The sequence below is a fragment of the Benincasa hispida genome, chromosome 6, assembly GCF_009727055.1.
Source record: "Benincasa hispida cultivar B227 chromosome 6, ASM972705v1, whole genome shotgun sequence".
Classification (NCBI taxonomy): Eukaryota; Viridiplantae; Streptophyta; class Magnoliopsida; order Cucurbitales; family Cucurbitaceae; genus Benincasa; species Benincasa hispida.
Window position 1 is genome coordinate 25,135,609 of NC_052354.1, and position 72,089 is coordinate 25,207,697.

The following is a 72,089-nucleotide window of genomic DNA, read 5'->3' on the forward strand; positions in this document are numbered from 1 at the left end:
CTTTTCTTGCTAAAGTTCCTTCTACAAACTTACTTGAAATGGTGTTCACGATAATACTTTAAACTTTTGGCTTGAAAATCCAAGTGGTTCGGTCTATATCAACGTTTCTTCGTCGAGTTCCTGGAAATGCTCAAAAATGAGCATTCGACTAATTGATAAAGAAGAATACCATAGAGACTAATTGATACATAGAGGAATTTTCAAAGTAAAAAAGCGGTAACGTGTAATGGAGTAATTAGTGGAGGTGCTGATTTTGGTACGGGAAGGAAAGTGGTAGCGTGTTGGAGATTGAGCATTTTTCTGCGGAGTTTATCAGTCTTGGCATCAATGAGGACGAGTTTGTCGCCCAGATCTTGAGTAAGGATGGTTTGAGTGACGGCCATGCCGACATTTCCAGCGTCGATGACGGAGATTTTGGTGTTGCGCTTAGAAGTCGATGGGGGAGAGATGTCACAGATTGGCTTGAAGAAGACTTGAGAAAGGTCGAGGCTGCCTGGACCTAAGGAAGATGTTGAAGAACTCTTCTACGTTGTGAAAAAAGGTTTGGAGATATTGATTGGTGGTGGAGTTGTTGCAGAGAACTTGGCAGATTTTAAGAAGAAGAAAGTTGGGAAAGTTGAAGAGAGAGAAGAGGAAAGTGTAAGAACAGTTTTTCAGAGATCTTTCAATGGGGTTGACGGTTCAGCTTTGATTCATTTCATTGGTTATTGTGGGTCCCACTCTGCTAATGATAAAGAAAAGTAGAAAACTCAAAAGAATTTGCAAGAACTCTTGAAATAGAAACAAGATTCAATTACTTCATAAATCCATAGACAAATTCATGAAGAATTACAAGTTATTGATTACAAATAAAAAAGAAATCAAAATCTAACCTAGGTAGGAAAAAAAATTACCATAGAGACTAATTGATATAGAGAGAAATTCTAGCCTCCATCGTAATCGTGCTTCCTCTCTTCAGCAAAAATGAAAGAAAACTATTTATACTTGTAGGCATAGCGTCGCGACACCAAGGATAGCGTTGTAATGCTAAATCGTAGAAAAGCCAAGAAGCACTAGGCTAACATTGCAACGCTACGCTGACCCTTGGTTGTGCAAGGCTGGGATGAATCGCGTAAAAATCCAAAGCGTTGCAACACTGTGGGAAGCGTTGCAACGCATCGAGTTTTGCAGCAAAAGCGAGCATTCTGTCTTCAAGCATTGCTCGACGCTTGTTCTAAGGTCATGACGCTGAAACTTGATGGTGAAACTCAATATTGATGCAGATGGCCTTTACTCGATGCTCGATGCTCGGTTACTTGATAGCATTTACTCAATTGAAAAAGAATAAGAAGAAACTCAATAGTACTTGATGGTACTCGATTACTCGATGCTTGATTATATTCGATTACTCGATGCTTGATTATACTCAATGGCATTTTGGTAATTTTCTGATTTTCTTCAATTTTGTTTATTTTCTTGGTCATTTTTTATCCTTTTGGAATAATTTTCTCTTAATGACTCCTAAACGCCTCAGGGACCATTTTACCTACAAAATTAGCATTAAAAGTAAATAATCAACACAATTTTGGAGAAATTAACATAGAAAATATACATCATTTAAAAACCTAGCACCATAATAACTCTTATTTCTATAACAATTAGTCACCATTGGTACCCTTCATTTTAGATTCTAGAATTATGCCGCAATGAGCCAACTGTAGGAAAAAACCGATTGGGATAAAAACTAAAGCAATTCCATCCATTTTTGAAGTTTGTGTAAAATTTCATGCAAATGCCTTCTGTAGGGGGGACACAAGCAAAGGTGTCTTAAGTCCAAGCATGAAACATTACAAAAAACCAATGAAGGAGACCGCGGGATGTGTTGACACATGTCCCTCTCCCACTTACTATAAACACTCTCTCCATTCACCTTGGTATTGACCTATGCAAACACCATTCGTAGGGGGCTACAAGCAAAGGTGTCTCAAGGTCGAGTATAGATCTCACGGTGTGAGCTATTTAGGGAGAAACATGAAAGGAAATTAACATATCATATACATCATTTTCCTCCCACTTAGTGTTTTAAATCTAGGGTTTATTAACTTAGGTAAATCCGGCTAACGATTTAACGATTTAACATATCATATACATCATTTTTCTCCCACGATTTAACAACAAACCAATGAAGAAGACCGCGGGATGTGTTGACACATGTCCCACTCCCACTTACTATAAACACTCTTTCCATTCACCTTGGTATTGACCTATGCAAACACCATCCGTAGGGGGATACAAGCAAAGATGTCTCGAGGCCGATTATAGATCCCACGGTGTGAGCTATTTAGGGAGAAACATGAAAGGAAATTAATATATCGTATACATCATTTCCCTCCCACTTAGTGTTTTAAACCTAGAGTTTATTAACTTAGGTAAATCCGGCTAACGATTTAACTAAGTGGTTGTTAAATTTTCCTAATATAACTCTTATGTCAGATAGTTTAACAATAATCATTCTTGTTTGTTAAACACTTTAATAACCTAATAATTTATTTCATACTTATAAAATAATTGTCTAATTCGCCTTCCAGGTCGATTCCCAGGTAGGGGTATTATGTTTCCGTTAGCTTAAATACCCTAGCCTAGACAGAACATTCCTTAGACAAATGTTCCTTATAGACAATTATGTTATAAATTTAATCTTTTATTAATCTAATTAATCCTATTAAAGAGAAAATTGAATATTAACTTATTTCTAATCTCATTAAACATAAGTTAATATTCAATTTTCTCTTTAATAGAATTAGATTAGATTAATAAAAGATTAAATAGAAATATTTTAACATAGGTCTATGTGAAGTCAATTTTAAACCATTTAAAATTAAATTTAACCTATGTTAGCATGCAACTCTTGATTATAGATTTTAATTCTTATAACACTTATAAACAATAATGAAACAATTAAAACCTATAAACATGCATCTAATGATATACATGAAATATAACAATTATAATTTCTATGTAGTGTCATGTTTCATGCATTCCCAGGTTCATTACATAACATAACTCTTATATCATAAAGTAATAAGAATAAACACACATCCATCATTCAAACTATATAATATAACAATTATAATATAGTATGATGCAGGGATATGTTATTCATGCATGCAATCATATAATATAACATTTATATTAAATATGCATGAGCATACTTAATTTATTATGCAACCACACTTATATTAAAAAAATGATGCATGAATTTATGTTTATCCTATGGTGGGATTTTAATCTATATGGCATACAATATGTAATAAAATTTAATCATACATCACATGTATAAATTAATAAATAGAAACATTGGACCAAAATTGGCATCCTAAACAATTAATTAAATTAATATAACTCTTATATTAATTTAATTAACGAAAAAACAATTAAATTACAAACTAATTCAGAGAAAGCCTAAAAAACAAATGCTCCATGGAATCGCTACCACACTCGAACACACGATATAGAGGTCGCCTGGTGTGCACGAGTCACACTCGAAGTATAACGACGCTCCATGACATTGTCGTTATGCTAGCTTTTACCTTGCCACAACGTAACGTTATGTTGTTGGAAGTGTAGTTACATTAGTCTAGAGCTTGCCATAGCATAATGCTACGCTCCACGCACCGTTGCTACTCTGCCTCAAACGCTGCTGTCGAGCGTAGCTACACTGGGCATTCTGCCTTACAGAGTAATGTGCAGTGTAATTACATTGTGCCTTACACTCCAAGGTAGAATGTAACCTCTACTTCAATCCTTTGTCCATTTTGCTCTTTTCTTGCTCCAAATTTCTCCAAATTGAAGCCTAATTCTTGGTATACAATTCACCATGAGCGACACAGACTTATAGACTCGATTGCAAGAAAATAAATGCCCAAAAAAACATCGAGCCCTTACAAATCGAATTGAATTAAAGCAATAAACTAATGAAAATTTTTTAAACATCCAAGCGTAAACCTAAGCATACATTAACAATATTGTGCTAATAACCCACCAAAACTCTGAAATTAAGTTACAAAAAAAAAAATTCAAAGACACAATTTGGCTCTAATACCAGTTGAAGGGATTGGAATTCTCACCACAAAAGTGTACGAACGCTTTGTTCTCGAATTTTGTCTTTAAAACTCAATAAGACAGAGAGATAGAAACACAAGATAAACAATAAGTCCTAAACATTCTTTTTTTTTTTTTTTTTTTACTGAATTTATAGAGAAGAATAGAGAAATCGAATACTAATCCTTAAAGAACCTTTCTTCGTTAATTCCTCTTCGGTGAATGATCACGATCCGTGAAAACCTTCTCTGCATCTCATGAACTCTGCAACATAGTAGAACACCAAAGCTTCCAAAACCAAACACCACCCCAAGACTATCTTGTTATTCTCTAGTTGAGAATCACAAAGAGATGTGAGCTTCTGTTTAATTTTAGTGAAGGGAGATAAAGTGTGTTCTAGAGTGAATTTTGGTAGAGGGATGAAGATCTTGGAAGAAGTTTTATGTGAAAATTGAAAACACGTAATGAAGCTACTGAACAAATCTTCTGCCTTATTTGCACATTATAAGAGATGGGAGGGAGTTGTGGAATAACTCCATGGGAGTTATAATTTGAAATTCAAAATCAAATTTAATAATATTAAAATTGTTAATATAATTTAATTTAAAATATATTTTATATTTTATATTATATAATCTATAGTTTAGCATATTCTCATATAATAAACCCTATAGTTTATAATCTCTCATATAACCTATAGTTTTAATTAATATGAATCATATTCATATTAGTTTTCACCTATGATTTTTATATGAATCTTATTTATATAATTAATATTTGAATCATATTTGAATATTTATTTCTCTTATTTAAACTTTAAATTATAATGTATCATATACATTATATTAATTGTATGCATTTAATTAATTTAAATAATTCAAATTAATCCAAAATTAATTTGATTCTCATTAATCCTTATTAAGCTAACAAGGGACCTTATGGACCTAAAAATTAAAGTTGCAATGATATGAGATTAATTAATTAAAATCTTTAATTAAATTAATCCACATTCATTAACTGTCGGTCACTTTACTAAAGACCGATAGCTACACTCTTCGTATTGTAGATATATTTCTGTCCATTGGATATAACCAATCAACAGTGCATTGACCATTCACAAATTACTCATAAGTATAGCTAGGTCAAAATTATTGTTTTATTCCTATAGTTACTTCTAACTCTTTAAGTACCACCAATCCCTCTAATGATTAATTAGTCATAATCTAACTATAACCGAACTCCTCTCAAGCTAGGAAAGGGTATGGTGCCACATTATTCAATACCCGAAATCAGCTCTTAAGGGAGCAATTTATCTACTTACCTTAACAACGAGAAAGAGTGAATTTCTTCTTGTGTAGTTGTGTTCCCAGCTCCCCAATCAGATGAATCCACAAAATGGTAGGAAAATTGAGTCGGCGAATCTGACCACTTTTACCCATGCAGATCAAAGGACCGTCCTCATAGACAAGAGTTCACAACTCACTCAGGATTAGGGTCAAGTCACCTATGGTCATCTCGGTGAAATGTAAAGCTCTTATAGTAATAATGTTATAAAGAAAGATTGAACATTCCACGGTTCGGTCTTATACGAACTCTTTGTATGGATACCCCCGCTTACATGTCTCCACATGAATTATCAGGATCAGATCATTTGTAACACTTTACAACGATTGTAACAATTACAAAGCGGGTCATATTCGTAGTGTCATCAGGATAAGGTACCCAACCTTATCCATCGATTACAGACCGTTTAGGTTATTACTTAAATATGATCCACTTGTATACCACTACATACATGTATAAGCTACATCGAATAACCTTGGATGTTTATTGGTTTTGAGTTAATGCAACTAATTTGAGTTAATGCAACTAATGTCAAATAAAGTGACACTTATTTTATTAAATAAATAATTTGTTTATACAAATAAAATTTACAATTTTAAGGAATCAACCCTAACACATAAGAGGATTCAGTACTAGTAGCTAGCAAGTGGAAGACAAAGAAAGAGTTCATGCAAAAAAAAAGGGGGTTGCTAGGAACGTGGGTAGTCTAGTGATAACACCTGAAATGTGCTATCTTAGTGCCTCTAATCTCACTCAATTATGATAATTAATGTGATTATATTTTCATATTTGTAACAATTCGAGGAAATCATGCATTCCAAAGTATAAGGGGTTGTTCGGGGGTAATTTGGAGCAATTAGAAGCTAATTAGAGCAACCGAGCTTTAAAGAAAAGAGAAAAGAATAAATTAGAGCAACTGAGCTTTAAAGAAGAGAGAAAAGACCAAAATACCCCTAGGAGGCCTGGCCTCACAGCGTTCGTCTATTGAGATTATTGCCCTAAATCTCGTGGATCTTATGGTTTGTAAATTGTATAAACAAAATTTTAAATTAATAAAATAAAGAGTTATTTTATTTGTGCGCAATTCAATTCAATAAACTAAGATCCAAGGTTATTGTATGTAACTTGAACAGCATGCGATAAACATATACAAGTGGATCATGTTCAAGTAATAACCTAAAAGATCTATAGTATATGGATACGGTTGAGTGTCTTATTCTAGTGATCCTATGGATACTGCCCACTTTGTAAATATTACAAGAGTTATAAGTGTTATAAACGATGTGATCCAAATGGTTTATATGGAGACATGCGAGTTGAGGTATCTTATATAAAGAGTTTGTATAAGACAGGATCGTGAAATGTTGATTTCTCTTTATAACACCGTTGGTAACTCGTTCATAATCCTGAGTGAGTTATGAACTTCCTGTCTTTAAGGGCATTCCTTTGATTTGTATGGGTGAGAGTGGTCAATATAGTCGACTCAATAAACCTACCATATTGGAGATTTATCCAAGTTGGAAGCTGGGGACATTGCTACACATGATGAAATTCGCTCTTTCCTATCTTTAGGGTAAGTAGATGAATTGCTCCTTTAAAGGTTGGTTCCGAGTCTTGAACAATGAGGCCTCACCCTCTCATTGGCTGAAAGGGGTTTAGTTTACAGTTGTACTATAAACCGATTGTTCGTTAGAGGGATCATGATACTTAAAGAGTAAGAGATAATTACAGGAATAAAGCGATAATTTGATCCAACTGTAATTACAGGTAATTCGTGAATGGTCGACTTACAATAATTGGTTCTATACATGGACACATAAATATATCTATAGTGCAAAGAATGCAATTGTGGGTCTTTAGTAGATTGATTCACAGTTCATAAATGTTGATTAATTTAACTAAAGAATTTAATTAATTAATCTCGTATCATTGGAGCTTCTAATCTATAGGTCCGTTAGGTCCCCTTACTAGCCCACTAAGGATAAAACAAGAATCATTTAATTTTGTTTTAATTTGAATTGTTTAAATTAAATAAGGGAATGGAAATTAATTGTATGAGATACAATTAATATAATGTATATGGATACATCATAATATAATGTTAATTTTGAATGAGATTAAAAAATTGAACTTTATAATATATATACACACACATATATATTCAAATATTAATTATATTAATGATATTCATATAAAATTATAGGTTAAATTTAAACGTGAATGGGATTCATATTAAAACTATAGGTTATGAGAGAGGATTATATTTGAATATGATTTAAATATATTTTTAATTAAATATGTGATATTTATTTATTTAATTAATTGTTAGTTAATTAGCTATTTTTAATTATTTATTAGATTAGATTTAATAAAATTAAATAAATAAAAAAGATAACTCCCGAGGGAGTTATCTATTGCGTGAATGGAGGGAAATTATAGCTCCTCCTTTAGTTAATCTCTCTCTCTATTATTATTTTGTGAGAATTGCAAAGGAATTAAAAACACAATGTAATTTTGGAGAACTCTCAAAATAATTTTCTCTCACTCTCACAAATTTTACAGAATAATTTGTCTGTAGAATTGATTCCCAATATCGATAACATCGAGGATCCCACAATCTGATTCTTGTTTGAGAATAGAAAAGAAGACATTAGTGGTAGTATTCCTTTGGTACTTTTCGTGGAAAAAGTTTGTGTTCGTGGGAGATTCGTTACTGTTTGTGGGAGTTTGTACTATAGAAAGGAAATTCATTGAAGACAGTCTTCAAAGATAAGGTTTCTTTTCCCCTGTAAAAGCATGCTTAAATGTTTATCCTGTGTTTATGTTTTCTCAGTTTTTCATGTTTTCCAAAATTGAATTCAATGGCACTCGAATTCACGTGCTTTCGCATAGGAATTTGATTCCTTCATGGTCGGCACCACGTGCGGCGCAAAAACCAGTAGGCAACAATAGGAAAGAGCATCGCGGTGCTTCAGACTTTGACGAAAGTTCAACGCGTTTGCGCTCACACACACTTAAGGTGAAGGGCATCGCAACGCTTGCCCGGTACTGTGGCACAACGCTGTAAAAAATGAGCTAGAGTGCTACGATGTTATAAATATATTCTTTTGTTTTTAGGGTTGGGGAAGTGACTTAAAAAGCGATTTCAAAGCTTTTAGCTTGGCTTTGGCCATCCTTAGCCAAAACCCATGAAATTTCTTTTGTTCTTGCTTTGCAGTCAACATTATAGTATCAGAATTCAAGATTTGATGACTGACTAAAGGCCCCAAATGTCGATTTTGAAGTTTGTGGGCACTTTTCTATGGTTTAATGAGATTTTGTTCGATATTCTTGGAATTTTCTATTTGTTTTTGTTTTCCTCTCCTTGTAATGAATTCATATACAATTTGCGTTTGATTAATGTGACAGATTAGTCATTTTAAGTATAGGTTGTGTATGTATGCTATGCATGCTAGAGGTTTTTAACGAAAGCATGCTTAATTGGTGTAACAAATAGGTTTTAGTTATAGTTATGGTTTGACTTCTAGCATTTTTAGGGTCCCGAGACGAAAGGTAATAAAATCTAAGGAGTGAAAAATGCGTTAGGTTATATTTGACCAATTTAATCTAATGTTCTAATATATCTATGAGCTTAATGCGATTAACTAAGTAAATAGGCTTGTGTGACAAAAGGATCGACATCCACGTTGGTTTTCTAAAAGGAGTCTATCTAGCTTTTTTAAATAGTGAATTAGGCTTGATAATCAGTTAACCCATGAAATCGATTCACATGGTAATTCAATGAGTTAATCCATAGATAGTCCAATGATCTCTTAACTGAAAAAGGTAATCTCATGTATCGGTTTCTGTCTCCTTCAATCTATCCTGCTTTCTTGCACTTTAAATTCCTGCATTTAATTTTCCTGTCAATCAAAACCAAAACCCCCTGTTTTTTACTGCTTTCCAAAGGCAAATTTAGCTCAGAGAGATTTTATCTTAGGCTCCATCATGTGGTTCGACCCTTTCTTACCACTAAGACTACAAGTTAGTTGAAGTTCTTGATTGGAGATTATAAATATTATTTAAGTTTCGGAAAGAGGTCTACGACACTCTTTCTTCGATCTTTCATCTAGAGACATAAAAAAGGATTGTACTAATAAAGCAGATTCGTCAAAAGACTCTGAGTCGAATGCTAACTCATCTTCATTTCCATGGAAGATGACAACCCGTTCTTCTGAAGAAAGACAAAATGCATCCTCGTGGTACATCCGCTTTACCGTGATAGAGGATGTGATGTCAGTTTCACAAGTTTGCACACGAGGCATTTATGTCGATGACTGAAGAACTTCCGAGTGAGCCAAGTAGGTAGAAGTTGCACCATAAATTCCAACAAGGTTTATCAGCTTGTGACGAAAAAGGAAAATCTTGGAAGGTGAAATGGTCTACCCTTTATGGTGAAGTAAGTTATAATTCTCTGAATTGAGAATTATGATTGTCGGTGAAGACAATGAATGTACTAGAAGTTGTGGGTTCTTCAAATATCTTGCCAAGATAGAATTTGTTCGATTTAAGCAAAATACTAGAAGTGCAGTTGTCCCACATTTTGTTCAAGAAAGTCATGGGTTTCAAGCTCAATAAAAAGAGTATATGCCTTTGGTTTCGTATTTTTCCAATTAGAAACATTTTAAGCTTAGGTGTGTTAACTCTAGTTAAATTTCCTTTTGGATTCTCTAGTTTGAGAGTGGGAAAAATGGTGTGCGTAGTCAAAAACTTTGAGAGAGGGATTTTGTAGTTGGGTTGGGGAAAGATTTATGTGTGATCATAATAATTTCACATAGTGGATTTTTTGGTCTGGGTTTTTTGTCTACTTTGAAAATTTTCCACGTTAATTCTTATGCTTCTAGTATTATTGCTTTCTTTTAATTTATATGTTATTTTTTTGCTTATTAATGTCGTAGTAGAGGGAGGTTTTTTCCAACAATTTCTCACACCATTTTGTTGGGGATGATGAAGAAAATTTTAGTGTTATATTATATAGTTTGAGGAATTGGAACTGTGTTTATTGATGAAGGAATAATTGTCCTAAAGCTCTAGTGTATACTGATGCTAGTCGTTTTGTACTTACTCTCACTTTCTGTGTTCTTCCTTAGAAATGTTTGTTTCCTGGTTGGAGTCATTGACCCTTTTCTTACTTTTTACTAAGTTTTGTTTCATGATATTTGGTGGCTAATGTATTTAGCATCAAATTTTAAAATGTCGATTTCAATGGAAATACGAGGTTTTAATTTTATGAAATTATTAATGGAAATATCGATTTCGATGGATATTTCTGAAAAAAAAATTAAAAAATAGAAAATTAAAAAAAAAATTAAGTTAGTAAGTAAATATTTTATGATTTTTAAACAAGTTAACATATTTATTATTTATATTATATTTATATTAGTGACATTTCGTTTTTTTTTTTTTTTTATGTTTCATGGATTTTTCTAAGATGTAATAGAGATATCATTCACTCCTCATATCAATGTTGAAACTATGGAAACGTAGAAATATCAATAAAAATATTAACATGTCGATGGAAATTTAATGCTATATTTAGCACTAAGATTTTTGAAGTGGAAATATTACCTTATGCATTATTTTTTCTTCTGTTCGTCTATTTAATTTCAAGATCAAGGGAAATTATATTATATGACAAAAAAATTTAAGGATGATTTTCAAAAATAGAAAAATAGGAAAAATTATTTACACAAAATAATAAAATTTTATTCTTCTTTAATAGAAGCTGATAGATGCTGATAGAAGTCTATCAGTAATAGAAACTAATAGAAGTCTATCACTGATAGACGCTGATAGAAGTCTGTCAGTGTCTATCATTGTTTTTTTTTTTTTACTATTTCTGTAAATAGTTTGACATTATTTCTATATGTGAATTATTTCCGAAAATCAACTTATTTACAATGCAAAAATAGCAAGCTGGCTTTCAGTATCAATGAATTCCAATATTACCCTATTAAGAGTTATTCCTTTCTTCTTCTTCTTTACTATTTCTAAATTTTGCATATGCATTTTTCCTTAATATCATATGAGAATTTCCATACCCAAATTTTTCGAGTCGTACCTCTCGAACGAGTTTTTTTTTTTTTTTTTTTGTCGTTGCAGCCAATGTGATCTCTCAATTTTTATTTTTTTGTTTAATTTTCATATACTATGGTTGAATCTTCCTATTGATGAGAACAAAAGTAAGACCAATATATATCTGTTAGAAAGCTGAGCTACCGCTGAAGAAATACAAGGTGTGTTTAGAATACATTTTCAAGTGTTTAATTTAAAAAATAAGTCATTTTGGAAGAAATTTGAATATTTAGTAACCATTCAAAGTAGCTTTTTCAAATGTATTTTAATCGATTTTTATAAAAGTGTTTAAATAAAAATGAATTTTTTGAAAAAGACGAGCACAACAAACCCACGTAACAATAAGCAAAATTCACAATAAACTTATCAAACCTCAATGGTCAAAATTAACCCCATTGATAAACTAACATACCCAAATTTTTCGAGTCGTAACTCTCGAACGAGTTTTCTTTTTTATCGTTGCAGTCAATGTGATCTCTCGATTTTTTATTTTTTGTTTAATTTTCATGTACTATGGTTGAATCTTCCTATTGAAGAGAACAAAAGTAAGACCAATATATCTCTGCTAGAAAGCTGAGCCATCGCTGAAGAAACACAAGGTGTGTTTAGAATATATTTTCAAGTGTTTAATTTAAAAAATAAGTCATTTTGGAAGAAATTTGAGTATTTAGTAACCATTCAAAGTAGCTTTTTCAAATGTATTTTAATCGGTTTTTATAAAAGTGTTTAAATAAAAATGATTTTTTTGAAAAAGACGAGCAGAACAAACCCACGTAATAATAAGCAAAATTCACAATAAACCTGTCAAACCTCAATGGTCAAAATCAACCCCATTGATAAACTAACACCGATGTTAATATCACTCAGTGATATTTCTATTTTATACTCATAAAATCAACTTCTTGTAGTTCTAAATTTCGAATCGACTCTTGAATTGTATTCAACGGATGTCATGATATGTCTAATTCAATTCGATTAATCGATGAATCCTTGAGATCCACCAATACATTTTTGAGCTCTTCGTTCTTACTAGAACTCCAAATAGCAAAAAAATTGAAGTCCCTAAGCATTTTGGGAAGGAAAAACAACAATAAATCAATAAAAATTTAACAAAGAAACTAAAAAATAGTGAATGAGACCAAGAATTTACAAGAAGGAAGAAATGAAGAAAGCATAAGGGACTATTCGAACTCTTGAAGTTGTTTGATTGATAGACATTGTTAGACTTTGACAGACATTGATAGATCGATATTATTTGATTATCAAATTGCACAAATAATTTTGGTTGTCTCCTTGGTCGAACTATCATTGTATATAAGACAATTTAGATTATATAATTGTCCAAATAATTCTTTAAATCAGTGATAGTCTGATAGAATATGTTTGAAAATTGTATTTCTTGTCAAATTTTTTAAATCAGTTTACTTCTTTGAATAGTCTACAACTGATAGTCAATGATAGAAAATGTTGGAAAATTGTAGTTTTTTTAATAGACTTTTTAAAATTAGTTTACTTCTTTAGATAAGTCTATCACTGTAGTTAGTGATAGTTTTCTATTATTGTCTATCGGTGATAGAATATACCTACAAATTATATTTTTTGTAAACTTTTTAAAATCAATTTACTTCTCTTGTTTTATTCTCTTCATCATCGATTACTTTCTAAAAGACTTCACTACAAGAAACAGACGATCTCTCGACATTAAAAACACCATCGAGAGTCCAAGTCAGGAGATATGCTATCTCGAGACGCTATAAAATCACCGTCGGGAGTTATAAGTAACTCTCGACGAAGTGTAACCACTATTGAAGGTTATAAGTAACTCCTGACGGGTTAATTAGCACGTTGGGAGTTATATGTAACTCCTGACACTGATCTACCATGTCGGGAGGTAGGCTGTGAACTCTCGATGAATGAAGTTATTCGTCTAGAGTTATCTCGACACTTACATTTTAAGCGTCGGAAGAAAGCCTTTAAATCTTCCAAACTAGATCTGAAAATCAATTTTGCAAAGCAGCTAGGGTTTGTGCATCGATTTCTCTCCTTCGGATTTTGTTGCCTCTCGTCGTTCTTATGTTTTTTTGCCTCTCGTAGGTGTCCGTCAGTTGATCGTCACCATCATCCGTCGATCTTGAAGGTGGGGATCATTAGTGCCTTTCACCATCACCCGTCAATCTTGAAAGTAGGGATCACCGCCATTACTTGTCGCCCATCACCATTGCCGGTGCCTATTGAGCTTCAGTCGAGCGCCACCGTTGAATGTAGGGTTGTTGTGGTTTATATATCGTGTTGTATGTTGAATTATGTTATCGGTATCTCATTGTAGTTGTTTTTGTGATTTAACTCAGAATTAGCTTTGTTCCTTTTTCCTGTTTTTGTAGATTTGTAGGGGTGGAAAGATTTGTTGGAGAAGATTAAAGGGTGCATTGTTGATTCTAGAGGAGTTGATCTATTGAATCCTTAGGTTTGTGAGTTGATAGCTATAGAATCTTAGAACAATGTTTCACCAATGATCTGAGGATCAATTCTAGATTATTTACTGCTTTCTTTCAACTATTGGAAAAATATCTGGCATGTCAAATTGTAAATGAAACTTCATTCATCGTTGAAGTTTGCATCACAATGTAGGATTTAAAGGTGAAAATTTAGTAGGAACTGATTATTGCTTTTCGTATATCATATGATCTCAACTTCAATATCTATCTATCCTTTTGATCCCTCTCTCTTTTTTATCTTTCATGTTTTAATTCCAAATTGTTTAGATTAGATTAAAATGATTGTGTTTGGAAGTTTTCTTCTTGATTATGATACTCAAGATCACATTGAAAAATTTCAATGTGATCTTGGCCGCTATCACTGTTTGCATGTTTGTTATAGATTTTGGATTATTCATGTGGATTTTTGAAGAGATTAATGGACTTTTTATTCATAATTTTTTTAATATATTTTTCTCTTTAATTTCTTATTCTTGGTGTTTTGTTTTCTATAATTTGTAGTTGAGAAACGCACCCATAAGTATATAATAATTTCATTCTTATTTCTATGAGCCTCTAAAAGTTAACCACCATTCATTACGTACACAACATAGGTTATAATTTGTTTTGGATTACAAGTTGGGTCAGAAAATGTTTATTTTTAAGGATAAATAAAGAATGGATCAAACTTAGAAATAAGTTGTCAGTCGAGTATAGAGAAGAAGTATCCCAATTTTTAGATATGGCAAAGTTTCATGTTAATAATACTAGATGAATAAGATGCCCATGCAAGAATTGTATGAATTCAATGTGGGAGTCATTAGAAGGTGTAGAACGACATCTATTAACATATGAAATATCCCCCTCATATTGTGAATGGATATATTACGGAGAGCCAGTCAACTTGTCTAGAAGTTTTGAAAGACATATAACTTATTCAATACATAATGATGAAGAAACTAACATAGAGTGTAATGTTGTTGAAGAAAATGAAATGTTGAATCTTATAAACGATCTACAAGTTCCAATTGAAAATGAAGATACAAATTAAGAAGAGATCGAGAATGAAATGTTCTCTAATGGTCAAGAGAGAGATACCACAAACTTATTTGAGGATTTAATGGTTGAACTATATCCTTGTTTGTTTGCTTTGTTACTTATGTGAATATTTTTTTACTTGCTTAATAATGTTATACATTTTAGGTCATTCAGATCAAATTAAAAATAAAAAAATGGCTATCTCCCGACGACTTACTAGTTGTCGGAAGATTTAAGAACTCTCGACAATGTTTGTACATGTGTTAGGAGTTCCAAACTCTCGACGCTGTATATCAAGTGTCGAGAGTTTGACATAAACTCCGGACGGCATATGTTGCCACGTTGAGAGATGTTCTCCCAACGAATATATCTCGACCAAACTCCCGACGACTAGTTAGTCGTCGAGAGTGGATCTCCTGATGCATTTTTTCCCCATTTTCTGGCGATTTTAAGTATAAAAAAAGGGGTGCTTTCTTGTAGTATTGTTTCTTAAAGTTAGAAGATACATTATTACTAAGATAGTGATAAGAATCTAATACTAATAGACAATGATAAAAGATTACCAGTGACTATGTAGTCCTGATAGATAGTGATAATATACTATTATTGTCTATCAGTGATAGACAATCATCATAGATGAGAGAAGCGCTTAAGGCATGGGTTTTTAAAACTACTCGAGCAAATTTTTACTAAATTTTGTGGATGGAATTAGTATCATCTCTATATTTGAAAGATTGTACAATTTTTTCTACCCTTTTGTTTTTTTTCTTTAAGGAGAGAAATACCAATCCTACCTCCTTTTTCCACTTCTCTTTCTCTTCCAATGATACTTGCAAATTAAGGTAATTCAAAAGTCACTTTCATGCATACTTTTCCTTTTCCTTTTCCTAAATTCTTTCTTTCATGACTTTGAAAAAGTGAAGTCCACCACCAATAACTCTTCCCCATTAAGAATAAAGGAAAAGGCAAGAGCAAATAGAAAATATTATTTATTCTTCTTTTGTCTTGACCGTTGGAAGGAACCATGCAACTTCATCCCATCCCTAAATCATCTTATATATATATATATATAATTATATTATTGATGCCCTTTTGTTTATTGGTCCTAAATAAAAGATACCCATTTCTATTCATTTTTTTTATTTTATCATTAAAAAAAAAAAAAAGCTAAATCGTGACCCCAAAAAGAAAAAGAGAATTTTAATTCTTTTTAGTACAAATTAATTTTTTTACTCTTATGGATGTGGTTCGTTTCAAATTTACCACAACTTTTTGATTTGTTAAAAACAAAAACACATTATTGGCAATTATCTTTATAATTGAAACTTTCATCAAGTACGGATAAAATTTCACATTAGTTAGAGAAAAAATGATCGTAGATTTATAAGTAAGGACACTTATTTTTATTGGTATAAGACCATTTAGGTAATTCTAAAAATAAAACCACGAGAATGTATGCACAAAGTAGACAATATCATATCATTGTGGGGAGGGGGGGCTTGGTCTTGGTTGGTCCATGCATTTCTTTAATTTGATGACAATTTGTGTTTTCTCTAAATGCCCCGATAAAGTTTGAATCAAATAACAAGTTGTATATTCTTGCGTTTGTTCTATTTGATGTATCAATTTAATCAAAGTATGAATTTAGTAAGCTTGATTAAAATTTTATATTCTTTTTATATACATATATATTGCAATTATGCTACTTTATCAAAACATGAATTTAAGTAAAAGTTTTTTATTCTCTTTCTTATGACAAACATCGATTTGAATTTTAGTAGAATTTGTACTACTTATTCAAAGTTGAATTTGGAATGAAATTGAACTCCTATATCCAAGACACATGTTCTGCATTTGGAATAGAGGATAAAACCTAAGTTTGAAATTCAGAATATGGTCAAACTAAAATTCAAGGTAAACTTGAGACCTTATCCACAATTTAATTTGACTTGAGGATAAAAACTTAAGTTTGGATTATTTGAATTTGGAATGAAATTTGAAATATAACCAAATTTTAATTTGAAATAAATTTAAATTTTTATCCGCAATATAATTTGATAGGAGAATAAAAATGATGATATGAATTGGGACAACATCTCACATGAAATTTATGATAATTTTGATCAATACCCAACTTTAGATTTGATTAAAAAAAATAATAATAATAAAATGAATCGGCCATTGTTACTTTAAATTTCATGATAAAAGGTAATTCTTGAGCTTTCTTGTAGGGATATGATTTTAACTTAACCATTCTCTTAAATTTCCTTGTTCCACCTCGAGGTTCATCCATTGCCGCTATTGTTTCATTATGCTAAGAAATGCTGCTAGCTAAACTCACAAAACACTTAGCCTTGGAGATTCGAGGCTATTTTCTTTTACAAGTTTTCACTTTTAAGCAACGTAGATTATTATTTGTGTTTATCTGTATCATGATAAACACATATAATATTTTATCGCAGTGATATTTTGCTGTTATTTGTAAATATTTTCAACAATTTTATCATTTAAAATAATATTTCTATATATATATATATATATTCTCATACAATATTTTTTTCTTATAAATTTCTTTCCAATATAAATAAATTGATAAATAAATAAAATAAAAAATTGAATGAGTAAGAAAAAGAAGGCAGTTCTTTAGTTCATGCATTTTAAATTGATGAGGAATATAAAGGACATTGCAAATATTTTGATAACCAAGTGTATACCAACATTTTTTAAAAAAAATATTGTAAATATAGCAAAGTCTATAAGTGATAGACTTTTATCAGTGATATGGTCTATCACTAATAGACAATCTAAATTTTGTCATATTTATACTTTTTTTACACTATACTATATCTGCTAATACTTTGAGTCTAATTACTATATTTGTAATTATTCTTCTGATAATCATTCAAATTTCATTCCTATTATAAATGAAAATAAACATCATTATTTATTAATAATATAAAACAAACATCATTAGTGACTTTTTAATTACGATTCTAATTTACTCTTAAGATAAGTATACGACATCAATCCAAATATAATTACATATATATAAATATATGTATGTACATTTAAAAAGAATATATAATATTAGAAATTACCGCAAAATGCACCCTTAAAGATGACACGAAATGACTCCAAAAAGAGAATCAAGAGTGAGGTTAGGAGCCATCAACTTCAATCACTTCACTTCATTACCAAGCTTCAATCTTCGCCTCCAAGAAAACCCCTACTCCAATAATGCAAACCAAAGATTTACCCCAAAAAAAAAAAAAAAAAATATTTTAATGATAAAGATATTAAAAATATTTATAAATAATATTAAAATATCACATAAACTACTATCTATATTTATCTAGTAATTTATTGCAGCTTATCGTAGATAGAGTGAAATTTTGCTAATCCTTATAAATATTTTGATTTATTTTTGTATATTTAAAAGACGTCTGAAAATAATAAATAAATAAATACATAATATGTACGGAAAAGAAAAAGAGGTTAAAAAGCAGAGAAATAGCTCATTCCCACGTCATCTCAATGACATAACTCATATTCTTTCTTCTCCCAGAACCCATTGTTTCCCTTTCTCCATAAATACACAGTCAAACAAATCACTTTACTTCTGCTTCAAAACTGAAAACACATCTTCTTCCTCTTTCTCTTCCAGGGTCTTCAAATTTGTAAGTGCATTTTATACTCTTTAATGGTTACTTTCTATCTCTGTTTTTGCTTTCTGGAAATGGGTTCTTTCTCTTTGTTGTTGCATTTACATTTACTTTAGTGTGATCATCATGTTTCTATTTGTTTCCCTTGAAATTTCTGTTTGGTGGAATTTTCTTTTCTTTGGTGTTACTGTTATGATCACTACCTGTTCGTCTTTATGCTTGGAGACTTTAGTTTTCTCTGTTCTTTTTCTGTTTGCTTCCCTACAAAACTTTGTATGAGTTTTAGGAAGAAGGAAGATGAAAATATTGGAAACAAATTTGTGGGAGTGGTTTGGGAATGCCAAAACACCTCCCCACTTTGAATTTTCAAGTTGAGTAGGAATGGTAATAAGTGAATTTTGTGAGGAAGCACATTTGTAGAGTGCTTTCAGAAGGGATGATTGATTGGGATGCACTTTGAGAGTGAGTATAGAACCAAACATCAATATAACTGCTTATTATATAACATCACTATAATGCACTCTCAAATCCCAAAGTGAGCACCTTAGAATGAGTTCATCAAAACTGTGAGATGAGTTAACTTTGATTAAGAATCAAAATTAAATCAACTCCTTACTCTCCTCTTCCTTGTTGTAATTATTTCATATTCTACCAAAATCTCAGTTCCAAGTACAGAACAACTCTCATTGTTGTTGTTCTTGTCACTTCTAATTCAGACACCTTTACCATAGGGCTCCATACTAACATGAGGGTCAATCACTGCATCTTCTGGAATGAACTTCCACCAAAACCAGTGTGTGTTCCACACTCTGTTCATTTCCTCAACTGGGACATTCTTGGTCTCAGGCTAGAACCAGTAAGTGAAAATGGTCATAAGTGCCAAAAACCCTGCAAAGAAATAGAAGAGACCAAATTTCATGTGGCAAAGCATCGAGAGGACGTTAGCAATAGATACCATTGTTGCAAGGACGTTAGCATAGATACGATTGCCAAAAACCCTCCTCCATGGAACAGAGCCTTTCTGCCAAACTTGTTGACTGTAGCAATTGATACGATTGTTGCAAGGATGTTAGCAACACCGGTTATAATAGCAGACATAAGTGAAGCATTATCACCAAATCCTAGAGATTTAAAGAGAATCGGTGCGTAAAATGTAATCACATCGATTCCTGTAAGCTGTTGGAAGCATGGGATGACGTAGCAAATGACGAGTTGAGGCTTGCATCCCTTGCGTAGTTAAATGGACATCTCTAGTTGAGTTATATTTGCTTTTGCTAGTTTATTAACACTATTTTTTTTATAAGGTAGTTTATAAACACATTTAGTTCCTAATCAGGTTATTGATTTACATACTTAAGAAATTCCATTAAATCTTTATAATACCTTTTTTACAACTTGGACATAATTTTTACCAAATTAATAGTATAAGAACTAAATTGTTATAAATTGGTTATTTAACCTAGTTTAAATTGTTATTTCCATGAAATTTTGGGAAACAAAAATATTATTTAACCTAGTTTAAAAGTATTAAATAGAATTATAAATTACCATGAACCCCACCCTTGAATCTGACATGACTGCCAAAGAGACTCAAAATGAGAAGAGAAGGCATCAACTTCAATATTGAGTCTTCATTCATGACTCAATTTGATAACCATTTTGTTTTTTGTTTTATATTTTTGAAATTTGAGCTTATAAACACTACTTCCATTTTTTTTCTAAGACAAGAGAACATAACAAGAAAACAATAACCACAAACCATTACTCCTTATACTCTTCGTCAAGAATGAGGGAGTGAGTACTTTCTAGAAAAATCTCTTTTCAGGTCAAAGAACAATCTTGAAAGGATGTCAAAATGAAATGAGGGAAGTAGGCATATTTTTAGAAATGGAAAACTAAAAATGAAATGGTTATCAGATGGAGTCTTAGGAAGAAAAAAAGATGAATCGTAACTGGTAAGGAAAAGGAAAATTAAAATCAGACATAGCTCATTCCCACATCATCTATATGACATTCTTCATATTCCTTTTCCCAAAACCCAAAGGCCTCATGCCAGTCTCCTTTGTCTCTATATAACACAAGCAGACGAACCACGCTAAACTCTACACAACTTATAGTAGCAGGATTCATCGGAACACTCAAAGTATGGTGGGATTTCTACCTAAATATAGACAAAGTACACAAAATCTTGAAAAGTACACAAAATCTTGAACCATAAGGTTTCAAAGAAAGACACCAAAAAATCAAAGTAGAAAGATCTGAAGCCACCACAGAGGTAGTAGTTGAGGAAGAGGATCAAGATGTAGTAAAACACCTAGCTTACAGCATTGCTTTCAACTTTGTTGGAAGCCCAACCATGTACCGGGTGCACAAAGATGAGAGATTTCAAATGGTTTAAAGACATGTTCATAACCAAAGTCAAGTCAACAAAGATGGAAGGAATATTTTATAGACGACCTTCCAAGTTTTATGTCAGAAAGAGTGTACAACTATCTAAACAAAGAGTATGAGCATGAGATACCATGGGATGATCTCACTTATGGTCAACTCACTACCTTCATAGTAGAAAAAGGATTGGAAATCTGCAACGAGATCAAAGTGTAGAATAAAATCCAAAAGCTCTTAAGCTCTCACAAAAAAAGAGATGACCCTTTTCTGTGAGCAATATGGATGTGGAAGAATAGAATCACCCGCAATGTCGAGAAAGAAGGCATCGCATAGAAGGACAAGTTACCATAGACCAAAATTCAGGTCATACATGGATTAGTTTCAACAAAAGAAATATCATCTTTATCACTAAAACACCCAAAAGGGATTACCAAAAGGGAGTAACTTCAAAGAGGAAATTCAATAAAAGAAGAGCTTCTAATGAAAAAGGAAAAGGAATATGATGCTACAAATGCAGAGGTGCGGGACATTACACCAATTGATGTCTGGGAAAACAGAAAGTCAATGACCTTGAGATCGATGAAGAATTAAAATGTCAGATTCTCAATAGATTAAACTCGAAATCAGATTCTTCAAATTATTATGACTCTGAGGAACTGCCTAATGAAGGAATAAGAACCAGGGGAGGAGCTTATACTAATGTCTTAACTGCTGAATAAGGTTTTATTCAAAGTAGCTAATGAAGTCAAGGATGTGAACTTAAAAATATTAGTCCCTGAGACACTCAAAATTTCGTTGGAAAAGAAACCAGTTGATACATCAAGAGTAAGAGAAAGGATTCAAAAATCTAAAAAGGTTACAGATGAAGACTTACCGTCTGAAATTAAACAACCCAAGCACGAAATTGCCCAAATTCGCTTTGATCATAAGGTTGAAATCTCAACTATCAAAAATGAGATTGAAGGATTAAAATCTCAAAATATAATAGAAGACAGTGAAAGAGAAGAAGAAATCCCTGAACCTACAGAAGAGCGAATTTCCCAATCATATCACTAGTATTCATTACCAGAAATGACTCTCCATGATAACACTAAAAATTCAAGACTTCTCAATTACACCAAGGGCATTAATTGATTCAGGAGCATATCAAAATTGCAGACAACAAGGATTGATTCCTACAACGTACTTCGAGAAGACAACATAATCTCTTTGAAGTTCAAATGGACAAAGAATGATGATACAATACAAATTGACAGATCCTCATATTTATAATGAAGGGTATTTGTTTCATTAATTCTTTCTTATTAGTGAAAGGTCTGGAGAAAGCATTAATTTTAGGAACCCCATTCCTAACTCAACTATATTCAAAATATCCGAACTAGGGATAAGTTTCCGAATTGCTGGACAAGAAGTAATGTTCAAATTTATTACTCTAGTAGTACCTCATGAGGTAGGAAATCTAGAGGTGTCAAAAGGAACTAACTCATCAAGAGGAGACAATAATAGATTTAGTGTTCCTCAAAGAACAACTGAGCTTCAAAAGGAGAAGAAAATCGTCAAGAAGCTATTATGCAAAATAAGATCAAAGACCTCCAGTCCAAGATCAGATCAGAAATTTGTTCAAGTATCCCAAATGCCTTTTGGGAAAGGAAGAAGCATATCATTGACCTTCCATATATTAAAGGTTTTAGTGAATTAGAGATTCCGACCAAAGTGAGACAAATTTAGATGAACTTAGAGCTTTTGAATCATTATAAAATAGAGATACAAAACCTGCTACAGCAACGAATGATCATACCTTCAAAGAACACATGGTCATGTGTTGTGTTCTACATCAACAATCAAGCTGAAAAAGAACGAGTCGTTCCCAGGTTAGTAATTAATTACAAACATTTGAACAAATTTTTGGAATAGATTATATCAAATTTCCCAACAAAAAAGATTTACTCAAATGCATTTCAAATGCAAAAATCTGTTCAAAATTTGATATGAAATTAGGATTTTGGCAAATCCAAATTTCTGAAAAAGATAAATACAAAACAGCTTCCAATGTTATGTCATTTGGGCTAAAGAATGCCCCATCAGAATTTGAAAGATTCACGGATGACATTTAGAATGATTTGTAAGAATTTTCAATAGGCTATAGAATGCCCACTCCCTTCAAGTGGGAGATGGAAAAAAGGAACTCGATCATAACACTAAAATCTATGTGCTTGGCTAACTAGTCAAAGCACCCCCAAAAAAGATGTTCCAAATCAAGCGGAAGTAAGTACAATCGTACAATAAGTGATCGAATTAAAAAAAAAGGCCCAAGGACGACATCTTCCTCAAGAACCTATCCAAGGTATTAATTCTTCCATGAATGGCCTGCCAAATAAAGAACTTCACCTTCTTCAATATTTTCACTTTCCAAAGAACAAAAAAACTTGCAACTATAGGAAGAAGATCAAGTAAATACTGAAAAATAGAAAAACCCTCAACTTTTGTTGTGACCCTATTAGATAAAGGACGACGAAAATCGAATGGAACACAATAGGAGCTCCCAAAAAACATCATAACACACCATTTACATGTTTTTGTTTGTGTTTGTTCTGAGATTCTTCTGTTTTCTTTGCTCTTTTCTGTTGGCTTCCTCATAAAAATCTTACAAAAATCAGTATGAGAGAAATTTTTTCTTTTTTTCCCTTTCACTTGGTGCCACTGTTATGATCAATACTACACGTTTGAGTTTATTCATGAAGTCTCTAAATCTCCTCAGTTCGTTTCTTTTTGGTTCTCCCTAGAGTACTTTGTATGAACCTTAGGAAGATGGAACGCTACAATGATAATTCAAAAAAAAAAAAAAAAAAAACCTTGTGCGAGTGCTTTGGACATACCAAAACGCCTCCCATAATAAATTTGTGAGGAAGCACAGTTGTGGAGTGCTTTTAGTACAGGTCATTGATTGGGAAGCTTTTAGTGGAGATGATTGATTGGGAAGCACTTCGAGAGCGAGGATAGAACCAAACATCAAAATCATATTTCTTATTAAACTGCTTATTATAACATCATTACAAAGCACTCTCAAATACACCGATAAAAAGTTCAAATTGAGAGCCTTAAAATGAGTTCATCAAAACTGCGAGATGCACTTTCATTCAGAATCAAAATTAAGACAACTTTCTCTCCTTATTGTAATTATCTCCTATTCTACCAAAAATCTCAGTTCAAAGCACAAAACAAATCTCATTATTGTTGTTCTTGTAACTTCTAATTCAGACACCCTTGCCATAGGGCTCCATACTAACATGAGAGCCAATCACTGCATCTTCTGGAATGAACTTCCCCCAAAACCAATGTGCCTTCCACACTCTGTTCATTTCCTCAATTGGGACATTCTTGGTCTCAGGCAAGAACCAGTAAATGAAAATGGTCATAACTGCCACAAACCCGGCAAAGAAATAGAAGAGACCAAACTTCATGTGGCAAAGCATCGAAAGGAACAGTTGACCAATGATGAATGTCCATAACATGTTCACAGACACGTTTATTGCTTGTCCAGCTGATCGGATCTCTAGCGGGCAAATTTCACTTGGTACCAACCAACCCAACGGGCCCCAAGACCATGCAAATCCTGCCACATATATGCAGATTAAAGCCAATAGGATATCTGCTTCTAGTCCTCCTGACATTGTTCCTTCACCATTGACTCCGAAGCTTTTCCATATCATACTTCCCACTGCAATCTAGGAATATGCAAAGTTGTGTCGGTTGGATAGTCTTTATGATTTAAAGGAGTATGGAATAAAGATTTGTTGGGGCAGAGTAATAGGAATATCTATAAAATATTAAATATATAGGTCACTAGCATCGCTAGCATTTTGGATCAACTTAAACTCTTGGATTAGTGTTAGTTTAATGCAGAGTTTATTACCTGCGAGATAAACATTTGGGCGCCTCCTTCAAGGAACAGAGCCTTTCTACCAAATTTGTCAACTGTAGCAATAGATACGATTGTTGCAAGGACGTTAACGGCACCAGATATAACAGCAGACATGAGTGAAGCACTGTCACCAAAACCTAGAGTTTTGTAGAGAACAGGTGCTTAAAATGTAATCACATTGATTCCTGTAAGATGTTGGAAGAATGGGATGATGCAGCAAATGACGAGTTGAGGCCTGTATCTTGGTGGCAACATGTTCTTCCATGGGTGTTGCACTTTCTTTGAAGCCTCACATGCATCGACGAGATCTTGAAATTCCTCGTCCACGTTATCCAAACCTCGAATTTTTTTCAACATCTGTCTTGCCTTCTCCATGTCGCCTCGCTCGAGGATTGAGTTAGGAGTATCGGGTAGAAAGAATGCTCCCACAGTCATCATTATGGCTGGAACAGCTGCAAGAGCTAAAGAAACCCTCCATCCCCAACCATCTTTAATTTGAGCCGTTCCATAGTTAACAAGATTGGCAACCAAAATGCCAATGGTAATGGCCATTTGGAAACCAATATTTAGGGCTCCTCGAATCTTCGCCGGTGCCATTTCCGATAGATAGACTGGAACAGACTGCATTATAAGAAAAGTGTACTTCAGATATTGATCGGTGTGAAAGATTACAAGATATATGATTGTAGGATAACCATTACCTGATTGGCAAAGCCAATGCCAACACCAAGCAACAAACGACCGATGATCAACATTTCAACATTGACGGCAGCACCATTTAAGATCGCACCCACCAAAAATACTAAACCCCCAACGAGCATCGACATTTTCCTTCCAAAAGCCCTAGTTACCGTTGAAGCAAAGAAGGAAGCAACTAGTGCTGCCAAGTATAGTGAAGACGTGAATAAAGTCAGTAGTTGGCTATCAAACTTGCAGTACTGGTTCCCTCCTGATGCATTGACTTCTTGTTCATAAACTAATGGAAAAAACTTCTTGAGGAAGGGTGCCATTGAAGTCACTCCACCTGATGAGAAGAGACAAAGAAACAAAGAAAAGAACGATATCATACCATATCATATTGGAGATTTGGAGAGATCCATTGTTTTAACATGTGTCGTTGCATATATTTTAATCATCGTTTCTTTCTTTGTTCATTGAAAAGATTGAATTTCACATTAGAATGACAAAAAACACGAACATTTAACATTTCTTATATATTTTGAGATATAAAAGATGAGTAGAAAACAATTCCAACCTGAAATTCCAAGATCATATCCAAAGATGAGACCGCCCATTGCGGCAACCAGACAAGTGACAATAACAAAAGTAGTGACCCCTCCCTCATGGTGTGTACCACCACCTTGAGAAACAAATCCACCTCCTGCCATCTTTTTACTTTTCTCTCAATTTTTTTACTTTTAACCCAAGATATATATGTACTTTTTTGTTCTCTTCAACAAAAAAAGTATAAACAGAAACGAAAAATGCACATACAAAAGAAAAAAGAAAAAGAAAAGAAAATCCTTGTTTCTCTAGATTTATTTTTCATTATTTGTACGGTTTGGATCAAGATTTGAGGTTTATATAGCGCATTAAGTGGTTGTTAATCGCCGGGATCTGTTGAATTTGTGGATCTCATAACAACTTTTGCTGCAATTAAGGCTGTTAATTAGTTTGGAAAGTTGTTGACAGTGATTTTAATTTGCTGATAATTTTTACTCATTCAACTTCTTGGGTATTTTACGATTGTGCCATTGTTGAATTTATGATCTTTGATCACTAGGTCGGGTATCATTGTTTCTTATCCAAAAAAAAAAAAAAAAAAAAAATAATGCTCCTTCATTTTATCAAAACTCATCCTTGGCTTGTTTAGTTCATGTATACCCAAACTATCCTTTCACCTTTTGGTTGTGGTCAACTCCTAAGACCGGCACTTTTATATATTTTTTTAATATTTATTTCCCTCTTTTATATTTTATTTATTAATTTTGTTATTTACAAAAATAATTCTACAATATTTATATTTTATTTTAATTTTGAATTTTAAAATTCTCCAATATTTAGATTTACATAAATTTTGTTGACTAAGACATTCATTTAACTTAAAAAATAATTTACAACCACGACATTTACAGAATAATATAATTAAATTTGATTTGACTTGACATCATTTAAGACAAATGATTTGAGTTAGAGATGCCAATCAAATTTGAGCAACATATGAAGGATAGGATACAACTTTGCTATTATATTAGTTCATTGTGATTTACTTATATCAGATGATAAAAACTTTCGATAATATCTTTTTTAATGTTTAATGTATGACATATCTTTTTTTTTAAAAATATTATATTGTTACAAAAAAAATAAAAAACAAGAAACAAAAAATAGTTATCAAACAAGTTTCTGTTTCATTTTTTGAAGAAACAAGAAACATGAATTGTTATCAAATAGAATTTTGATGGTGTGCGAAAACTGGGAGAAACATGAATTGTTATCAAATAGAATTTTGATGGTGTGCGAAAACTGGGTGTGGATCATTTTGGCAAACTCAATGTAGATAGTTAAGAAAGTATATCTAGGTAAAACGGGAATAGTCATCAATAAATAATACAAAAATAGTAATCATTGACATTAGGAGTAGGTGCAGGGCCCGCCCAAATATCAGAGTGAACCAGACCAAACGGGGTATCACATAATGAAGTAGAAGTAGAAAAAGACAGAGCAGGTTGCTTCGCATGTTTGCAATGTAAACAATCAAAAGTACTTATTCCAGTTTCATTGGAAAAGTAACCAATTGATACATCTATAGTAAGAGAAAGTCTAGAACCCTACAATCTCTACATAATCCTCAAAAGGATTCAAAAGCCCAAAAAGGTTACCGTTGAAGACTTATAATATGAAATTAAACAACTCAAGCACGAAATCACCCAGATTCGCTTTGATCATAATGTTGAAATCTCAACTATCAAAAATGAGATTGAAGGATTAAAATCTCAAAATACAACAGAAGTAGATAGGTAAGAGAACAAGAAATACCTAAACCTGCAGAAGAGCAAGGATTTCTCAATCATATCACTAGGATTCATTACTAGAAATTATACTCTATGATAACACTAAAAGTTCAAGACTTCCCACATATGCTAAGGGCATTAATTGATTCAGGAGCAGATCAAAATTGCATACAGCAGGGATTGATTCCTACAATATACTTGGAAAAGATAATAGAATCTCTTTGAAGTGCAAATGAAAAAATAATGATGATACAATACAAATTGACAAATGTTCATATCTGCAATAAAGGGTATTTGTTTCGTTAATTCTCTCTTATTAGTCAAAGGTCTTGAGCAAGAATTGATTTTAGGAACCTCATTCCTAATTCAACTACCCAATAAAAATATCCGAACGAAGGATAAGTTGTCGAATCATTGGACGAGAAGTAATGTTCAAATTTATTACTCTAGTAATACCTCACAAGATAGGAAATCTAGAAGTGCCAAAAGGAATTAACCTCATCAAGAGGAGATAGTAATAGACTCAGTTCTTCTGAGCTTCAAAAGAATAGAAAATCTTCAAGAAGCTATTATCCAAAGTAATATCAAAGACCTCCAGACCAAGATCAAATCAAAAGTTTGTTCAGGTATCCCAAATGCCTTTTGGAAAAGGAAGAAGCATATCGTTGATCTTCTATATATTAATGGTTTCAGTGAATTAGAGTTATCAACAAAAGTGGGAACAATTCGGAACTTTTGAATCATTGTAAAATAGAGATACAAAACCTCCTAGATAAAAAAATGATCGGGCCTTCAAAGAGCCCATGGTCATGTGTTGCATTCTACGTCAACAATCAAGTTGAAAAAAGAACGAGGCTTTCTCAGGTTAGTAATCAATTACAAACGTTTGAACAAAGTTTTAGAATGGATTAGATATCCAATTCCCAATAAACAAGATTTACTCAAATGCATTTAAACTGCAAAAATCTTTTCAAAATTTGATAAGAAATCAAGATTTTGGCAAATCCAAATTTCTAAAAAAGATAAATCCAAAACAACTTTTAGTGTTTCGTTCAGACAATAGGAGTGGAATTTTATGGCATTTTGGCTAAAGAATACCCATCAGAATTTCAAAAAAATCATGAATGACATTTTCAATGATTTTTAGGAATTTTCAATAGGCTAAAGAATGCCCTCTCCCTTTAAGTGACGGATGGAAAAGGTACTCCTCAATCATCACACTAAGGGGGCATTTGGTAATTTTGGGAGAGTTCAGTTGGGTGAGCAAAAAAAAAGCCCAGCATTTGGCCCACTGATAAAATAAAATAATCCACCGTTTTACTTCCTCTCAACACCCTTTAAATCGGTGAGTTCTCTCTAACCCTCCTTTTAACTCCCTCATTACTCTCCTCTATCGTTTCTCTCTCTCACTTTTACCCATTTCTTCACATTACTTCCATTGATATCTCTCTCATCTTCTCTCTTCTTCACATTACTGTTATGAGTTTTGGATCTATCTTCTCCTCATGGTTTATTGTTCCTTGTATGTTCAATTTGCCAACGATTTTGGATCTGTAGAGCTTTTTTTTTTTTTTTTCTTTCAATGGATTTTTGAGTTTTGATTTTTTGAGAATATGCTAAATCTGTAGGGTTTTTTTCATTAGATATTTTGGGTTCCAATGGAGAAAAAATATGTCATACAGTTGAGTGCTAAAAAATTAAATTCAAAATTTTGTGTTTAATATATGAACACTTTGTAGAGAATTTGTTATGCTTTAAGAATGGAGAAGAAATGGAATTTTTTTTTTGTCTTAAAAAAGTTAGAAAATATGTGTATAGTTAAAAAAAAAAAAAAAAAAAAAAAAAAAAAAAAAAAAAAAAAAAAAAAAAAAAACAAACAAAAACAAAAAAACAAAAGAAAAAGACAAAAAGACAAAATCAATTTTATTTAGAAAAACTATACTAGATACCTCAACTCTGCAACAGACTTTTTGACTCAACTCAACACTCCAAACACAGATAAACTCTAACTCACTCCAGATGATATTACTAACTTAACTCTAACTCACTCCAGATGATATTACTAACTCAACTCTAACTCACTCCAGATGATAATTACTAACTCAACTTATGCTCCAAAAAAGATGTTCCAAATCGAACAGACATAAGTACGATTTCAAAATAAATGATCCAAGTCTTCCTCCATCCTCCGTCAAAGAATGTAAAAAAGGGGCTCAACCAAGGACGACATCTTCCTCGAGAACCTTTCCAAGGTATTAATTCTTCCATGAATGACCTACCAAATACAGAACTTCAACTTCTTTGATATTTTCACTTTCCAAAGCACGAAAAAACTTTGACTCCACCAACAAAGAAGATTGAGTAAATATTGAAAAATAAAAAACCCCTTAGAAGGGTAGACTCCACCAACAAAGATCCTCTCTCTTGCCTAACCACAACATCCCTCAATAAAGAAAGGAGAGTCATGCAACTTCTGTTTTTTCCTTATTGGATAAAGGACGACGAAACCGAACAAAACACAATAAGCTCCCTGGAAACATCAGAACACACCATCTACATGTTTTTGTTTGTGTTTGTTCTGAGATTCTTCTGTTTTCTTTGCACTTTTCTGTTGGCTTCCTTATAAAAATCATACAAAAATCAGTATGAGGGAAATTTTATCTTTCTTTTTCTTCACATCACTTCGTGTTACTGTTATGATCACTACATGTTGAGTATATTTGCGCAGTCTCTAAATCTCTGTTCGTTTCTGTTTGGTCTCCCTAGAGAACTTTCTATGAGCTTTAGGAAGAAGGAAGCTAAAATGATTTTTTTTTTAAACACACCTCCCACAATAAATTTCCATGTTGAGAAGGAATGTAAATTGTTTCTCGAGAAAAATTCAAAATCATTCTCAAGTGCTTTGTGAGGAACCACAATCGTGGAGTGCTTTCAGTGTAGGTGATTGATTGGGAAGCACTTTGAGAGAGTATAGAACCAAAAATCAAAATCATATTTTTTTACTAAGTTGCTTATTACGACATCATTACAAAGCACTCCCAAATACACTCAAATTGAGAGCCTTAAAATGAGTTAATCAAAACTGTGAGATGCAATTTCATTCAGAATCAAAATGAAGACAACTTTCTCTCCTTATTGTAATTATCTCCTATTCTACCAAAAATCTCAGTTCAAAGCACAAAACAAATCTCATTGTTGTTGTTCTTGTAACTTCTATTTCAGACACCCTTGCCATAGGGCTCCATACTAACATGAGAGCCAATCACTGCATCTTCTGGAATGAACTTCCCCCAAAACCAATGTGCCTTCCACACTCATGTTCATTTCCTCAATTGGGACATTCTTGGTCTCAGGCAAGAACCAGTAAATGAAAATGGTCATAACTGCCACAAACACCGGCAAAGAAATAGAAGAGACCAAACTTCATGTGGCAAAGCATCGAAAGGAACAGTTGACCAATGATGAATGTCCAAAACATGTTCACAGACACGTTTATTGCTTGTCCAGCTGATCGGATCTCTAGCGGGCAAATTTCACTTGGTACCAACCAACCCAACGGGCCCCAAGACCATCAAATCCTGCCACATATATGAGATTTAAGCCAATAGGATATCTGCTTCTAGTCCTCCTGACATTGTTCCTTCACCATTGACTCCGAAGCTTTTCCATATCATACTTCCCACTGCAATCTAGGAATATGCAAAGTTGTGTCGGTTGGATAGTCTTTATGATTTAAAGGAGTATGAATAAAGATTTGTTGGGGCAGAGTAATAGGAATATTCTATAAAATATTAAAATATATAGGTCACTAGCATCGCTAGCATTTTGGATCAACTTAAACTTCTTGGATTAGTGTTAGTTTTAATGCAGAGTTTATTACCTGCGAGATAAACATTTGGGCGCCTCCTTCAAGGAACAGAGCCTTTCTACCAAATTTGTCAACATGTAGCAATAGATACGATTGTTGCAGACGTTAACGGCACCAGATATAACAGCAGACATGAGTGAAGCACTGTCACCAAAAACTTAGAGTTTTGTAGAGAACAGGTGCGTTAAAATGTAATCACATTGATTCCTGTAAGTTGTTGGAAGAATGGGATGATTGCAGCAAATGACGAGTTGAGGCCTGTATCTTGGTCGCCATGATGTTCTTCCATGGGTGTTGCACTTTCTTTGAAAAGCCTCACAATGCATCGACGAGATCTTGAAATTCCTCGTCCACGTTAATTCCAAACCTCCGAATTTTTTTTCAACATCTGTCTTGCCTTCTCCATGTCGCCTCGCTCGAGGATTGAGTTAGGAGTATCGGGTAGAAAGAATGCTCCCACAGTCATCATTATGGCTGGAACAGCTGCAAGAGCTAAAGAAACCCCTCCATCCCCCAACCATCTTTAATTGAGCCTTCCATAGTTAACAAGATTGGCAACCAAAATGCCAATGGTAATGGCCATTTGGAAACCAATATTTAGGGCTCCTCGAATCTTCGCCGGTGCCATTTCCGATAGAATAGACTGCGAAACAGGACTGCATTATAAGAAAAGTGTACTTCAGATATTGATCGGTGTGAAAGATTACAAGATATATGATTGTAGGATAACCATTACCGATTGGCAAAGCCAATGCAACACCAAGCAACAAACGACCGATGATCAACATTTCAACATTGACGGCAGCACCATTTAAGAAGATCATCCACCAAAAATACTAAACCGCCAACGAGCATCGACATTTTCCTTCCAAACGCCCTAGTTACCGTTGAAGCAAAGAAGGAAGCAACTAGTGCTGCCAAGTATAGTGAAGACTGAATAACGTCATAGTTGGGCTATCAAATTGCAGTACTGGTTCCCTCCTGATGCATTGACTTCTTGTTCATAAAACTAATGGAAAAAACTTCTTGAGGAAGGGTGCCATTGAAGTCACTCCACCTGATGAGAAGAGACAAAGAAACAAAGAAAGAACGATATCATACCATATCATATTGGAGATTTGGAGAGATCCATTGTTTTACATGTGTCGTTGCATATATTTTAATCATCGTTTCTTTCTTTGTTCATTGAAAAGATTGAATTTCACATTAGAATGACAAAAAACACGAACATTTAACAATTTTTATATTATTTTGAGATATAAAAGAATGAGTAGAAAACAATTCCAACCTGAAATTCCAAGATCAATATCCAAAGATGAGACCGCCCATGCGGCAACCAGACAAGTGACAATAACAAAAGTAGTGACCCCTCCCTCATGGTGTGTACCACCACCTTGAGAAACAAATCCACCTCCTGCCATCTTTTTGTTTGTCTTTCAATTATTAAATTTTTAACACAAGATAATTTTCTTTTTTTTTTTTCAACAAAAAAATATAAACAGAAATTGAATATACAAAAGATCAAAAGAAAAGGAAAAAGAGAACCCCTTGTTTCTCAAGGTTTAGATTCCATTATTTGTACAGTTTAGATCATGAGTTAAGGTTTATATATGGGATTGAAATGGATGATAATGGGTGGGTTTGTAGAATTTGTGGCTCTCATAACAACTTTTGCAGAAATTAAGGCTGTTGATTTGCTGACTGTTGCTCTATTTGATTGATGATTTTACTCAAGCAAACTTTTTGGGTCTTTTAAAACTATGCCATGTAAATTTTAGCCTCTAAAATTGGCAACCTTGACCAGCATGAATCTCTCTTTATTGTGAAGTTTTCTTTATTGGCCATGATTTTAATGCTTGCATTTCTGATTGCAAAATTGGTATATTAAACTAAAGGCTAAATATTAAAGCTTGCCTTTAATGTTCAGACATGTTTTTGGTTGTCCTTAATCGCTTGCCTTTAATGTTCAGACATGTTTTTGGTTGTCCCTAATCTTTTCATGTTTATCTATGTTGTCTCTTATTTTTCTCTTCAAATCTTATTTTTACTATCGAATTTATTAACAAAATGATGATATGACATCACATTATATTTTATTAATTTTTATTAATGCAACAACTGTGGGGATGGGAGATTAGACCTTAGACCTCTACGGAGGAAGGTCATGTCTATTACTATTGAGCTAAGCTCTTTGGTAAATGGATTCACCTATAAGATTAAAAACTATCCATTTCATATGACATGACCCATGTATTAACTTACGTAACTTGACAAAAAACGAGTATAACTTAACTGACATATAGTATGTGTTAGTGACCATGAGGTGTATGGTTCAAATCCCTACCCCTATTATACTAAATAAAACTTACCTAACTTGAGATGTCATGCTATTATAAAAGAATATAATCCGTTATAATTGTCTTTATGTTTACAACTTATTATCTCATAAATATAGACACACTTTAAATTTACACACCATCATTCCTGTGATGATGGAGGTTTTGATGTTCATACTTCACATTTGTTGTGCTAAAAAACAAGTAGTAATAATAATAAAAGTGTAAATAATACCAATTTGAATATAGCTCAACGATATTTGACATATATTATTTTACTTGAGGTCAAAGGTTCAAATGTCTATATCGTTGTACCTAAAAATTTGTCTAAATTGCTATAGAAAACTTAGAATAGGCATGGAGATGATGGTTTGCATGTGCACTTGCTCGTTTAATTTTTGTTAAAAGAATTGTCAAACTTTTATTTTCAAATAATTCTGAAAAATGTTCTCAAAGAGTCTAATTTAATTTTGTTCCAATTTTTCATCTCTTTTTTAGATTGAAATTGTTGTAATAATTTTGGGGTTTCCGTTATGCTTATTCATTTATCTCACTCTATGCACTCATCATTTTTTAAAAACTTGCCATTAATTTAATTTGAGGATAATTATTTTAAATGACAAAATTGTTAGAAATATTTTCAAATATAGCAAAATGTCACCATCAGATTGTGTCTAATAGTGACATTTTGATATTTGTAAATAGGTTGTCTCATTTTCCTACATTTGAAACCAACCTCTAATTCAAATTATCAAAATTTGATATCATGATTATTAATTTCATCTTTGAGTTTTTTAATAAATGGTAGATAGATGCTAAATTATACCAAATATTTTGTACTTCATGTCAAAAATATCCTTAAACTTTCAAAGGTTTCAAAAATATCACCTTTAAACTTTTTTTAATTAAAAAAAATTCAAAAAACCTTTCTCATTAGTTTTAGATGAAAACCATTGGTATTTTATTTAAAAAATACTATTAAACTTTCGAAAGTTTAAAAAATACTCTAGAATTAGGGAAAAAAAAAAAAGTTAAAGAATACCCAATATATGGACGCAAATTGCTAGTATATGGACATAAATTGTTAATACTCATTTCAAAATATTTTTGAATTTTCAAAAGTTACAATAATACTCTTAACCTTATAATAAAGATAAAGTTTAAAAATGCTCCTATCATTTGTATTCTGATCAATTTGTTTTTTTTTTTTTTTTGCTTCTTGTATTCGAAAATAACCCGTTTTAAAACAAATTGTATGGGTTTTATTAGGTAACTATTTTTTTTTTGGTTTTTTATTTCTAAAAATTAAGCCTATAAGCACTTCTTCCACTTTTAAATTTCTTACTTTATTATATACTTTTTACTAATGTTTCCAAAAAATAAGCTAAAATTTGAAAATTAAAAGAAAAAAAGAATAGTTTTTTAGAAACTTTTTTTTGTTTGAATTGGCTAAGAATTCAACTCTTTTACTTACAGAAAATGTAAATCATGGTTATAAATTGGGAGGTAACAGGCTTAATTTTAAATAATTAAACACAAAAACGAAATGGTAATAAGGTCATAGATATCCTGGTTTTTTTCCATCTAAATACTCTCATTTTTCTCTCTTTTGTCCAAATTCTTTTACCAATTTTCTCACAACAAAATATAAACAAAAATTTCACGTTAAAGCATAAGATCTCATAAAATTGCATAAATTTCCAAAATCAAAATCTCATTGTGAGAAATTTTGGCAAATAAAAAATTTCCACGTCATTAATTTAAATTAATGACTAATAAATTTGAAACCAATCATAAATTTACATGTGTCTAATTAAATTAAAAGACGGGAAAGTTGGCAAACTAAATGATTGCACCACTTGTCTACACATTGATCCATTGGGCAATGTTAGCTAGTCTAGTCAAATTATGCCATGCGATGAAGCTAAGTTAGTCGGTAGCCCATACTTACTATAATTAATTGGGTTAAATTTAAATAATTTTTATTAAAATTTATTAGATTAAGACCAACCCAAAAGGTAGGGTCTAAAGTAAACTAAGCTCAAACTCATACAGGGCTTCCAAAATTTATAGAGGTCACCCTTCATTTGAAGCATTTAGTATGAGAGATTCAACATTCAACCATTCGTTGAGTCATTTCCATTCCCTTATCCTATAGCCAACGTTTAGAGGAATGAGGAGCTTGAGTCTTTAATCGGAGTCTACAAGAGTTAGAAGCCAAAGATTCCAAAAGATTTCCTATGAGTGAAAGATAGCCATAGAATTGACTTTGGGACAAGGTGCAACAAGAATTGTAGGTCTCGATCACATGGTTGGGGTATCGATCTGAAGCTACTGCATACGTGAGTGACTAATTCCGCTATAGAGCTATGTGTTATGTATACGCACTACTAAGCACGTCGAGACTCTTTCGAATTTTTCATGATAAAATTGATCTTATCTTCACAACCTACAAGTTGAAGAATCAATCTCTCTAAACTCAAGAAAAAGCTTACAAACCGAATGGAAGGATAATTCTCTCCTAGAATCCAAACAAGTCTTTATTATCAATGAAAAGTTGTTTTTTTAATCAATCCAAAAATGCTTCAAGATCTTCGTTTTATAATCTTGATCATGTTCTTGATCTTGGCATTGGTTTCTCCTTGCAAGGTTTCTTTCTTCGGAATATTGTCTCAACATAATCAGAAGAAATTTTAGAATCTTGATCTTGATTGTTCAATTCTTGAAATCTTTGTCCCTAGATTCCCATTCTAATCCCTTCATTGGAGTTATTGCGATCCCTGGTTTGATTTCTTGCACCTTTTTTAGTTGGATTTTGTTCTTGTATCCTCTATCTATCGTCTCCTCTATTTTCCAAGTGTTGCACGGTTTGTTGGTGAAAAATTGTTCTAGTTGTTGCATCCTTGTTCCCATCAACAAATGCATATTGTCCATACTTGTCTGAGTTTCTTCCCTCGAGTTCTCGACTTCCAACAAGCGAATAGTCGTAGATTTTGGTGATAACGGCACCAGGGGATTGAGTTGGGTTTCGACGTCCCTAACTGACTAGTAATCGCAATATTCTTGTTAGTAACTCAAACCTGCAAATTAGTTTTTGAGTTGGTCTAGTCAATTCCTAGTTTCTAGGAAATAGTTGAAGTTATTTTTAGTTGTAGTCAAGTCTAAGTTCCTATTCTTGTGGAGTTAGTGAGATTAGTTGCTAACATTGTGGAATCTATTTTTAGACTTAAGATATGTATTTATATGTGTCTTGGTTTGCTAGGGGCTTATTTGTAATTCTCTTATGGGCTTAGGGCTTTCTGTCTGACTATTTATTTGTATTACTTGAATAATAAAAAACTAGTCTAGATCGTGGTTTTTTCTCCCTGGCCTAGGGTTTTCCACGTAGTGTCTTTTTTCTCTTTCCTCTTTTATTTTCATCATGGTATCAGAGCCAGGCGTGAGTCTCCTTCGACGACCAATTTTGAGATATCCGACACGATTAAAGAAGCTGTCCAACAGTACCTAGAGACTGCCTTACCTCGCCTTCTTCAACAAATGAGTGCCGCCAGACAGACAACCCAATCGATCGACGGACAGATTAGGTCGCGCCCAGCCAAGGAGAATCGGGGACAGATTGAGTCGCGGCCGGCCGTGGAGGAACACAGGAACCCTATCGGATTCGTTGACGTTTCGGGTATAGAAGGATCTCGGCATCTAGATCCGAACGACGCCCTCTACTTCAGCCGCAGATCCATCGATCTCCCGAGTGCAGATGACGTTCGACGAGTAGATCTGGTTGCAGCCCAACCTTCCACGCACACCAGATTGGTCGATGGCGTCCAAACTCGACGAGCCTTCACCATGAATCCTAGGGTTTAGACTAGAAGCCGCGACGACTTCTTTGGCTCGACTAGCCGCAGCTTCATCGGTGGTGTCTCTGACCAGCAGCCTCTGACGGTAGATCAGCCGATCAATTCTGACTGATCCTGTCATATTTCCGACAAACTCTTCGGCAAGTGTGAATGGAGTGTGTTCTGACGAGATTAAAAGCATATTTCTTTTCCTTCATCAACAACTCGCGGATTTTGGGTCAGTTCTTGGCACAAACTCGCAAAGTGCTATGCTCCGAGAACCCGATAAACTCTTTCCATTCTTTATCTGGATCAATGGGACATTCTGCAGGAATTATTATTGGAGAAAAGTTGAATGGCCAAAATACAGGAATTATTATTGAAGAAAAGTCAAAATTAGACAGAAATTTGGCTATCTAACTGGGGAGGAACCACAGTCATGGAGTGCTTTCAATGCATGTGATTGATTGGGAAGTTATTAGTGGAGGTGATTGATTGGGAATTTATTAGTGGAGGTGATTGATTTGGAATTTATTAGTGGAGGTGATTGATTAGGAAGCTCTTCGAGAGAGAGTATAGAACCAAAAATCAAAATCATATTTTTTTACTAAGCTGCTTATTACGACATCATCACAAAGCACTCCCAAATACACTCAAATTGAGAGCCTTAAAATGAGTTAATCAAAACTGTGAGATGCAATTTCATTCAGAATCAAAATGAAGACAACTTTCTCTCCTTATTGTAATTATCTCCTATTCTACCAAAAATCTCAGTTCAAAGCACAAAACAAATCTCATTGTTGTTGTTCTTGTAACTTCTATTTCAGACACCCTTGCCATAGGGCTCCATACTAACATGAGAGCCAATCACTGCATCTTCTGGAATGAACTTCCCCCAAAACCAATGTGCCTTCCACACTCTGTTCATTTCCTCAATTGGGACATTCTTGGTCTCAGGCAAGAACCAGTAAATGAAAATGGTCATAACTGCCACAAACCCGGCAAAGAAATAGAAGAGACCAAACTTCATGTGGCAAAGCATCGAAAGGAACAGTTGACCAATGATGAATGTCCAGAACATGTTCACAGACACGTTTATTGCTTGTCCAGCTGATCGGATCTCTAGCGGGCAAATTTCACTTGGTACCAACCAACCCAACGGGCCCCAAGACCATGCAAATCCTGCCACATATATGCAGATTAAAGCCAATATGATATCTGCTTCTAGTCCTCCTGACATTGTTCCTTCACCATTGACTCCGAAGCTTTTCCATATCATACTTCCCACTGCAATCTAGGAATATGCAAAGTTGTGTCGGTTGGATAGTCTTTATGATTTAAAGGAGTATGGAATAAAGATTTGTTGGGGCAGAGTAATAGGAATATCTATAAAATATTAAATATATAGGTCACTAGCATCGCTAGCATTTTGGATCAACTTAAACTCTTGGATTAGTGTTAGTTTAATGCAGAGTTTATTACCTGCGAGATAAACATTTGGGCGCCTCCTTCAAGGAACAGAGCCTTTCTACCAAATTTGTCAACTGTAGCAATAGATACGATTGTTGCAAGGACGTTAACGGCACCAGATATAACAGCAGACATGAGTGAAGCACTGTCACCAAAACCTAGAGTTTTGTAGAGAACAGGTGCGTAAAAATGTAATCACATTGATTCCTGTAAGTTGTTGGAAGAATGGGATGATGCAGCAAATGACGAGTTGAGGCCTGTATCTTGGTCGCATGATGTTCTTCCATGGGTGTTGCACTTTCTTTGAAGCCTCACATGCATCGACGAGATCTTGAAATTCCTCGTCCACGTTAATCCCAAACCCTCGAATTTTTTCAACATCTGTCTGCCTTCTCCATGTCGCCTCGCTCGAGGATTGAGTTAGGAGTTAGGGTAGAAAGAATGCTCCCACAGTCATCATTATGGCTGGAACAGCTGCAAGAGCTAAAGAAACCCTCCATCCCCAACCATCTTTAATTTGAGCCGTTCCATAGTTAACAAGATTGGCAACCAAAATGCCAATGGTAATGGCCATTTGGAAACCAATATTTAGGGCTCCTCGAATCTTCGCCGGTGCCATTTCCGATAGATAGACTGGAACAGACTGCATTATAAGAAAGTGTACTTCAGATATTGATCGGTGTGAAAGATTACAAGATATATGATTGTAGGATAACCATTACCTGATTGGCAAAGCCAATGCCAACACCAAAGCAACAAACGACCGATGATCAACATTTCAACATTGACGGCAGCACCATTTAAGATCGCACCCACCAAAAATACTAAACCCCAACGAGCATCGACATTTTCCTTCCAAACGCCCTAGTTACCGTTGAAGCAAAGAAGGAAGCAACTAGTGCTGCCAAGTATAGTGAAGACGTGAATAACGTCAGTAGTTGGCTAAAAACTTGCAGTACTGGTTCCTCCTGATGCATTGACTTCTTGTTCATAAACTAATGGAAAAAACTTCTTGAGGAAGGGTGCCATTGAAGTCACTCCACCTGATGAGAAGAGACAAAGAAACAAAGAAAAGAACGATATCATACCATATCATATTGGAGATTTGGAGAGATCCATTGTTTTAACATGTGTCGTTGCATATATTTTAATCATCGTTTCTTTCTTGTTTCATTGAAAAGATTGAATTTCACATTAGAATGACAAAAAACACGAACATTTAACATTTTTATAATATTTTGAGATATAAAGATGAGTAGAAAACAATTCCAACCTGAAATTCCAAGATCATATCCAAAGATGAGACCGCCCATTGCGGCAACCAGACAAGTGACAATAACAAAAGTAGTGACCCCTCCCTCATGGTGTGTACCACCACCTTGAGAAACAAATCCACCTCCTGCCATTCTTTTTGTTTGTCTTTCAATTATTAAATTTTTAACACAAGATAATTTTCTTTTTTTTTTTTTGGTGTCAAAGACAAAAAAATATAAACAGAAATTGAATATACAAAAGATCAAAAGAAAAGGAAAAAGAGAACCCCTTGTTTCTCAAGGTTTAGATTCCATTATTTGTACAGTTTAGATCATGAGTTAAGGTTTATATATGGGATTGAAATGGATGATAATGGGTGGGTTTGTAGAATTTGTGGCTCTCATAACAACTTTTGCAGAAATTAAGGCTGTTGATTTGCTGACTGTTGCTCTATTTGATTGATGATTTTACTCAAGCAAACTTTTTGGGTCTTTTAAAACTATGCCATGTAAATTTTAGCCTCTAAAATTGGCAACCTTGACCAGCATGAATCTCTCTTTATTGTGAAGTTTTCTTTATTGGCCATGATTTTAATGCTTGCATTTCTGATTGCAAAATTGGTATATTAAACTAAAGGCTAAATATTAAAGCTTGCCTTTAATGTTCAGACATGTTTTTGGTTGTCCTTAATCGCTTGCCTTTAATGTTCAGACATGTTTTTGGTTGTCCCTAATCTTTTCATGTTTATCTATGTTGTCTCTTATTTTTCTCTTCAAATCTTATTTTTACTATCGAATTTATTAACAAAATGATGATATGACATCACATTATATTTTATTAATTTTTATTAATGCAACAACTGTGGGGATGGGAGATTAGACCTTAGACCTCTACGGAGGAAGGTCATGTCTATTACTATTGAGCTAAGCTCTTTGGTAAATGGATTCACCTATAAGATTAAAAACTATCCATTTCATATGACATGACCCATGTATTAACTTACGTAACTTGACAAAAAACGAGTATAACTTAACTGACATATAGTATGTGTTAGTGACCATGAGGTGTATGGTTCAAATCCCTACCCCTATTATACTAAATAAAACTTACCTAACTTGAGATGTCATGCTATTATAAAAGAATATAATCCGTTATAATTGTCTTTATGTTTACAACTTATTACCTCATAAATATAGACATGCTTTAAATTTACACACCATTAGGGGTGTTCGTGAGTTGGGTTAAAAGATAAAAAATGAAATGGTTACCAAATAAGGTCATAGATATCCTGGTTTTTTTCCATCTAGATACTCTCATTTTTCTCTCTTTTGTCCAAATTTTTTACCAATTTTTTCACAACAAAATATAAACAAAAACTTCAAGTTAAAGAATAAGATCTCATAAAATTGCATAAAATTACAAAATCAAAATCTCATTGTGAGAAATTCTGGCAAATAAAAAATTGCCATGTCATTAATTTAAATTAATGACTAATAAATTTGAAACCAATCATAAATTTATATGTGTCTAATTAAATTAAAAGACGTGAAAGTTGACAAACTAAATGATTGCACCACTTGTCTACACATTGATCCATTGGGCAATGTTAGCTAGTCTAGTCAAATTATGCCATGTGATGCTTGTAAATGAAGCTAAGTTAGCCTTAGCCCATACTTACTATAATTAATTGGGTTAAATTTAAATAATGTTTATTAAAATTTATTAAATTCTATAAATAGAGGTCACCTTTTATTTGAAGCATTTAGTCGTTGAGTCATTTCCATTTCCTTATCCGGATGCCAACATTTAGAGGAATGAGGAGCTTGAGTCTTTAGTCGGAGTCTACAAGAGTTAGAAGCCAAAGATTCCAAAAGATTTCTTATGAGTGAAAGATAGCCATAGAATTGACTGTGGGACAAGATGCAACAAGGACGGTAGGTCTCAATTACATAGTTGAGGTATCGATATGAAGCTACTGCATATGTGAGTGACTAATTCCGCTATGGAGCTATGTGTTATGTATACGCACTACTAAGTACGTGAGACTCTCTTTCGAATTTTTCATGATAAAATTGATCTTATCTTCACAACCTACAAGTTGAAGAATCAATCTCTCCAAACTCAAGAAAAAGCTTACAAATCAAATGGAAGGACAATTCTCTCCTAGAATCCAAACAAGTCTTTATTATCAATGAAAAGTTGTTTTTTTTACTCAATCCAAAAATGCTTCAAAATCTTCATTTTATTATCTCGATCATGTTCTTGATCTTGGCATTGGTTTCTCCTTGCAAGGCTTCTTTCTTCAAAATATTGTCTCAACAAAGATTCCCATTCTAATCCCTTCATTGGAGTTATTGCGATCCCAGCTTTGATTTCTGGCACCTCTTTGAGTTGGATTTTGTTCTTGTATCCTCCATCTATCGTCTCCTCTGTTTTCCAAGTGTTGCACGGTTTGTTGGTGAACAAGTTGTTCTAATTGTTGGATCCTTGTTCCCATCAACAAATGCATATTGTCCATACTTGTCTGAGTTTCTTCCCTTGAGTTCTCGACTGCCAGCAAGCGAATAGTCGTAGATTCTGGTGATAACGACACTAGGGGATTGAGTTGGTTTCAACGTCCCTAACTCGACTAGTAATCACAGTGTTCTTCCTAGTCATGAGGCCCATAAATCTTGAAACACTCTAATACCAATTTGATGTGAGCAAGTTGAGAGAGAAGGGTTTCTAAGAAAAGATGCATCTTAATTAATTCTTGAGTTCAAAAGGTTCTAGTTATTATACTGGGTTTTTTATACAAAGATAGACCCCCAAAGATCAATCATCTAAGAAGATCAACAAATCTCTGGAGGAGAATTTATGCATTCGAGATAAGGAATCAGAGGATAAAAATTAGAGACGGTAACACTTATACTACGAATCAATAAATCAAGTTCATTTCCACCAATTGAATTTCCTTGTTGAAATCTCATGTGAACACTTCTGTTAAAACTTACAAAAACGATAATTTGTCATATATAAAGATGACCTATTTGGCTATTAACTAACACACTCAACTACTAACATGCAAACTTGTTAAAACATTTGAATTCTAAGGTCTTCTTGGTACGTCCATTATTCTCTTTCTTTTTGTTATAGTCTACATACCTTAATTGAAATGTGCATTCTTTTATGAGATGCACAAAGATCAAATAGTTAACAAGAGGAGTAAGTGGGAAAAAAATAGAGAAGTGTGAGGTCATAGATTGAAGTAGGGGAAAGAGAGGAAATGAAAGGAGGTGATGGAGTGTAGAAGAACATTCATTTTTAACTATTTTTTAAGGTAAGGGTGGTAACGGGACTTTTAAAAGTTTAGAGATATTTTTACAACAATGTGTCAATAGTTTTTGTTCATATATCAATAGTACGGGTCTTTTTAATTTTTTTTTTAAGTTCAAGAGTATTTTTTAAACAAAACACTAACAATTTTTTTAAAAAAAAAAAAAAAAACTTTAATAGTAGGGATACTTTTTTTAACTTTTTTTAAGTTAAAAGATATCTTTGAAAATTTTGAAAGTTCGAGAGTATTTTTTACACAAAATATAAAGTTTAAGGATATTTTTTATAATTTAGCCGAGATAAAATGTTGAGAAGAAGGCCAAACCTTTGTTTTAATATTTATTTTTCTCAAAAATTCTTTCTGTAGCAATAGATTACAATATATATTTTAAGGTGCCATTAAAAATTCTAATTCCGAAGATGTTCCAAAGTTAGTAGGAATTTCCCTTAAAAAAATTAGGTTTTATTTATTTTTTTTTTTTTTTGCCAATTTACATTTTTAATTCCATGGTGAGTTTTGGAATGACTTCCGAGTGTTGTTGAAAGTCATTCCAACTTCGCTCACTAATACATATAATTAATATAAATAAAACAATAATATTATATATATATATATATACATATAAAAGGAGCTTATGAAAAAAAAATTCATTTACATAAAATTCTCTAAACTCTTATGAATGTCTGTTTGTTTCGCCGGTTTTCTCAGACAAATATTTAATTTCTTTATTGTTTAACACGATTTACTTTGCAAAACTAGCATGTATTATTCAGGAACTTTAAAACCTATTTAACATGAATTTTTTAATAACTTGTGGAATTTTTATACTTAAGAGATGAACGGTAAATATGTAGCCTAATTAATTAATAAGTTAAAAAATATATATATTTGTGAGAGGATTCTTGTCCTCCATTGCAATCTAGACAAAATTCAAACTTTGCTTGCCATAAAGCTTTTTGATTTATGAGAATCTGGAGACAAAAAAGAGACAATCAATAAGCATAAGAACTTTTCTTTTCTTCACTTTTTTTCCTGTCTTTTTCTTTATGCAAAACAATATGATACTACTTACTATATGGCTTCTAGAATGTTCTTATTAACCATTTCTCATTTCTTCCTCCTTTAAATTTTAAATTACCAAACAAAATTAATGTTTCACTTGAAAAATTATTCAATTTGTTTTCTATACTTTCAACATATTTTAATGTTAAATCACCGTTCTAATCTCTAAACTTTCATGTTTGTGTCTAACAAGTATAACTTTCAATTTTGTATCTAGCAAATCTTTGAACTTTCAATTTTGTGTCTAATAGGTCTCTTAATATATTCGAAGTTATTAGACATAACATTAAATCTTGTGTCTTTTAAAACGTACCCTTAGATTCATGAGTTGTATACAGATTTGAATAGGTCAAAGACATGTTAGACACAAAAGTTGTTCATGATCTTTTAGACATAAGATTAAAAGTTTAGAGGCTTGTTAGACACTTGATAAAGCTCAGAAACATATTATACACCGACTTATTTGAGGGACAACTTGTAGTCTAACCTTTTATAATTATTAAAATATTTTTGAAGTAAAAACAATTATATAACATTTAATTCTGTAAAAAAAAATAAAACAAAATAAGGAACAGGAACCAGTACTGAAATGATTGTTTATATATATAAAAACTGCCTAATGATGTATAAGAAAGTGTAAAGTTTTTGTAATCTCTCTCATTTCAAAGTCTAACTATGATTTCTTGTCCCCACAGAGCCTGCAGACAAAGAATGGCACAGTACAGTAATGGTAGCTCATCTGTTCATCAAGGAGAATCGAGCAGCCACAGCCATTTGGTATCGGTTCCGCCCTTGATCGTCTCCTACAATGATCGCATTCGTCCTCTCCTCGATGCTGTCGACAAGCTTCGTCATCTCATGATCATGAGTGAAGGCATCCAACTGCCTACCATAGTTGTTGTTGGTGATCAGTCATCGGGTAAGTCGAGCGTCCTCGAGTCGTTGGCCGGGATCAGCCTACCTCGAGGTCAGGGAATCTGCACCAGGGTCCCTCTGATAATGAGGCTCCAAAACCACTCCAATCCTGAAACCGAGCTTGTTTTGGAGTACAGTGGAAAAATGATCCACACCGATGAATCCTTCATCGCAGAAGACATCAGTACAGCTACAGAGGAGATTGCTGGCAATGGAAAAGGGATATCAAAAACGCCATTGACGTTGATTGTGAAGAAAAATGGTGTTCCTGATCTTACAATGGTTGATCTCCCTGGAATTACAAGAGTGCCTGTTAAAGATCAGCCTGAAGACATTTATGACCAAATAAAAGATATAATCATGGAGCATATTAAGCCAGAAGAGAGCATCATCTTGAATGTTTTGTCCGCAACTGTTGATTTTCCAACTTGTGAATCGATACGGATGTCTCAGAGTGTTGACAAGACGGGGATGAGAACGTTGGCAGTTGTGACCAAGTCCGACAAGGCACCAGAAGGCCTACATGAGAAGGTCACTGCAGACGACGTCAATATCGGGCTTGGTTATGTTTGCGTTAGGAACCGAATTGGCGATGAGACGTATGAGGATGCTCGAGTTGCGGAAGCCAAACTTTTTGCAACTCATCCTCTTCTTTCCAAGATTGACAAATCTGTTGTGGGAATTCCAGTCTTGGCTCAAAAGTTGGTGCAAATTCAAGCAGGTACTAAAACTAATCCCAAACGTAATGTCCAATTATGAATGATATATATATATATATAATCTTGTTACAGGTAGCATAGCAAGATGCATGCCGGAAGTGGTCAAGCAAATCAACGAAAAGTTAGCTACAAATCTTGCAGAGCTCAACAAGATGCCGAAGAAACTATCGACGGTTGCTGAGGCAATGACGACATTTATGCAGATCATAGGACAAGCCAAAGAGTCCCTCCGAAAAATTCTCCTTAGAGGAGAATATGATGAGTTTCCCGACGATGAAAAGATGCATTCCACAGCTAGGATGGTCGAAATGATCAATCAGTTCTCTAGTGAGCTTCACAAATGCATCGGAACCGACAACACGGCCAACTTTCTAATAGAAGAGATCAAAGTCTTGGAGGAATCCAGAGGCATTGGACTTCCCAACTTCCTCCCCCGCGCCGCCTTCCTCTCGATCCTGCTGAGGAAAGTGAACTTAATATCAAATTTACCAGTTGAGTTTGTGATGAAAGCTTGGGATTACATTCAGGGCATTGTCCTTGCCGTGTTGATGCGCCATTCTGAACACTATCCACAGCTACAACAGCCCATCAGACGAGCAGGGAAAAGTGTCGTCGAAGCGATGAAAGACCGAACGGTGAGTTGGATAACAGAGGTTGTAGAAATGGAGAAGCTCACAGACTACACCTGTGATGCTGCATACACAACAGAATGGAACAAGCTCATGGCCCAGCAAGAGACATTCTTAAATCAGGTGCTGAGAAGCGATTACCGCCCAGCTACCGTGTTCCTCGAGGGGTTCGGACACATCGAAGTCGGGAATTTGTGGCAGCATCCTGATGTTCTTCAGCAGGCTTTTGATCTGAAGATGAGGATGACGGCGTACTGGAAGATTGTATTGAGGAGAATGGTGGACAGCACGGCGCTGTACTTGCAGTACGGTGTGCAGAATCTGGTGAACAAGGAGATCGAGAAGGAGACTATTGGCGAGCTGATGAATCCGGCCGGGGGTGGGATAGAGAGGATGTTGGAGGAGTCGCCATCGATGTCTGTGAAAAGGGAGAAGCTGAAGAAGAGTATCAAGTTGCTGAAGGAGTCCAAGGAGATTGTTGGGAGCATTGTGGATTCTGTTTCTGTTTCCTTTAGTGATCAGGAGTGATGTGATTTCATGGTAGTTTTCATTTTAAATGCTTTGGAGTTGTCTTTTATAATGTAGTTTTTACTTTCACTTGTGTTTTCTTTAATGTAGTTCATTTCCCCTGGATCTACTTCCAAATTTCTAATTGATTCAAACTTTGTGATGAAATTAGAACTTATCTATTAGAAGGCCAAAAGTTCAAATTCAAATGAGTTATATTCGACCTAAAGAGGTATGTGATTTAATCATCTCAAAAAAATTAACTACTGTATTTCATTTTTTAAGTTAGGCATTTTATTAACATAATTAAGTTAGCCAATCTAACATGATAAAATTTAAGATACAATTTAAATTTAATTATATTTGAACAATAAGAAGTTTAAATTTGACCACTTTTACTATATTAAAATGACAAATTTAAAGTAGGTAAAGTTTAGTTCTTGAACTTTTATGGAAGTAACGATTTAGTTCTTGAACTTTGGTTTGGTTTGTAATGTTTTAGTCCTTACACTTTTAATTGTATAGTAATTTAGTCCTTGAACTTTAATATGTAACAATTTAGGGAGCGTTTGGGGCGCTGAGTGGGTTATAATAGTCAGTGTTTATTATAGTATGTGGGTTATAATAGTCTCTGTTTGTGGGTGTACATTATTTTAATTTGTGTTATAATAGTCTGTGTTTGGGGATGTACATTCTTGAACTTTGGTTTGGTTTGTAATGTTTTAGTCCTTACACTTTTAATTGTATAGTAATTTAGTCATTTGTAACAATTTAGGGGGCATTTGGGGCGTTGAGTGAGTTATAATAGTCAGTGTTTATTATAGTATGTGGGTTATAATAGTCTGTGTTTGGGGGTGTATATTATTTTAATCTGTGTTATAATAGTCGGTGCAGGTTATTATAGTGGCATAATAATTTGTGTTTGTTTTATAGGTTATTATAGTCTGGGTTATAATAATTTGTATTTGGGGTGCAAATTATTATAATAGCCAATTATAACAATATAAAATTTAAATGTATGTTATCTTAGTATATATCACAATTGATTCTACTTCTCTGTATATCAAAGGAAAATTTTAAATAAAATATCATATTTTCACGAACCTAAATAAAATTGTTTGTTCCACCAATTTGTATAAAATGTGTTGAACGTTGCATTATCCTTATTCCACCAATTTTAACCTTGTTTGACGTATCAAACTTCGTGAGCATCAAATACAATTCCATTCTCTTCCAAGGATATTAATCATTGCCCAACACATTAATATATATAGAGATAGAGAAATTTCACAAACAATAAAAAAAGAAAACCAAATCACATTCATGTCCATGAAATAGTACAGAGTGAAACATAAAAAAATATTATAAAGTACAAGCCATAATTTAGATATGTTTAAATTAAACATGGAAAAGCAGGTGATGAAAATAGTTGGTCAAGCGTTGTCTAGAAGAAGAAGCTCGCAATACTCCAATTTCATATTCGTTGGAACAGACAAAAAACTCTCTGTATTATGCACATTGTGGAATATGATATTCATAAGCTTCACCTACTATCGGGTTTGCAATTCTGGAATATCATTAAGTTCATTCACAACCTTGACACATAACTCAACCTCTGTTGCATGCTGCTCTTTCGGCCATTCAACAATGGACTTCAGTTGGTCATTTGCAAAGTCCATTGCATTTTTAAAAACCTCAACCAACTTAGATTGATATCCATAACATTTTCTCTTACTACCCCTCGATGAATTGCCTCATTCGAAACCAAAACCAGTCGGGATTCCATCAAACTCATCCTGTGACACAAATTATGTTCCTATGAATTGCCAGTAGGAGCACCTTCATGCATAGGCCCTGGCACATTTGAGGCCATGTCACCAGGTGTCTCTGCCCCTTCTCCAGTTGCCCGGTCCTTGCCGAAAACATAGGGTAAGTCATCAAAATATGGGAATGACTTGTTCCGGAGCCTTTTTGCTGCAGGATAGCTCTACATGAAGAGTGTGGTTGGTCAATATAATGGGTGACGATGAATGGAAAAAAATGTTTATGAAATTTTACCTTCACCCAACCATCAAACGTCTCTTTCTCCGCAGTGATGCATTGGAATTCTTCATCCCAACCAAACCCACTACATCAGGCCTCACATTTCTGCTATAGCTCGGTACGTTCTTTCAAGGCCTCTTACCCTACAATCTATGGTGGGGGTCTTTTGTATTCTACAGTCAGGTATCTTATCAACTATCATACGCTGTAACTGTGCCAAGTATCCAGAGCGAAAGGTCCCATTGTCTGATCTCCATCCACCAGATTCAACCAAAGTCACCAAACATTCCACTAACTTCAACTTTTCCTCCCTCGTCTAAGTGTGCTTTTGAGCTCTAGAAGAACTTGTCATCCTGCTACATGTACACTGTAGTACTATTTAAGTTGTAAAAAAAGAAATTATCATGCGATGTGTTATGTATAAGAAATGTAATTATATTAAGAAATTCGGAAATTGATTTCCAAAATCGCATCATGAAATTAAAAAAATACATTGTAAAAGCCACAAACTAAACATGAAGCTACTGATTGTTACGTAACTCCCAGTCAGAAAACATATTATGTGTCAATTCATCTCTCCATTGTGTCCATTCGTTTGAACTCTCAATATAATTGATCTCATCCCCACCAATGGTAGCAGAATGTGAGTCCACATCGTCTAGATACCCAGACATTTCGGCAGTATTCATCTTCTTATTAATAAGATAATGAAGAAGGCAACATGTCATGATCATCCGAGTTTGGACTTGCACGGGGTAGTATGATTTTTCGCGGAGTATTGCCAATCTCCCTTTCAACAACCCGAATGCCCTCTCGATGACATTCATTGCAGAAAAATGATTCATGTTAAAAAATTCTCTTGCAGTTGTTGATGCATTCCCTCCTCCACGCCATTCCAAAAGATGATATCGTTCCCCTCTATATGGTGCCAAGAAGCCCTCCGCACTTGGGTACCCAGCATCACATAGATAATAATACCCTATACAATGTCCAATTTTATGAAATCATAATCGTTGAGTACTACGATGTACGACAAGAAGTTGTTTGTGTAAGTTGTTACCCTTTGGAACCTTCAATTCGTTAGGTCGTGATATTGCATCTCCAAGCACACGAGAATCAGCTGTAGAACCTTCCCACCCAGGCAAGACAAACACGAAATCGCCATCAAACACTAAGAACATTCGTGGTGATTTCACCCTTCCTCATCCTATACCTTGGTCGATCAGTGGCACTGACGTTGACTTTTATGTACGTACCATCTAACGCACCTAGACAATCCTGTGCAAACATAACGATGTAGTGAAGATGAGGTTGTCCTCGTAGTTGTAAGAAAAATAGATCTCATTTATAGATAAGAGAAGATATTGACATTCTATGTGATAGGTAGGTCAAATTTAGGTGTATCTATGGTAATAAGTACACCTTGGAAACCCCACCTAGTGAAATAAAGTGAATAGTGTACCATTGATGTGAACCAAAGAAACCACTACTATCAATCACATCAACAGAGTACTTGCAAACCACTACTTGCAATCAAACTAGAATAAACCAAACAAGAACAACTTGGGAACCAAACAAGAGTTATGACATAGTTGCAATGAGATTGAAAAAAAAAAAAAAACAATGAAGCCAACAAACAATCAACTATCCTAGTATTATGCTAGACAGTAAGAACTAGCCTCAGAGCAATGAAATTCTTTCTTAAGCCGTTCTGAATTTCGAATAATATGATGTATAATGGTAAATTAGATACATTGATCATTAAAGTCAATGCAAAAATAGTAATTGAAATAGTAGCAAAATAATCAAAGACGAAGAACAGCAGCAATGCAAAAACAAACATTGAAATAGTGGCAAAATAATCAGACCAATAATCGAAGATCAATAATCAAAGATAGAATAGAACATAACACTGTAATCAAGCATAGAGACCGATAATCAGACAAAAATAGACATTGAACAGAACAGATGCATTGATCATCAGAGATTGATAATCAAAGACCAAAAACAGAACACTGAAATCAAGTATAGAGCAAAATAATCGGAGTAAGCTGAAAATATGTGTAAAAAAAAGAAGGAAAAAGAATATACAATGGCTCATCATCGACTGGTGAAGAGAAAAAATACCATTGGATCTAGTAACCCTACCAAGATCCGAACACCATCCTCCATTCCCTACCATGCTCCAAACGAGGATCTCCATCCCCTACCAGGCAAGATCTGAGCTCCAACATGGTTGTACAATTTCGGACATAGATAGACAAGATGGACAATAAAAAAGATTGGAGAACCGAAAGAAGTGGCAAGGAGAAACCCTCGTTTGGAGCAAAGAGAGCAAAGAGAACCGAAAGAAGCGACAAGGTAAAGGAGGAACGGGAGTGGCATTCGAAACGGCAAGATGAAAGAGGAAACCAAAAGAAAGAGTTACGGATCTAGAGAAAAAAACACAGATCTAGACTACTAAACATACTGTAGTCTAGATCTGCGAAGGATTTATTCAAATCCGACCAAAGAGAACTACAATGGCAGTCGATCGGCAAGAATAGAGAAGAGGAAGCTCCAAAACCCACTAGGAATAATGCCAATCGGGAACAATGGCGAAACCCTAAGGAGAAGAGATGGGAGGAAATAGAACAAAATAATCGAATAATAATTGAAGTAAGCAAAACGGGGGAGAGCAAAATAATCAAGCCAAATAATTTGTGGGCTAAGTGAGATTTGAGCGCCAACTAAAATAGTTGGAGTCCCAAACATTGGGTGGGCTATAAGAGCTCATCCCTCAACTCTAAATAGGGGGCGTTCTTATACTTTCAAAATTGTATCAATTTAGTCCCTAACATTAAAAGAAAAATTATCAAAATTAGATGTCAATTTTTAATACTTTATGACATAAACATTGTATTTTGTAAAAATATTAAGTCTCTAATTAGTTTAATGAATCTCATTAAATCTTAACATTAATTTTTATAATAAAAACTAAAACGTTGCAAATTTTAAAGTTCAAGGATTAGATTGTTATATAATAAAGTTTATGTAACAATGTAACTGTTACATAGAAGTTTTGTTTATTTTATGCTAAAATGATAGGAAAAAAATGTCCAACCCAATTATTAAAATGGAAAAGTCCAAATTGTCCCGACTTTTCGCACAGCTATAAGCGCATGACCGAGGAGCTATTTTGGAAGGGGATGAAGAAGGATGTAAAGAAATATGTGGTGGAATGTGTAATTTGCCAAAGAAACAAAACAAAGGTGGTGTCACCTGCAGGGTATTACAACCATTGCCAATATCAGATATATTTATGGACTTCATGGAAGGTTTGCCTAAGTTCAAAGGAAATGATGTAATCGTGGTTAGAGAATGATGGATACTACTTTTCATATTTCTATAAACACTACTCCATTGAATGTTGTGTATGGAAGACAACCGCCACCGACGGAAAGGGACCATGCCCGCATGGCTTTGAAGGAACAACTATGGGTGCCACAACAGCATCCTCCAAACATCTCCGGTGAGTTTTGAGTTACTAAGTGGTGGCGGAGACTGTACTGTGAGGAATGATTGGTTAAATGGACACGGTTATCCGACAGTGAAAATTCGCCTCCTATCACTAATGTATATATGGAGAGTATAGAGAATTTGGTGAGCAATTAGCTCTTGATAGAGGATACTCAATCCTCTAGAATGCGCTACCAAGTGTTAGCCTCTTTTTATATTTTACTTGTAATCATTTTATTTATCAAGAATAACATAACAGAAAATAAAACAATATGGAAGAACCCCTTCGGTTCCTAAATTGATTAAAATATAGTTCAAGTAAACAATATTAAAAATATTGTTCTCATTCTCATTTTTCATACAAAAATTATTTTAAATGTCAAATTATCAAAAATGTTTTTAAATATACCAAAATATCACAAACTATCAATGATTGATACTGATAGACATCAATAGACATATATTGGTAGATCGGAGTTATTGCGCATGCGGCGTCCCCGACCAGTGTAAGCCATCTATAACACCCTCGAGTTGGACTGGTTTCGCCCTCCCATGGGCTCATCAGAGGAGAGGGAATAGCTCCCGACCAGTGTGGTGCCAAGGTAATGCGCCCATCCATCAAGATCCCTCAAGAGTAGGCACACGCCTGTGGCACGTACTCCGCTTGTTCGCTATCCCACACGCCCCAATGAGCGTATATTGGGACTAACCAACTCACTAGTGTCTTGCCACGACTATCACGATCTTTGATCCGTGACACCCTCCCCGACACCCATCTCTCGGGTGCGAGGCAGCGTGGTTGGCCCAACGACTTCCTCATCCGCATACTCATTCAATATCAATATCTAACGGTGTCTATCACTACTATATTTATAAATATTTTGGTTCATTTTTCTATATTTGAAAACAATCTTGTTTTCATATCAAACATATATTTTCTTTTCTTTTCTCAATAATCATAATAATAATAATAATTGTTACAATACTCCCTCACTCTCATTCCAACAGATCTGGAATCTGTGGGACAAATATAATCCATGTGTGTCATTCTGTTATTTTGACAAAATCAGCCAATATGTAATGTGTAAAGCAACAAAGTAGCGCAGAAGGGCTGAATACAAGAGAGTGAACACTTAAACATTCTAAACACCAAAAGCCATATATCACAAGATCCAAGTAAGACATAGAAAAGTGGTTTTTTAGCAACCTTCATCACAAGAACAGAGTTGTTTCTTTGCTTGGGGAACTTATGGCTTGTTACTGGAGACCACAGTCTCCGATGAGGGTGGCTCCCGGCGTAGTTCCTTGACAACAGCAGCCAGTGCTTCAGGGTTCACACCCATGTCACAAAGGGCAATGAGGACAGAGAGAGTGTGGCGATCAATCCCCGCATCGAGTACGTTAGACATATGAAATGCAAGGTCTAGTGATTCCCGAGCGGTTCGTGCAGCCTCTGGATCCATTTAGAGAATCTAATAAAGGAGAAAATTACATTATTCACAAGCTTCAAGTCTTCTTTTCTTACTATTATTATTTTAACAATGGTACAAACAGGGATTTGAACATTCCAATCCATGATAAAACTAAAAATCAACTAAACTTGGCCAACATGTAATCCCTACTATCTTCAAAAACATAAAAAAGAAACGAGGTTCAAGACATTCAGGTAAAAATTAGTGTGGTTTCTCCATTACTACAGTACAGGGAAAGGCAAAACGCTCCTCAGAGCTTAAAATAGCCAAAGCAAGGGGCAACTTTCATTCAATCTCTCCTTATTTTTTGGTCAAATCATTCATGTACAAACTAGAAAATATAATCCAATTACACATCCAGTCATATGCAAATCAAGAAATAAGAACATCAATGTTTCAGAAAATATAAACACGGCAAGGTTTCCTATACTATAAATGGTTACCATTTTCTACTAGTATTTTCATTTTTATTGACATATTCTCATTCCGTTAGCAAAATCAAGCCTCTTTGTGTGCGTGCCCACGCACAATACACATTTCATCTAAGCTATCAACACAAAAGAATGAAAAGAATATATATATATATTACACCAATCACCTAAAAAATGAATGTATAGCCATTGAGAAAGGAGACAAGGAGGGAAGACAAATTTAGCTAAGGGTGAAAACAGAACTACAATTATAGGGCTGGGGAAAATTGGTTTCCTTGCCGCTCAAATTATGAACTTCTAATTGAGTCGATTTCTAAGATCAAAAATAGAAAAGGGCTCAAAGCCCTTCCCCTATACTTTCTTTTCCCATTCTATTTCAATGTTTGATGTAACAACCCGATTTTCTAAGACAAGTATCCGATCAACTAGGAGAAAACAGTTTGGCTTAGAGGAAACATGAGTATCATTGAATCAATTTGTTCAAATTAAAATAAATTTTCTATTTGGGATCACCGAAGAAACATTTAAAAGAGAGGTTTATAAAAATAAGGGCAAAATTGCCAGTTCGGAAACTTTTATTATAACACTGAAAACGTTTAGAAACATGAACTAATGCAGAACACCAACACTATTAGTCCCATGACACCGTTAATACCCAAATTGCGGCTTGATCTAAATCAACTTCAAACCTTAAACAATGGTTCCAACATATTCATAAACCAAGAATAAGGATTAAAAACTCACTTTCCAACAACTATAATTAATCCAAAAGGGTTCTAAAGTCCCAATACACAACAAAACATACTAAAACGCTCTTGATCTTGTTGGACAGCGGATCCAACACTTTCCAATCAAGATGCTATGATCAAAACAGAGTGGGTAACTTAATCTGAAGCCAATAATATCCAAAAACTTCAATGGAAAGTTACCGACACACTAACCGGCGAAGATGCGACGAAATCACTGAAGAATATGATCCAACAAAGGGGGAAGTGCTGCGAAACCGAAACCCATGAGAGAGGGAAAAACGAGAGACGCTGAATAGCCCACCAAAGCGTGCGGCTGCTTTTTTTTTTTTCCCTTCCAAACCCCATAACTAAACAATCTAGTCTAAAGCCCAAATTCTTTCGGAAATTCTCATTTAATAAGTTCAATTAGCTTAAAAAGAAAAATCACCTCAACTTAATACTTCAAATTGGACTTTAGACCCCAAAAATTAAAAGACAACGAAAACAAAATTCAATAATTTGAAAAAAAAAATAATAATAACTTAAAGTTTAGAGAAATGGTATAAAAAATGAACACAAATACAGATCATTTTGACAAAATGGCCAAAAAAAAATTTGAAGAAAAAAAAAACTGAAAAAACAAAGTAACCAAAAATTCGATTTATGCATAAACCTAAAATCAAACGATCCCGTTATCTTAAATCACCAATTCATCCAAAAACTTAACGAATAGATGAAGGCAAATTTAATTATATCATTTAACACTCCCTCAACCCATTAGAGGGAAATCCAAAGGTGCAGAAACCAGAAATGAAATGAAAGAAAATAAATAATAAATAATAAATAAATTCACAAAAATCCATTCATTCGTTCATTCGTTCAATCGCGATAGTCTGTGGAGTAGCGATGGTACACAAATGATTTAAAACCAAAACAACTGGGAAACGAAAATGGGACTATATTCATTAAACTAATCAGCTTGATAATCCAAACCAGAAGCATGTTTTTAAAAAACCCTAGTGCGTGCGTATTCAGAGAAAAACAGGGGAAAACAACACGATTTGATGGATGGAAAAGCATGATTGATTATTAGAAAAGTATGAAAAGAACCAAAATCAAAGAAATCGAAAATGAAGCATTTGATGTTACCAATTTGAAGAGAAGGAGGATGAGGCGGAGGTGATTATTATGTATGAATTAAGCTGAAGTTTGAATCTGCTTAACAGTTAAGAGAGGGAGGGAGATGAGTTTGTTGCGCACTCTGGAAACTGACTGAAATGAAATGATGATGATGCTCAAATGAAATAAAACTCTCTTTTTCCTTTTTTTTTTTCTTTTTTTTTCTTCTTTTTTTTGTTGGTGGTATATTTTTATGGTTAAATTACGAGTTTAATTTTTAAATTTTGAAATTCATGTTAAAAATTTACGTCGTTGGATAATTATTTTATTTTTTATTTTTATTTTTGAAAATTATGTCTATGAAAACTACTTCCACTTTCAAATTTCTTTTTTTATTATCTACTTTTCACTAATAATTTAAAAAACTAAGTCAAATTTTGAAAACTAAATTTTTTTTTCAAAAAATTATTTTTATTTTTGGAATTTGACTAAGAATTTAATCATTGTACTTTATCATGGTAAGAAATGTAGCCAAATTTTCAAAAATGATATACTTTATCATTTTAAAATTTTGAAATTCATATTAAAAATTTAAGTTTCGTTTGGTAACTATTTTTTGTTTTGTTTTGTTTTTGAAAATTATGCCTATGGACAATACTTCCACCTCCAAATTTCTTTCTTTGTTATCTATTTTTCACTCATAGTTTAAAAAACCAAGCCAAATTTTGATAACTAAAAAAAAGTAGCTTTCAAAGTTGTTTTTGTTTTTTAAATTTGGCTAAGAATTCAATCAATGTACTTTATCATAAATGTAGATGAAATAAACTTAATTTTTAAGAACAAAAATAAAAAACCAAATGATTACCAAACGAGATTTTTAGTCATTATACTTTTGAAAGTTTTACCATTCATAAATCTATTAAATATAAATTGGAAGTTTTTTATTCATTAGACATAAAATTTAATTCAAATTTACATAAAATAAAATAATTAACTTAAAAAATAATTTATTAAGTGACTATTAGACATAAAAGTACTCATTTAGAGTCATATTAAACACTTCTAAAAACTTAAAAATAAAACCTAAATTTTTAATCTTTATTCTTGAATTAAAAAGCAAACTAGGGAAAATTCATTTTTTACCATAACTTTTGCTACTTATATCAATTTTAATCTTAAACTTTTAATTTTATCAATTTAAACCCTGAAATTTTATAAATATATCTAAATAAAACAAAATGGAGGGTTTAAATTGATACAATTACGAAAGTTCAAGGTTTAAATCGATATACTTATAAAAGTTTAAGATTTAAATTGATACAATTATTAGTTAGAGATTTAATTTAATACAACACCTAAAGTTTAGGGGTATAAATTATTATTTTTCCAAAAAAAGAAAAAGAAACTTAGGTTGATTAAAAAGAAAAAAACTCAATAAAATAAAACATATATGGAAGTTATGACTTACAAAAAATGAAATTGATAAAAAAAAAACGATTATATTTAAATGAAACAACAAAGACGAACATTAAAGGAAAAACTACGAAAAAAAAATATAAAACATGCAAATAGTTGAAAGGAAATTGATTTAGGATCAAATTTTGTATTAGTTATTTGAATTGAAATTGTATATTTGTGATGTTGAGTTTTCAGTCTTTTCATTTAGATTTTGCTATATTTACAAATAGCTTTAAATCTTGCTACTTTTGCTATTAATTTAGTCCATTTTATCATATATGTCCACCCTATCAAAGAGAGAAGATGAAGGAGCAAGGCGGTCAACCAAAGGCCCCTAATCAACGACTCAGATTTTGCCTATGTTAAATTAAATACAACAAAATACCAATATTATAATATCTACTCATGTTAGGCAAAGAAAAGATAATTTGAGGGGCACGTGCTCCTTAAATATGACGTGAATCTACCTTCAAATATAATGATATAAAAATCTTTAAAGATACAATTACGTCGAGCATATATTGAGTAAGATGAAGATGAAATAAAATGTCAATAACCAACATGTTAAAATCTTGAACTCAAAAGAACTTTGAGTTCTATAGAAAATTGTTTTACCACCTAATTCAAAATTGAAACCCTAAATTTCATTGTGTGACTAAACTTATTAAGTAACCTAGTCATCCGAACATACAAGTCATATCACCTTTCCATTTAAGTGTTAGTGAAATCTTAATAGCATGGACCGAAGTAAGCACTTTTTAAAAGTTCAAGATTAGAATTGATGTTTTTTAAAGTTTAAGGACAAAAATAGAATAAGATTCAAAGTTTAAGGACCATAATAGAATTTAAACCTATAAAAATTTAGCTAAAAATATATATATATTAATATAAAAATTATATTTTAGTATCTTGGGTTTGATTTAAGTTGAATTTGGGTTTATGAATCTTCAAACTCAGCATTTTAGTCTTTAAGATTTCAAATAATCTCAATTTTTTCTGTCCTTATCATTGACACTTTTGATCTAATTAATTCTTTTGTTATATATATAGCATTTAAGATCATTGTAATTGGTAGTAATTTTAGGAATAATAACCAAATGTATAACAACATTTAAAAAAAATTACAAATATAGACAAGTCTTTCTACTCTTATCAGTGATATGGTCTCTCACTGATAAACTCCTACTAATAATATGATCTATCACTGATAGACTATTTAAATTTGATCATATTTGCAATTTATGTACTAATATTTTGGGTCTAATGTCTATATTTACGATGGTCTCTATAAAAAAATACAGGAAAACGATTAGGGGTTGAGGGTGAAAGTTTGAAATCAAAATGACATCACACTCAGAGAGGAAAGAGGAAAGTAGATCTAGATGTCAAAGCAATCTTATTCTATCAACTTACGGACAAATGAGGATGAAAGCATTGAAAGATACTTCGAGTTTGAAAAACTTTGAGGGAGAGTAGAGTATGTAAGAGATGAAGAATACATGCTCAAACTGGCAAAAATATTTTTTTGCACATGGAAAAATTAAATTAGGAGGTAAACAAAATTTTTGAAATGATCAAATCAACGTAAAATCAGTGTTATTTTATCTAGTTTAGCCTAAAAAGTAATTAAAAACAAAACAAAACAAATAACAGTCTTCAAGCTAATCCAAGCAAAGCTCAGTCTTAATTGATATCGGCACTCATTTCCATCTTGTAAAACACTATTGCTTAATGATCCCACACAACCCTCCGAATAAAATATAATCTAGGTCCGATGTTATAAACGTCTTCCTAATTATATCGCTAATCTTTTAGAACAATCTCTTATCGAAATTAAAAGGCTTAATACATTGCAATGTGTGATTTAATTCAAATTTCAATGTTCCAGATTTAATGAAAAACTGCATCCCATTCAATCGAATTGGGATGCCCATATCTAGCATGTGGCTTGCTTGGTAGGAGTAACATGAAGGGATTAAATAAACACTGAACTAATAAACCTAATTCAAGGATAGATAATTCACAAACGAATATCCAATCTCATCCTTCTGATGCTTAAACTACACAAAAAAAAGCAGCACAAAAGTTCAAACTGAAAATGCACCATACATTTTCACAATTGTAAATTACATCTCATCTAAAACTTTAATAAGAATATAACTAATGTTTTTTTGGGGAAAAAAATATAACTTTAATAAGAATATAACATTAAAACATATTGTTTTCAATGATGACATTCGCAATGCTCAATGACCTTTATTTCATTCAAACTATATCCCTAGTCCAATCAATATTTAACTTGAACCGAAAAGTAAACTACAGGGAATTTACCTAATCAATTGAATGTGAGAGATATAATGTCATCAGCTTCAGTGTTTATCCATTTTTTGAGATATTTGCTCTGTTGAAACTCCTTGTCCAAACTATCCTTGAAATGAACCAAAAACCAGCCGAATAGATCTGCGAAAACTGTGGATTTGCTCTGTTGGGTTATTTATAAATAACATCAAAGACAAGAAGTCAGCCTCGTTTCGAAAGGAAGCGAATCAATAATCTCCTCTCCTGCTGCTGACAAGATCGCCGACTAATTTATCATTGTCCTCCTCACACTGATCCAAGTATTCTTTGTAGGCAGGATTATAAGCTGCAGCTGACTGTAAGTATTTTGTAGCTTCAGCCTTACGACCTTCATTGTATAGAGCACTGTAACGATGAGAAATAAGATTTTAGAGAATTTTCATGTTCAGGGAAGGGAATGTGAAATCTTTTCTAAAATCATTTTCCCCCTTAGGAAGGGGAGTGGGTAAGTGAAAGATGAATATAATCACTGGTAGGGTTGAGACCTTGCAAGCAGAACCAATCCGTCATAATAATGAGCTTTGCTCTTTGGTTCTTCTGGCTCTTTCATATTTGCAATTCTTTCCAGATGAGCAATGCCTTCTACCATTTTTCCCTGACATGACAATAATGAAAAGAAACGTAGTTACTTGTAGAACATAAATTGAGTCATAACTTGAGCTTCAAAAAATATCTAAGATGGATATACTCCCAAATTAATCCAGGAAAAAAATTGACGCGATGACAAATTGCAAGGGCTAACATGAGTATCAACTTCATCGAGCGTTATTTCCCAGATCAACTGGAAGAAATCGTGGATTTAACTTCAAAATTAAAATGTCTATTAATGTCTGGGATGCAATCAAATTATACAAAGCCACAAGTAATTGAAAATGAAATAGAAAGAGAACTAGATCAATATCATAGGTACAGCTTTTGGGACAATTTTATAACTCCCTCACCAGGTAATTTTAATTTCGAGCACATTATGTAATGATGTCCATCCTAGCCATGTTTAAATTCTCTCTAACATGTCATAGTTGATGAGTGGGAAAAAAGTTTCTAATAAACAGATTTGATTCAATCTACCTTGATCTCCTTGTTGATAGGCATAAGGTAAATAAATAAAACACGGACAATTCTCACCTGCCTTATACTGGCAACACCTGCCCATTGGGAAGCAAGAATTAGAAGATCTACCCCCTCAACTTCCGTGGGATGCCCGGAAAGAAATAGCTGAATAAGAAATAATTATTGTTTTAGCAAAATAAGAAATAAGCAAAAAAAATGAGCATCAGAAATATCTAAAATACGTTCAAAACCTCTTGTTCAGAGACATAAGAGATGATGCAAGATGATAGTAAGATAGCTGATCGGCATATGGGTAAGGAAAATGTACCTATTAATAAAGTACAATATTAAATACCTATTGGAGACTTTTCTACCTCAATCATTCTACATTTGATGTCTATTTCGTATTTAATTATGTAAGTCTAATCTCATTAAAGAGAATATACAGAGTGTTTTTCAGATCTTGGGGATACCTAAAAATAGCTCGATTAGAAGGTTTGTACTCAAGAAAACAACAAAAAAACAATACCAAAATCTTCTTTGATAACGATTGGGAGAGCTCAAAAGTCTGGTTAATCATTAGATGTTGATCCTTTGTCTGGGAAAACTTGGTAACGCGATGAAGGAACAATTAGTTATGCCCAAAAATGATGTACAAGTTAGAGACCACTAATTGTTCCCTCTCATGGCCACCATTTTACCCCTTGAACTACCGTTAATAAGGAAGGAAAAACTCATGTTCCTCATACCCACTTCCACACTCGCAATTTATAACCAAAACCCTCCTTTGCCAACACCTTGTCCAAAATATTCCAGTCTACATCATCATAAGCTTTTTCAAAATCAATCATGAAAACCACACCTTTCTTTCTAACTCTATAATCCTCAATCACTTCGTTAGCAATAAGAGTTGAAGATATGTCTAGGCTTAGAATTTGTCAAATTGTGGGTCCTTTTTCCTTCCACTACAAAATGACACTATTCTCACCAAGGATATACGGATATATTTAGAAAAGTGAAGAATCACACGATCATAGCTACATTCAATCAGGAGGGAGATTATTGAAAAGCTCGCTTGGCCCATGACCTTAACTGAGACCCCTTTTTCTTGTTTTTTAAATTACTTATGCACATAATTTCTCCCGTTCTTGTGTAAAATGCCCTTACCTTTCTTTTCCTTTCTTTTCTTGCTAATTGGCTACTACTGGGTTCTTTCCTGTCTTGTTTATTAGCTTTATTCTTAAATTGGGTTTTAAACCTTTACCAATTCAATGAAAACGGGCAGTTTTACTCAATTCTGGAGATGACCATATAGATATACTGTTATCTGAAACTGAAATAATAGTCGACATATCATTGTTATGCACCAGCAAGATAATTCATACACTAATAATGAAAAAGAAAATCCAACATTGGGACAGACCTTGGAAATTGCACGCTCTAAGTATGCAGTAGCCTCTGCAGGTTGCCCATTTTGTAACAGAGTTTGTCCCATGACAATCAAAGCTCGAACATACTCAGGCTCCTTGTTAAGTGCCTGTCTAAAATATTAAATAAGTCGTGTGTGTAGCCCTTTTTTTCTTCCACTGCAATTTAGCCAAAATCACTCGCCAAAGAAACCCATATAGAACATATACATGATACTGACATCTGAGAGAAGAATAGAGAGCTTACCGCAGTAAAGGAATAGCCCTTTCCTTTTGCCCTTTTGATAGGAGTTGGACAGAAAGCTGTCAAGTTTAATCATTAGCTATCTGAAAACGTTTGCATTACACATTTACACTAACTTGAACCAACACAAAAAGAAAATTAAGCTCAGCATAATTTACAGCAAGCAATTCCTTAGGAGACAGCTTCTCTACAGAAATTTTTTTCCACTTGGTGGGCAAATCCAATGGTATTTTTCCTGGATTATTGGTTTCTCCGAGAGTTGCAGTGCCCACAGGAACTTCCTTGGAAGGCAATCCCAATTTACTGCGGACAGCAGGATGCTGGAGGGTTAATTGCTGCAAGGTTGATATAAAAATAAGCTTCTCAAAATATGCAAACTAAACCAAAAAGTTTAAAAAACTACAATAATTGAGAAGAAGCTTGTTACTAAAAACCCCTAATTGCTTCTTTTCTTTTTTTTTTTTTTCTTTTTTTTTTTAATAACTGGGAGTGGGAGGTCAACAGACAACACAAAGGAATTAGAAATAAAGGGAAAAGATTTGCTCGCAAGAAATAACTAAAAGATCACTGCAAAACTGAAAGTATGTCCACACAACAATCGGTCAAAGTATTCATTCAAAAAAAGTGGTAAATTTTTGGTCCTTCGTCAAGGAAAAGCTAAGCAAAGACCTCACCTGAATTGCAGTGAACGAACTATTTGTAACCCAATAGACTAGACTACCCTGTAAAATAAATAATAAGGGGAAAAAACCAGATTCAGTAAATTCATACTCTAGACCAAATGGGCAAGGGCAAGATGTCATTATTATTGGCAACAAAGGTTGAGAAGAAACAACCAGAATGATCGTAATAAGATCTGTCAGATAAGGTAAAAGAAGGCACATTTGAGCAAAGAAAAACTAAACAGATAGGGCAGCTCATCTAAGTTGTGACATAATACCATTAGGATAAATTAGTCAATCATTAAAGAAAAAACACAGAGAAGAGGTTAACTTAAATTCAATTCGGGTTAATTGGTCAGTTCGTTCCTTTCTCTAGGGATTGAACTCTAGTCAATCCCACTAAATTCTAGTTTAGTATTCTTTAGTCCTGACTCACTTTAATGAATTATTTTTTATTTCTTCATCAAAAAAACAGAACATAACAAAAACAATATTAGAAATACTAATTGCTCCTGCATGAGCACAATGGTCATCAAACAAAATAACATTTGTAGGGTAAAATTGCACAATTTTGAAACCTAGGGATGAAATTGACATATTTCCCAAACCTTATGGATCAAAAACGTAATTTACTCCTTTTTATTATATCAATAAGTGGTTCATTTCTTGTTGAAAACAAAAGCCTTTTTGTGACTCAGTGGCATAGTAAGGATATATCATCTCCCATTTTTTAGCACGGTTTTTGTATGAATGTATTATCTCTTTTTTATCAAAAAAAAAAACAAACAAACAAACAAACAAACTTCAGACATGTTACATACAGTTTTTTTAAAAAAAAAATAACGAATCAATTGACACTGTCAATCAAAAATTGAATATTGTTCCAGCGCAGCAATAAGAGTTGAAACAAAGTACATGATGTAATAAGAAAGCCTCAAATGCTCCTTAAAAAGATATAGAAGTCTTGGTAGGCAATGCTTAATTGACGTTAGAATTGAGGATGGAAAACAATCAAAGGATTTATGAAGACAATTATAGCCCTTGGTTTGATCGGTTCGAGTCTGCACGTTTACAGCATCCTCATGGTGGTCTCTTTCTAAGCCTTTTGCTGATTTTTCTTTCATACATATGTTTAAATTTGGATGCCTTTATTTTTCCCATGTAATTGCTATTATTTTTTTTTCTTGTCTCGTTATCTCCCTTGTCAAGATACCTTTTGAGCTTTTCATTTCTTCATTTCTTGTTTAATAAAAAACAAAACAAAAACAAAAACATATGCGACATCTATGATTTGGATCTTTTTTTGGAAGTTCAAGAATTTTTTGGCTTTTCTCCTCTCCATAGTGAGAATTTATCTTCAAGGGCTCTCTTTGAGTTTTATTTTCAACATTTCTTATCGATCCTAATATGGTACCTAGTGATATTTTGTCGGCATGGATAGCTCAGCTTGACAAAGAATGGGTTCGAATTCAAAAGGAGAAGCTTCTTTGACAAATAAAATTCCTCAAACGGAAGATTGCGATTTTTCAGCAACACTTGTTGGAACTTTCAGACATTTACTCCAACTTCTATGGGCAACTCAACGTTCATACTCTTGCATGATGTTAATGTATTAGTTCTTTGTTAAGTTTTTGAGAATATCATTTGTTATGGTTTGTGGAATCTTTATATGACTCTATGTTTTTCCTTGTTACTCCTTTAAGAGTTTGTATCCTTTGAGCACTAGTCTCTCTTTTCTTCTTTTTCATAAAAAGTTCTATAAAAAATTAAAAATTAAAAATAAGAATAAGAATAAAGTAAAAAATGCTTCCATTAAATTCTACAAGAATGGTGAAGTCTTATACAAAATTTAAAAATGCCACTTCGAAAAGTAATCATGAACAGAATTACCTGAGGAATACAGTAACTAATAAAAAACAGTGGCACAGTCAGTAGATTCAAATAGAGTTTGTAGTACTGCAGAGAAATAGAAAATATATTTATCAGTCTAAAATATATCTAAACCAATGGAACAAAAATATAAGCATGTGTTATAGAGTACAATTCTGTCAACATTAAGAACATCTTAAACACTTACTTCTGCTAAAATGCCAAATATGCCAGTTGCTTTTTTCAATGATGATTTTCTGAAAGACACCTGAGCAAAAGAAATAAAGAAATAAGGAATGAACACATACCTGTTAACAATGAAAACTGAAAATGTGGATGCTTCTTTGGCGAGATTTGAAAAACCAGAAAATTTATATTGCCCCAAAAAATTGTACTATATGGCAACAATAAGTCAAAACAACATAGTTGCTTTCATGACAAGCAATAATGTGTAGGCAAGTGAAGAATGAAGAAAAACAAGAATTTCACACATTCTGCTGATGACTGATGAAAGTTCATGCATGTTTGTAATTGAAGACCACATAATGCCACAAAACTCAATTGGAAGTTTCTGTTATCTTCTCTTCAAATGCCCTTCCATTTTTTCCTTTTCAAACATTCGCATACCCGGCACAGCAACCGTTCTAAAAACCTTAGGTCGCATTGCCTCTTGAACCCTTACCAATACCACCGGGTAATCTTCACATGCCTCATAAACACAAACACTCAAGCTAGATCAGAAGCACCTAACTTACCACCCTATTCAAAGAAATGTGTTTTTGCTTGAAAACAAGAAAAAGTTGAAATACCTGAACATTAATAAAGTGCAAGCTGGCAATTAGAAACGGAAATATGGGGCCGAAAACTCCATGTGGATACTCTGTCAGATTTTGGAACCATAAAGCTCCACCCTGCAATTAATACACCACAAACTTAACCCTTTTTTTTTCTTATAAGAAGATCAATTTTCATTGAGAAAAAAGGAAAGAATACAAGAAATAAAACTTAACCCTTAACTATTTCCAACTTCAGATCCAAGAAATTAAAAAAAAATGAAAATAATGCAACTACGGCAGCTTGTTGATCATATCAAAGCTCAGAAATGAAAGGAATTCCAGAAGGCATCTAGTATGATAGGATGACGAGCTAAATACATCAAACTACAAAGCCCAACCCATCCATGCCCTTGATTGCACTTTTCAAGTGGTAAAATGAGAAAGATAACTTTTTCAGTCTCCTAAGTGTATTGTGTAAGACTTAATTGGGTTTTTTTACCCGTATTTAACAAATCAGCCTTACACAGTCAAATCCTGGATGGTGATCAAGTGACATTTTGCGGATAGTAACCATCCACAATAGAAAGCATGGGACCTGCACGTAGGTTTGGAAAGAAAAAAGAAAAGGGCAAAGACTTTCATCAGAAGAGCTAAACAGCAACAACATGAAAATAGTCTTCATAATATATGTGCTTGCATGGAATGGTTGAGTAAACTTAAATAAAAATAACAAAAGATAATGTGAAACTTAGAAACTCTGATAATTCCATAATTTATGGTTCAGAATATTGTCATTTAATTAAAGAACAGATCGTGCTCCTGATGGGTTTATATGGAAAACCAAATTCAAGCTTGAGATAAGTTCCCCACCCCCCCTTCTCTCTCCCTCTAGAAAGCCAGATTTCATTGAAGCAGACAATAGAACATGCAAGGGAATATGAAAAAGGAACAAAAGGATCCTAGTGAACAAAGAGCAAAAACTATCAAACTACACAATTACAGGAAACAAGACCTATTTTTTTTAAAAAAATGGAAATAAAGGATAATCACTAGAAACCTTGGTGAGAAAAACAAAAAACGAAGGCCAAATTGTAGATTAAGCCTAACCAAGCCCAAATCTCCACCAAGACATCCTCTCCAGTCTCTCCTCATTTAGCTCCTCAAGATGCTCCTATTTGCTCCAGCCGAATACTTGAAAGAACAGCAAAGAGACCAGCATGCCAGCGTTGCGCCCTATCTCAAAAGGGAAGATGGAATAACCACATCCATCAATTCATATCCCACCACAGCCTGCTATGATCCGAACACCAAAAGTTCCCAAGAAGCTATCCCAAATCATCTAAGCAAGCTAAAACCCCCAGAAAACATACTCCAACCTTTTTGAGCCCTTACATAGGTTGGATCATCACAGCCCGAGAAAAACAAAAGAGAATTTCTAGATATGGTCAATAGTGTTAGTCCTCACATGGAAGACCTTCTAGGCAAAAACTAACCTTCTTAGGAATTTGTACCTTCCCAATCAAGGAAAATAGTGGGAAAGCAAGGGACGAGGCCATGCAAAATAAGAAGAATACCTACCATCATTACTGCACTTACAAAAAAGCTATCGGAGAAGCCAAGATTATTATAATTATCCATTTTTTCCTTGAAATTTTTATTTTAAGCAAATTTTACGATGCCATAATCTTTATACAGAAAAACAAACGTTCTTGATACTTTCTTGAGTATTTCAATTGAAGAGGGACTACCCTTGACTAACCTTCTCTCACGCTAGTCAAGAAAGTGATAGACCCTGAGTAACGAAAGTATATGAACGCCGAAGGAAGACCAAGGAGAGGCTAGGTAATGAGAAAGATAAAGTGTAATAAAATAGATGTGGGGCGGGGGCCACAAGAGAGGAGGAGAGTATTTGTAAGGCCATTGAGGCCATGGGAAAGGTAGGAATGATTTTGTGAGTAGCAATCTCTCTTATGAGATTTAGAGGAAAGGTAGGGAGCTCTCGAATACTCCCTTGCTGTTGATAAATAAAGGTAACTTGGCTCAGGCCTATTAGAAAGATCATGAAGTTTTCAAATATTGTTGGAACTTCTAGACAAAATAGACATTGGATGATTATCATTTACAAAGACAAAAGAAAAATAGTTCAAAATAAAACTTTGATGGAACTCAGACATGAGAAAACAGAACATCTTTCCAAAAATAATATAGTTTCTAATTAGATTAGAATCACCTGAATAGAAAAGTATGCAACGAACCACAGAAATGAGGGGCATCCAATTGCCTTTCTTTCCTTTCGGAAAAGAGAAATTTGGTCCATGTAACTCCGTCCCGATAGAGGTGGTGGCAGTGGAGGTGGCACTTTGAGAAATGCAAATAAAAGTCAAACTAAAGTAATTGAGTTAAACAAGTGAATTTCATTGACCCATAAATGAGGTGGTAATATAGTATTGTGATTATTTTAATATAATAACAATTTAACTATATGCAATTAAATTTTTTGTATATATATATCTTTAAATTGGTCAACAAATTATACAATTAAGGAAAAACATCAATTTATACCCCTAAACTCTGGCAAAGAACCCCAAAATAATAATTATATTAATTTAAACCTTAAGCTTTCATAAGTGATGCCCAAGGAAAGGCATGAACCTACCCATTAAACACACTTCCCAAGAGATTTTTAGCCCACTAAAAATATTTCCTGTCTCTCTCAAAGTGGCAGATGAGACTATACTTCTTCCACGATCAAGCAGCCAAATTTATTAGGTCACAAATAAATTTATTAGGAAGTGAGCGGATGTGATTGAAGGCTTTCTGGATTTTCTAGTCAAGACTTGCTGGCAGGGGAAATTTCTTTGCTTAAAAGAGACTGTTTTTCCAAGATATTTGGGAGCATATTCAGGAGGATCTTAGGAGAGATTTCACTAAGTTCTATGAGAGAAAGATCCTGGATAGCTCGCTAAATGAAACTTTCATCTGCAAGTTTCTAAGATGGAAAAAAGGCATGTTGGCTAAGTGGTTGTGGCATTTTCCCCGTGAGCCCGGATCCTTATAGCATAGGATGTTAGGTAGTAAGTATAATTGATTAGTTTGCAGGTGGGGTTAAAGATCGGCTCTTGAGGATGTTGCCCTCATCAGTGGGTCCTTTCTGTTGTATTCTTTGTCGGAAGGCGGAGGAAGACCTGGAACACTTTGGAGCCGTGAGTTTAGGAGATCCATGTAGAGTCATTTCTTTCAAGAGTTTGGGTTTGCACCGCTCACCAGAGGGGTATCAGAGACACGATCGGTGAGTTTCTCCTCAATCCGCCTTCTTAGAGGAAAGGTTAGTACTTGTCGTTTGCAGAGATGTGTGCTTTATTATGGGAAATTTAGGGAGAGAGAAATAGAAGAGGTGGGGCCTTTCCTTCTTCATATTTCGGTTTTCCTCTAGGCCATAATCCTAAGCTAAACCAATTCTTTTTCATTTGTTTTTGTCATCAGTAAGGTTAGAGTCTTCCTTATTGGAGAAAGGGTCCTTTTTAAAGAGGTGGAAGGCTTACCCTTGCATAATCTGTCTTGAGTGGCATTCCAATTTATTTCTTGTCCCTGTTTAACACTACTCGGTGCAGTTTGTAAGACCATTGAGAAGTGATGAGGGATGTCATCTCGATGGGGGATAAGGAAGGGAAAGGTTCTCATTGGGAAAGATTGCAAGGCCTTTTAATGATAAAAATCTTTTCATTTCTTTTGTAGGGGGTCACAGACTCTAATTGGAGAAGTGTACTCTCCACAATCCTTTTGTAATCCTAATCATGGTAGTTTCTCATAAAACTCGACTGGATGGGTTTTCTGTTTCTAGTATGCAAGTGCTTCCTTCAGTAAGATATGTTTCTTCACCTTAGCCTTTAGTTGGTTCTTTCTTTTGTTGGAAAGAAATACTCGTTTGTTATAAAGAGAGGATAAAGATGTGGTTACGTTAAATAGTTGTGTGATTTATTAATTCTTTTTACATAATCACAACAACCCAAGACAAAAGCTGTAATGAGTCGGGCAGTAAAGAGAAATAAATCCATTCGTTACTTTGGAAACTTACACTTCGGAAACAATTCTCCAATCCTTTTCAACTTGTTGAGTTGAACAATGAGTAAGGGCAGCAACGTAAATCTGAGAGCTAAAGTTGATGAAGCAATAACTGCCCACCTGAAATTAAAAGGATCAGCGAAGTAAATTAAAATTGAAGCTATCAATCTTACTACAAACCACCGTCCACGATCTTTCCACACCCCTAAAAGATCAAACTCGTAGACTACGGGAACATTAAAAATTTTTGTTTCTAACTCAAGCTTACATGCGGAGTATAACAATATAATGGGAATAGTATTTTATTGTTATCCATGACAATACAAGGATAGATGCTCTCTTAAATAGATAAGCTTGAGAGAAGTAACAGAAAACTACTCGGCCACTTACATAACAAAAGGTCTAGAATAACTGATTAGCAAGAGATTAACCAAACTAACTAAATTATAACAAAGCTAACAACAATTAAGTACACATAACATGGAGTTGGAAATACCAAAGCGAGCATAGCAGCTCAACTGCCATTAAGAAAATGCAACATTATACTGAAACGTTCACCACATCAAAGACAGAGCTCGTCAATTTCTCCATGACATACCCATATCAAATAAAAGAAAGACACTATGGACAAAACACGATTCAAAGTGTTCAAATTCGAAATAGAAAAGATCAAAATCCATATGCGCCGAACACTGCTCTCAATTTTCCTCCAGAATCATATGAGAAGCATTGAAATGCTCACCAGGGCATACCGGTATACTGATGGAACCCATCCAGTATCGAAGTCAGTTGTTGAATGGGTAAAATCGACTCCTCCACCACAGCCGCACCAATGACTTCCTCGACAACTCCTCCAAGTTCCAGGTCTTGAATCCCAGAATGGATTCCCGTGTCGTCGTTAGAAAGGCGGCTTGATTCAACGCCGAAATGGCCAATTTGTTCGAACT

General features: G+C 33.7%; 3 protein-coding genes and 3 pseudogenes across 5 annotated transcripts in view; 1 reads left to right on the forward strand and 5 right to left on the reverse strand.

Moving 5' to 3' along the window:
* Nucleotides 1-18,575: 18,575 nt before the first annotated feature.
* Nucleotides 18,576-48,154, forward strand: LOC120079074 (dynamin-related protein 4C-like). 2 transcript variants are annotated; one of them, XM_039033268.1, is made up of 4 exons: nt 18,591-18,727; nt 29,184-29,381; nt 45,871-46,811; nt 46,882-48,154. In XM_039033268.1, exons 3-4 carry the CDS (start codon nt 45,887-45,889, stop codon nt 47,964-47,966), a joined length of 2,010 nt encoding a protein of 669 aa, XP_038889196.1. In that variant the 5' UTR covers nt 18,591-18,727; nt 29,184-29,381; nt 45,871-45,886; the 3' UTR covers nt 47,967-48,154. The 2 variants fall into 2 exon arrangements, with proteins under 2 accessions (XP_038889194.1, XP_038889196.1); XM_039033266.1 differs by lacking the exon at nt 29,184-29,381 and having other exon boundaries at nt 18,576-18,727.
* Nucleotides 18,734-29,174, reverse strand: LOC120079076 (annotated as a pseudogene).
* On the reverse strand, nt 29,597-35,601 carry LOC120079077 (annotated as a pseudogene).
* LOC120079075 lies at nt 38,650-40,995 on the reverse strand (annotated as a pseudogene).
* Nucleotides 48,155-54,420: 6,266 nt separating the features above from the next.
* Nucleotides 54,421-57,424, reverse strand: LOC120079433 (mitotic-spindle organizing protein 1B). 2 transcript variants are annotated; one of them, XM_039033608.1, is made up of 3 exons: nt 57,267-57,416; nt 56,331-56,384; nt 54,421-54,958 (listed from the first exon to the last, which is right to left on the reverse strand). In XM_039033608.1, the coding sequence occupies exon 3, from the start codon at nt 54,947-54,949 to the stop codon at nt 54,734-54,736; it is 216 nt and encodes a 71-aa protein (XP_038889536.1). In that variant the 5' UTR covers nt 54,950-54,958; nt 56,331-56,384; nt 57,267-57,416; the 3' UTR covers nt 54,421-54,733. The 2 variants fall into 2 exon arrangements, with proteins under 2 accessions (XP_038889536.1, XP_038889535.1); XM_039033607.1 differs by lacking the exon at nt 56,331-56,384 and having other exon boundaries at nt 57,267-57,424.
* Nucleotides 57,425-60,860: 3,436 nt separating this feature from the next.
* Nucleotides 60,861-72,089, reverse strand: part of LOC120079823 (ALBINO3-like protein 2, chloroplastic) — an 11,560-nt gene continuing 331 nt past the window's right edge. The window contains exons 1-14 of the mRNA XM_039034237.1: nt 71,885-72,089; nt 71,156-71,262; nt 69,311-69,438; nt 67,604-67,675; nt 67,114-67,215; nt 66,513-66,572; nt 66,326-66,391; nt 64,448-64,495; nt 63,932-64,108; nt 63,777-63,832; nt 63,526-63,643; nt 62,178-62,267; nt 61,538-61,647; nt 60,861-61,397 (exon numbers count right to left, since the gene is read on the reverse strand). The exon at nt 71,885-72,089 is cut by the window's right edge and continues 331 nt beyond it. Of these exons, the coding sequence (XP_038890165.1) occupies nt 61,241-61,397; nt 61,538-61,647; nt 62,178-62,267; nt 63,526-63,643; nt 63,777-63,832; nt 63,932-64,108; nt 64,448-64,495; nt 66,326-66,391; nt 66,513-66,572; nt 67,114-67,215; nt 67,604-67,675; nt 69,311-69,438; nt 71,156-71,262; nt 71,885-72,089 (1,496 nt within the window). The 3' untranslated portion in view covers nt 60,861-61,240. The remainder of the gene's footprint in view (nt 61,398-61,537; nt 61,648-62,177; nt 62,268-63,525; nt 63,644-63,776; nt 63,833-63,931; nt 64,109-64,447; nt 64,496-66,325; nt 66,392-66,512; nt 66,573-67,113; nt 67,216-67,603; nt 67,676-69,310; nt 69,439-71,155; nt 71,263-71,884) is intronic.

Coding starts and splice junctions, on each gene's coding strand:
- LOC120079074 (XM_039033266.1), top strand. CDS start 45,887: ATGGCACAGTACAGTAATGGTAGCTCATCTGTTCATCAAGGAGAATCG. Junction 46,812..46,881: donor GTTGGTGCAAATTCAAGCAG/GTACTAAAACTA, acceptor ATCTTGTTACAG/GTAGCATAGCAAGATGCATG.
- LOC120079433 (XM_039033607.1), bottom strand. CDS start 54,949: ATGGATCCAGAGGCTGCACGAACCGCTCGGGAATCACTAGACCTTGCA.